Source organism: Nomascus leucogenys, unplaced genomic scaffold (genome assembly GCF_006542625.1).
Source record: "Nomascus leucogenys isolate Asia unplaced genomic scaffold, Asia_NLE_v1 000504F_328716_qpd_obj, whole genome shotgun sequence".
Classification (NCBI taxonomy): domain Eukaryota; kingdom Metazoa; phylum Chordata; class Mammalia; order Primates; family Hylobatidae; genus Nomascus; species Nomascus leucogenys.
In genome coordinates this window covers 92,339-164,427 of record NW_022096285.1, presented here as the reverse complement: position 1 = coordinate 164,427, position 72,089 = coordinate 92,339, and the positions used below count along the sequence as shown (strand labels likewise).

The 72,089-nt window shown below is 39.8% G+C and overlaps 2 long non-coding RNA genes across 2 annotated transcripts; both read left to right on the top strand.

Annotated features, from left to right (window-relative positions):
* Positions 1–38,440: 38,440 nt before the first annotated feature.
* On the top strand, positions 38,441–48,021 carry LOC115833873. Its single transcript, XR_004029105.1, has 3 exons — positions 38,441–38,689; positions 40,843–40,913; positions 47,983–48,021. It is a non-coding gene; the product is annotated as an uncharacterized LOC115833873 (long non-coding RNA).
* A 19-nt stretch (positions 48,022–48,040) lies between these two features.
* On the top strand, positions 48,041–50,855 carry LOC115833872. The gene is made up of 3 exons (XR_004029104.1): positions 48,041–48,074; positions 49,048–49,158; positions 50,734–50,855. It is a non-coding gene; the product is annotated as an uncharacterized LOC115833872 (long non-coding RNA).
* The last annotated feature ends 21,234 nt before the right edge of the window (positions 50,856–72,089 follow it).

The window sequence follows — 72,089 nt, the reverse complement described above, 5'->3', positions numbered from 1 at the left end:
TAGTGGAGTTGCGTGGCAGGGAATGGAATGGAAAGGAATGGCATGGAAAGAAACGGAATGGATTAAATGGAATAAAATGGAATGGAATAGAATGGAAAAAAGTGCAGGGGAGAGCAGAGGAGTGGAATGGAGAAGAAATGAAGGGAGTGGAGTGGAATGGAATGGAATGGAATGGAATGGAATGGAATATAGTAGACTGGAATGGAGGGGAATTAAAGGGAATGGAATGCAGTGGACTGGAGATGAGTGAAGTGGAGAAGAGTAGATTTGAATGGAATGGAATGGAATGGAATGGATTGGATTGGAGTGGATTCTAGTGGAAAAGAGTGGAATGGAATGCAAATCAATGAAATGCAATGGAATGGAATGGAATGGCATGAAATGCAATGGAATGGAATGGAATGGAATGGAATGAAATGGAATGGACTGGAATGGAATGGAATGCAATGTAATGGAGTGGAATGGAATACAATGGAATGGAATGGAATGGAATGGAATGGAATGGAATGGAATGGAATGGAATGGTACGGAATGGAACGGAACGGAACGGAACGGAATGGAATGGAACGGAATGGAATGGAAAAAAGTGCAATTGGGTGGAGTGGAGTGGAATGGAGAAGAAAGGAAGGGAGTGGAGTACAGTGGAATTGAATGGAACAGATCAGAACGGAATGGAATGGAATGGAATGGAATGGAATGGAAAAAAGTGCAGTTTGGTGCAGTGGAGTGGAATGTAGAAGAAAGGAAGGGAGTGGAGTGCAGTGGAATGGAATGGAATGGAGTGGAATGGAATGGAATGGAATGGTAAAAGGGCTGTGACGTGCAGTGGAGTAGAATGGAGAAGAAAGGAAGGGAGTGAAGAGGAGGGGAAAGGAGTGGAATATAATGGTTTGGAATGGAATGGATTGGAATTGAATGGAGTATACTGGAATGGAAGCAAAAGGGAAGGAATGGAATGAAGTGTAGTGCAAAGGAGTGGAGTGGAGGAGAGTGGAATTGTATTGAATGGAATGTAATGGAATGGGGTGGAGTGTAGTGTAGTGGATACTAGTGGAAAAGAGTGGAATGGAATGGAATGGAATGGAATGGAATGGAATGGAATGGAATGGAATGGAATGGATTGGAAAGGAATGGAATGGAATGGAATGGATTTAAATGCAATGGAATTGAATGCAAGGGAATGGAATGGAATGGAATGGAAAAGATTGCAGTGGATTGCAGTGGAGTGGAATAGAGAAGAAAGGAAGCTAGTCGAGTGGAGTGGAATGGGATGGAATGCAATGGAAAATAATGGAATCGAATGGAGTGCACTGGATTGGAGGGGAATGGGAAAAAATGGAATGCAGTGGAGTGGAGAGAATTGAATTGGAGAAGAGTGAATTTGATGGAATGGAATGGAATGAAGTGGAGAGGAGTGCAGTGGATTCCAGTGGAAAAGAATGGAACGGAATGCAATGGAATGGAATGGAATGGAAAAAAGTGCAGTTGGGTGCAGTGGAGTGGAATGGAGAAGAAAGGAAGGGAGTGGAGTGCAGTGGAATTGAATGGAACAGATCAGAACGGAATGGAATGGAATGCAAAGGAATGGAATGGAATGGAATGGAATGGAATGGAATGGAATGGAATGGAATGGAATGGAAAAAAGTGCAGTTTGCTGCAGTGGAGTGGAATGTAGAAGAAAGGAAGGGAGTGGAGTGCAGTGGAATGGAGTGGAGTGGAATGGAATGGAATGGAATGGTAATAGGGCTGTGACGTGCAGTGGGGTAGAATGGAGAAGAAAGGAAGGGAGTGAAGAGGAGGGGAAAGGAGTGTAATGTAATGGTTTGGAATGGAATGGATTGGAATTGAATGGAGTGTACTGGAATGGAGGCAAAAGGGAAGGAATGGAATGAAGTGTAGTGCAGAGGAGTGGAGTGGAGGAGAGTGGAATTGTATTGAATGGAATGTAATGGAATGGAATAAAATGGAATGGAATGGAGTGGATTGGAATGGACGCGAATGGGAAGGAATGGAATGCAGTGGTGTGGAGAGGAGTAGAGTGCAGGAGAGTGGATTTAAAATGAATGGAATGGAAAGGAATGTATTGGACTGGAGTGGAGTGAATTCAAGTGGAAAAGAATGGAATGGGGCCGGGCGCGGTGGCTCACGCTTGCAATCCCAGCACTTTGGGAGGCCAAGGTGGGCGGATAACGAAGTCAGATCAAGACCATGGTGAAACCCCTTCTCTAATAAAAATACAAAATATTAGCCGGGCGTGGTGGTGGGTTAATGTAGTCCCAGCTACTTGGAGAGGCTGAGGCAGGAGAATGGCGTGAACCCGGGAGGTGGAGCTTGCAGTGACCCGAGATTGTGCCACTGCACTCCAGCCTGGGCAGCAGAGCGAGACTCCGTCTCAAAAAAAAAAAAAGAATGGAATGGAATTGAATGGAATGGAAAGGAACGGAATGGAATGAATGGAAAAAAGTGCAGTGGAGTGTAGAGGAGTGGAATGGAGAAGAAAGGAGGGGAGTGGAGTTGGGTGGAATGGAGTGGAATGGAATGGAATGGAGTGGAATGGAATGGAGTGGAATGGAATGGAGTGGAGTGGAATGGAATGGAATGGAATGGAGTGGAATGGAATGGAATGGAATGGAATGGAGTGGAGTGGAGTGGAGTGGAGTGGAATGGAATGGAATGGAATGGAATGGAATGGAATGGAATGGAATGGAATGGACTGGACTGTAATGGAGTTGAATGGGAAGGAATGGATTGCTGTGGACTGGAGAGGAGTTGAGTGAATAAGTGTGGATTTGCATTCAATGGAATGGAATGGATTGAGGTGGAGTGGAGAGGAGTGGAGGGGAGAAGAGTGTTTTCGAATTGAATGTAATGGAAAGGAATGCATTGGAGTGGAGTGGAGAGGATTCTAGTGGAAAAGAATGGAATGGAATGGAATGGATTGGAATGGATTGGAATGGAATGAAACGGAATGAAATGGAATGCAATGGAATGGAAATGAACGGAATGGAATGGAATGGAATGGAATGGAATAGAATGGAATGGAGTGGACTTTAATGGAGGTGAAAGGGTAGGAATGGAATGCAGTGGAGTGGAGTGGAGAGGATTCTAGTGGAAAAGAATGGAATGGAATGGAATGAAATGGAATGCAATGGAATGGAAAGGAAAGGAATGGAATGGAATAGAATGGAATGGAATGGAATAGAAAGGAATGGAGTGGACTTTAATGGAGGTGAAAGGGTAGGAATGGAATTCAGTGGAGTGGAGATGAGTGGAGTGGAGAATAGTGGGTTTCAATTGAATGTAATATAATCGACTGGATTGGAGTGGAGTGGAGCGGAGTGGTTTGGAGAAGATTGGGTATGAATTGAATGCAATGGAATGGAATGGAGTAGAGTGGAGTGGATTCTAGTATCAAAGAATGGAATGGAATTCAATGGAATGGAATGGAAGGAAATGGCATGGAATGGAATTGAATGGAATGCTATGCAATGGAATGGAAAGGAATGAAATGGAATGGAATTCAATGGAATTCAAAGGAATTCAATGGAATGCAATGGATTGGACTTTAATGGAGGCGAATGGGAAGGAATGGAATGCAGTGGATTGGAGTGCAGTGGAGTGGCGAAGGGTGGATTTGAATTGAATGTAATGTAATGTATTGGATTGGAGTGGTGTGGAGAGGAGTGGAGTAGAGAATAGTGGATTTGAATTGAATGTAAAGTAATGGAATCGAATGGAGTGGAGTGGAGAGGATTCTAGTGGAAAAGAATGGAATGGAATGGAATGGAATGGAATGGAATGGAATGGAATGGAACGGAACGCAATGGAATGGAACGGAATGCAATGCAATGGATTGGAATGGAATGGAATGGAATGGAATGGAATGGAATGGAATGGAGTGGAATGCAATGGAAAGCAATGGAATGGAATGGATTGGAATGGAATGGAATGGAATGGAATAGAATGGAATGGAAAAAAGTGCAGTGGAATACAGTGGAGAGGAATGGAGAAGAAAGTTAGGGAGTGGTGTGGTGTGGAATGAAGTTGAATGGAATGGAATGGAATTGAATGGAATGGAATGGAGTGGATTGGAATGGAGGCGAATGGGAATTAATGGAATGCAGTGATGTGGATTGGAGTGGAGTGCAGTGTATTGGAAATGAATGGAATGGAGTGGAGTATGTTGGAATGGAATGGAATGGAATTGAATGGAATGCAATGGAATGGAATGGAATAGAATGGAAAAAGTGCAGTGGAGTGCAGTGGAGTGGAATGGAAAAGAAAGGAAGGAGTGGAGTGGAGTGGAATGAAATGGAATGGAATAAAATGGAATGGAATGGAGTGGATTGGAATGGACTCGAATGATAAGGAATGGAATGCAGTCTTGTGGAGAGGAGAGCAATGCAGAAGAGTGGATTTGAACTTAATGGAATGGAAAGGAATGGATTGGAGTGGAGTGGAGCGGATTCTAGTGGAAAAGAATGGAATGGAAAGGAATGGAATGGAATGGAATGGAATGCAATGGAATGGAATGGAATGGAATGGAATGGAATGGAATGGAATGGAATGGAATGGAACAGAATGGAACGGAATAGAATGAATGTAAAAAAACGCAGTGGAGTGTAGTGGAGTGGAATGGGGAAGAAAGGAAGGGAGTGGGGTTGGGTGGAATGGAGTGGAATGGAATGGAATGGAATGGAGAGGAGTTGAGTGAAGAAGTTTGGGTTTGAATAGAATGGAAAGGAATGGAGTGGATTGGGGTGGAGTGGAGAGGAGTGGAGGGGAGAAGAGTGGATTTGAATTGAATGTAATGGAATGGAATGGATTGGAGTGGAGTGCTGTGGTTCGTAGTGGAAAAGAAGAGAATGCAGTGGAATGGAATGGAATGCAATGGAATGGAGTGGACTTTAATGCAGGCGAAAGGGAAGGAATGGAATGCAGTGGAGTGGAGAGGAGTGGAGTGGAGAAGAACTGATTTGAATTGATTCAAATGTAATGGATTGAATTGGAGTGGAGTGGAGAGGAGTGGAGTGGAGAAGAGTGGATTTGAATTCAACGTAATGGAATGGAATGGAGTGGAGTGGAGTGGATTCTAGTCGAAAAGAAAGGAATGGAATGGAATGGAATGGAATGCGATGTAATGTAATGGAAAGGAATGGAATGGAATGGAATGGGATGGAATGGAATGCAATGCAAAGGAATGGAAAGGAATGGAATGCAATGGAATGGAATGGAATGGAATGGAATGGAATGGAATGGAACGGAAAGGAATGCAATGGAACAGAATGGATTGGAATGGAATTGAATGGAATGGAAAAAAGTGCAGTGGAGTACAGTGGAGAGGAATGGAGAAGAATGGAAGGGAGTGGTGTTGTGTGGAATGGAGTCGAATGGAAAGGAATGAAATTGAATGGAACGGAATGGAGTGGATTGGAATGGAGGCGAAGGGGAATTAATGGATGCAGTGGTGAGGAGAGAAGTGGAGTGCAGAAGAGGGGATTTCAATTGAATGGAATGGAAAGAATCGATTTCACTGGAGTGGAGTGGATTCTATTAGAACAGAATGGAATGGAAAGGAATGGAATGGAATGGAATGCAATGGAAAAAACGTGCAGTTGAGTGCAGTGGAGAGGAATGCAGAATAAAGTTAGGGAGTGGGGTGGAGTGGAATGGAGTTGAATGGAATGGAATGAAATTGAGTGGAATGGAATGGAGTGGATTGGAATGGATGTGGATGGGAATTAATGGAATGCAGTGGTGCGGAGTGGAGTGCAGTGTATTGGAAATGAATGGAATGGAGTGGAGTATGGTGGAGTGGAGTGGAATGTACTGGAATGTAATGGAATGGAATGGATTGGAAAGGAATGGAATGGAATGGAATGGAATAGAATGAAAAAATGCAGTGGGGTGCAGTGGAGTGGAATGGAAAAGAAAGGAAAGAGTGGAGTGGAATGGAATGGAATGGAATGAAATAAAATGGAATGGAATGGAGTGGATTGGAATGGACTCGAATGGTAAGGAATGGAATGCAGTGGTGTGGAGAGGAGAGCAATGCAGAATAGTGGATTTGAAGTGAATGGAATGGAAAGGAATGGATGGAGTGGAATGGAGCAGATTCTAGTGGAAAAGAATGGAATGGAATGGAATGGAATGGAATGGAATGGAATGGAATGAATGGAAAAAAACGCAGTGGAGTGGAGTGGAGTGGAATGGAGAAGAAAGGAAGGGAGTGGAGTTGGGTGGAATGGAGTGGAGTGGAATGGAATGGAATGGACTGGAGAGGAGTTGAGTGAAGAAGTTTGGATTTGAATAGAATGGAATGCAATGGAATGGATTGGAGTGGAGTGGAGAGGAGTGGAGGGGAGAAGAGTGGATTTGAATTGAATGTAAAGGAATGGAATGGATTGGAGTGGAGTGCTGTGGACCGTAGCGGAAAAGAACGGAATGGAACCGAATGGATTGGAATGGAATGAAATGGAGTGCAATGGAATTGAATGCAATGGAATGCAATGGAATGGAATGGAATGGAGTGGACTTTAATGCAGGTGAACGGGAAGGAATGGAATGCAGTGTAGTGGAGAGGAGTGGAGTGGAGAAGACTTGGTTTGAATTGATTGTAAAGTAATGGATTGAATTGGAGTGGAGTGGAGAAGAGTGGATTTGAATTGAACATAATGTAATGCAATGGAGTGGATTCTAGTGGAAAAGAAAGGAATGGAATTGAATGGAATGGAATGGAAGGGAATGTAAGGAATGGAATGGAATGGAAAGGGATGGAATGGAATGCAATGCAATGCAATGGAAAGGAATGGAATGGAATGGAATGCAATGCAATGCAATGGAAAGGAATGGAATGGAATGGAATGGAATGGAATGGAATGGAATGGAATGGAATGGAATGGAATGCAATGGAATGGAATGGAATGGAATGGAATGGAATGGAATGCAATGGAATGGAATGGAATGGAATGGAATGCAATGGAATGGAATGGAATGGAATGGAATGCAATGGAATGGAATGGAATGCAGTGGATTTGAATGGAGTGGTTTCTAGAAGAATGGGAAGGAATCGAATGCAGTGGAGTGGACAGGAGTGGAGTGGAGTACAGTGGATTTGAATTGAATGCAAGGAATGGAATGGATTGGAGTGGAGTGGACTGGAGTGGATTCTAGTGGAAAACATTGTAATGGATTGGAATGGAATGGAAAGGACTGGAATGGAATGGAGACGAATGGTAATGAATGGAATGCAGTTGAGTGCAGAGGAGTGGAGTGGAGAAGTGTGGATTTGAAATAAATGAAATTGAATGGAAAAGATTGGAGTAGAGTGGAGTGGATACTAGTGGAAAAGAATGTAATGGAATGGAATGGACGGGAATGCAATGGAAAGGAATGGAATGGAAGGGAATGGAATGGAATGGAGTGGACTGGTTTGGAGGTGAATGAGAAGAAATAGAATGCGCTGGAGTGGAGAGGAATGGAGCAGAGAATAGTGAATTTGAAATTATTGGAATGCAATGCAATGGATTGGAATAGAATGGAATTGAATGGAATGCAGTGGATTGGAGTGGAGTTTCATGGAGGGGAACGGAATGGAATGGAATGGAATGCAATGGAATGGAATGGAAAAAAGTGCAGTGGCGTGCAGTGGAGTGGAATGGAGAAGAAAAGAACGGAGGGGAGTGGACTGAAATGGAGTGGAAAGGAATGGAGTGGAATGGAGTGGAGTGGACGGGAATGGAGGTGAATGGGAAGGAAAGGAATGCAGTGGAGTGGAGAGGAGTAGACTGGAGAAAAGTGGTTTAGAATGGAATGGAATGGAATATATTGCAGTGGAGTGGAGTGGATTTTGGTGTAAAAGAATGGAATGGAATGGAACAGAATGGATTGGAATGGAATTGAAAGGAATGGAATGGCATGGAATGGAATGTAATGCCATGGAATGGAATGGAATAGAAAGGAATGGAATGGAAAAAGTGCAGTGGAGTGGAATGGAGATGAAAGGAAGGGAATGGAGTGGATTAGAATGGAGTGGAATGAAATGGAATGGAATGAAATAGAATGGGATAGAATGGAGTGTCCTGGAATGGAGGCGAATGGGAAGGAATGGAATGCAATGGAGTGGAGAGGACTGGAGTGGAGAACAGTGGATTTGAATGGAATGGAATGGATTGGAGTGGAGTGGAGGGGATTCTAAAGGAATGGAATGGAATGGAATGGAATGGAACGGAATGGAATGGAATGTAGTGAAGTGGAGTGGAGTGCAATGAAGGGAGGTAGAATGGATTAAGTTGGAATGGAATGGAATGGAATGCAACAGAATGGAATGGAATGGAATGAAACGGAATGGAATGAATGGAATGGAATGGAATGGAATGGAACAGAACGGAATGGAAAAAAGTGCAGTGGTGTGCAGTGGAGTGGAATGGAGAATAAAGGAAGGGAGTGGAGTTGAGTGGAATGGAGTGGAAGGGAATAGAATGGAATTGAATAGAATGGAATGGATTGCAGTGGATTGGAATGAAGGCGAATTGGAAGGAATGGAATGCAGTGGTTTGCAGTGGAGTGGAGTTTAGAAGACTGGATTTGAATTGAATGCGATGGAAAGGAATGAACTGGAGTGCAGTGGATTGGGTTCTTTTAAAATAATAGAATCAAATGGAATGGAATGGAATGGAACTCAATTGAATGGAATGGAATGGAATGGAACTCAATTGAATGGAATGGAATGAATGGAAAAAAGTGCAGTGGAGTTTAGTGGAGTGGAATCAAGAAGAAAGGAAGGGAGTGGAGTGGAATGGAGGGGAATGGAATGGAATGGAATGGAATGGAATGGAATGGTGAAAAAAAATGTGAGCTGACATTGTGGCACTGCAATGCAGCCAGGATGACAGATGCAATACATGTAGAAATAAAGGAATAGAATAGAATGGTGGGGATGGAATGGAATGGCATGGAATGGAGTGGAATGGAAAGGAATGGAGTGCAATGGAATGGAATGGAATGGAAAGGAATGAAACGGAATGGAATGGAATGGAACGGAATGGAATGCAATGGAATGGAATGGAACGGTGAAATAAAATGTGAGCTGATATTGTTCCACTGCAATCCAGCCAGGGTGACAGATTGAGAACTTGTTAAAATAAAGGAATATAACAGAATAGTATGGAATGGAATGGAATGGAATGGAATGGAATGGAATGGAATGGAATGGAATGGAACAGAGTGCAATGGAACAGAATGCAACGGAATGGAATGGAATGGAATGAAATGGAATGGAATGGAAAGGCATGGAATGGAATTGAATGTAAAGGATTGGAATGGAATGGAGCGGTGAAATAAAATGTGAGCTGACATTCTGCCACTGCAATCCAGCCAGGGTGACAGATTGAGAACATTTTGAAAGAAAGGAATAGAATAGAATAGTGTGGAATGGAATGGAATGGAATGCAATGGAATGGAATGCAATGGAATGGAATGCAATGGAATGGAATGGAATGGAATGGAATGCAATGGAATGGAATGCAATGGAAGAGAATGAATCAGAATGGAATAAAATGGAATGGAATGGAATGGAATGGAATGAGATGGAATAGAACGGAATGGAACAGTGAAATAAAATGTGAGCTGACAATGTGACACTGCAATCCAGCCACGTTGACAGATTGAGAACTTGATGAAAGAAAGGAATAGAATAGAATAGTGTGGAATGGAATGGAATGGAATGGAATGGAATGGAATGGAATGGAATGGAATGGAATGGAATGCCGTGGAGGGGATTCTAAAGGAATAGAATGGAATGGAATGGAACGGAATGGAATGGAATGTAGTGAAGTGGAGTGGAGTGCAATGAAGGGAGGTAGAATGGATTAAGTTGGAATGGAATGGAATGGAATGCAATGGAATGGAATGGAATGGAATGGAATGGAATGGAATGAAACGGAATGGAATGAATGGAATGGAATGGAATGGAAAAAAGTGCAGTGGTGTGCAGTGGAGTGGAATGGAGAATAAAGGAAGGGAGTGGAGTTGAGTGGAATGGAGTGGAAGGGAATAGAATGGAATTGAATAGAATGGAATGGATTGGAGTGGATTGGAATGAAGGCGAATTGGAAGGAATGGAACGCAGAAGTATGGATTGGAGTGGAGTTTAGAAGACTGGATTTTAATTGAATGCAATGGAAAGCAATGAATTGGAGTGCAGTGGAGTGCAATTGGGTTCATGTATAAAATAATGGAATGGAATGGAATATAATGGCATGGAATGGAACGCAATGGAATGAAATGGAATGAATGGAAAAAACTACAGTGGAGTTTAGTGGAGTGGAATCGGGAGGAAAGGAAGGGAGTGGAGAGGAATGGAGGGGAATGGAATGGAATGATATGGAATGGGATGCAATAGAATGAAATGCAATGGAAGGGAATGGAACGGAATGGTATGGATTGTACTGGAATGGTGTTGAATCATAAGACAATGTATGCAGTTGAGTGCAGAGGAGTGGAGTGGAGAAGAGTGGACTTGATATGAATGGAACGGAATGCAATGGAATGGAATGAAATGCAATGGAATGGAATGGAATGGAATGCAGTGGATTGGAATGGAGTGGATTGGAGAAGAATGGGAAGCAATCGAATGCAGTGGAGTGGACAGGAGTGGAGTGGAGTACAGTGGATTTGAATTGAATGAAATGAAATGGAATGGATTGGAGTGGAGTGGAGTGGATTCTAGTGGAAAATTTTGTAATGAATGGAATGGAATGGAATGGAATGGAATGGAATGGAATGGAATGGAATGGAGATGAATGGGAATGAATGGAATGCAGTGGAGTGCAGAGGAGTGGAGTGGAGAAGTGTGGATTTGAATAGAATGAAAGTGAATGAAATAGATTGGAGTGCAGTGGAGTGGATTATAGTGGAAAAGAATGGAATGGAATGGAATGGAATGGACGGGAATGCAATGGAAAGGAATAGAATGGAATGGAATGGAATAGAATGGAATGGAATGGAATGGAAAGGAGTGGACTGGTTTGGAGGCGAATGGGAAGAAATGGAATGCAGTGGAGTTCAGAGGAGTGGAGTGGAGAAGTGTGGATTTGAATTGAATGAAATTGAATGGAATAGACTGGAGTGGAGTGGAGTTGATTCTAGTGGAAAAGAATTCAATGTAATGGAATGCAATTGAATGGGATGGAATGGAATGGAATGGAATGGAATGGAATAGACTGGAAGGGAATGGAATAGACTGGAGTGGAGTGGAGTGGATTCTAGTGGAAAATAATCTAATGAAATGGAATGGAACTGAATGGGATGGAATGGAATGGAATGGAATGGAATGGAATGGAATAGACTGGAATGGAATGGAAAAAGTGCAGTGGAGTGCAGTGGAGTGGAATGGGGAAGAAAGGAAGGGAATGGAGTGGATTACAATGGAGTGGAATGAAATGGAATGGAATGAAATAGAATGGAATAGAATGGAGTGTCCTGGAAGGGAGGCGAATGGGAAGGAATGGAATGAGATGGAGTGGAGAGGACTGGAGTGGAGAAGAGTGGATTTGAATTGAATGGAATGGAATGGAATGGATTGGAGTGGAGTGGAGGGGATTCTAATGGAAAAGAAAGGAATGGAATGGAATGGAATGGAATGGAATGGAATGGAATGGAATGGAATGTAGTGAAGTGGAGTGGAGTGCAATGGAGGGGGGTAGAATGGATTAAGCTGAAATGGAATGGAACGGAACAGAATGGAATGGAACGAATGGAATGGAATGGAAAGGAAAAAAGTGCAGTGGAGTGGAATGCAGAATAAAGGAAGGGAGTGGAGTTGAGTGGAATGTAGTGGAATGGAAGAGAATGGAATCGAGTAGAATGGAATGGATTGGAGTGGATTGGAATGAAGGTGAATTGGAAGGAATGGAATGCAGTGTTATGAAGTGGAGTGGAGTTTAGAAGACTGGATTTGAAATGAATGCAATGGAAAGGAATGAATTGGAGTGCAGTGGATTGGGTTCTTTTATAAAATAATGGAATGGAATGGAATATAATGGGATGAAATGGAATGAATGGAAAAAAGTGCAGTGGAGTTTAGTGGAGTGGAATCTGGAAGAAAGGAAGGGAGTGGAGGGGAATGGAATGGAATGCAATGGAATGGGATGGAATAGAATGAATTGCAATGGAATGGAATGGAATGGAATGTTATGGATTGTACTGGAATGGTGTCGAATCATAAGGAAATGTATGCAGTTGAGTGCAGAGGAGTGGAGTGGAGAAGAGTGGATTTGATATGAATGGAACGGAATGCAATGGAATGGAATGGCATGGAACGGAATGGAATGGAATGGAATGGAATGGAATGGAATGGAATGGAATGGAATGCAATGGAATGGAATGGAATGCAGTGGAATGGAATGGAATGGAATGGAATGGAATGGAATGGAATGGAATGGAATGGAATGGAATGCAGTGGATTGGAATGGAGTGGATTGGAGAAGAATGGGAAGGAATCGATTGCAGTGGAGTAGACAGGAGTGCAGTGGAGTACAGTGGATTTGAATTGAATGCAATGAAATGGAATTGATTGGAGTGGAGTGGAGTGGATTCTAGTGGAAAACATTGTAATGGATTGGAATGGAATGGAATGGAATGGAATGGAGATGAATGGGAATGAATGGAATGCAATGGAGTGCAGAGGAGTGGAGTGGAGAAGTGTGGATTTGAATAGAATGAAATTGAATGGAATAGATTGGAGTGGAGTGGAGTGGATTATAGTGGAAAAGAATGTAATAGAATGGAATGGAATGGAATGGAATGGACAGGAACACAATGGAAAGGAATGGAATGGAATGGAACGGAACGGAACAGAATGGAACGGAATGCAACGGAATGGAATGGAATGCAAAGGAGTGGACTGGTTTGGAGGCGAATGGGAAGAAATGGAATGCAGTGGAGTTCAGAGGAGTGGAGTGGAGAAGTGTGGATTTGAATTGAATGAAATTGAATGGAATAGACTGGAGTGGAGTGGAGTGGATTCTAGTGGAAAAGAATGTAAAGTAATGGAATGGAATTGAATGTGATGGAATGGAATGAATGGAATGGAATAGAATGGAATGGAATGGCAAAACGTGAAGTGGAGTGCAGTGGAGTGGAATGGAGAAGAAAGGAAGGGAGTGGATTTGAGTGGAATGGAGTGGAATGGAATTGAATCGAATGGAATGGATTGGAGTGGATTGGAATGAAGGCGAATTGGAAGGAATGGAATGCAGTGGTTTGCAGTGGAGTGGAGTTTAGAAGACCGGATTTGAATTGAATGCGATGGAAAGGAATGAACTGGAGTGCAGTGGATTGGGTTCTTTTAAAATAATAGAATCGAATGGAATGGAATGGAATGGAACTCAATTGAATGGAATGGAATGAATGGAAAAAAGTGCAGTGGAGTTTAGTGGAGTGGAATCAAGAAGAAAGGAAGGGAGTGGAGTGGAATGGAGGGGAATGGAATGGAATGGAATGGAATGGTGAAAAAAAATGTGAGCTGACATTGTGGCACTGCAATGCAGCCAGGATGACAGATTCAATACATGTAGAAATAAAGGAATAGAATAGAATGGTGGGGATGGAATGGAATGGCATGGAATGGAGTGGAATGGAAAGGAATGGAGTGCAACAGAATGGAATGGAATGGAAAGGAATGAAACGGAATGGAATGGAATGGAATGGAATGGAATGCAATGGAATGGAATGGAACGGTGAAATAAAATGCGAGCTGATATTGTTCCACTGCAATCCAGCCAGGGTGACAGATTGAGAACTTGTTAAAATAAAGGAATATAACAGAATAGTATGGAATGGAATGGAATGGAATGGAATGGAATGGAATGGAATGGAATGGAATGGAATGGAATGGAATGGAACAGAGTGCAATGGAACAGAATGCAATGGAACAGAATGGAATGGAATGAAATGGAATGGAATGGAATGGCATGGAATGGAATTGAATGTAATGGATTGGAATGCAATGGAGCGGTGAAATAAAATGTGAGCTGACATTCTGCCACTGCAATCCAGCCAGGGTGACAGATTGAGAACATTTTGAAAGAAAGGAATAGAATAGAATAGTGTGGAATGGAATGGAATGGAATGGAATGGAACAGAATCGAGTGGAATGGAATGCAATGGAATGGAATGGAATGGAGCAGAAGGGAAAAAAAGGGCAGTGCAGCGCAGTGGAGTGGACTGGAAAAGAAAAGAAGGGAGTGGAGTGGAGTGGAATGACATGGAATGGAATGGTATGGAAAGGAATGGAATGGAATACAATGCAGTATTTTGGAGTGGAGTGGAGGGGAGTGAAAGGGAATGGAATGGAAGGGAATGGAATGGAATGGAATTCAATGGAATGGAATTGAACAGAATGGAATGGAGTGGACTGGAAAGGAGGTGAATTGGAAGGAGTGGAATGCAGTGGAGTGGAGAGGACTGGAGTGGAATAGAGTGGATTTGAATGGAATGGAATGGATTGGAGTGGAGTGGAGTGGATTCTAGTACAAAAGAATGGAATGCAATGGAATGCAATGGAATGGAATGGAATGTAACGGAATGGAATGGAATGGAATGGAATTCAATGGAATGGAATGGAATGTAACGGAATGGAATGAATGGAAAAAAGTGCAGTGGAGTGTAGCGGAGTGGAAAGGAGAAGAAAGGAATGGAGTGGAGCTTGCATAGGGAGTGGGAGCAACCAGTGAAGAAATTGAAATGTGTATACAAGATAGGTCAGATTTTAAGAAGTGCTTTAAAGAAGAATAAAGTAAAATTAGAGAATAGAGAGTGAGAAGATGCCATTTTAAGTGAAATGGTCAGAAAAGATTCTTCTTATGACAGAGTAATAATTAATAATTAAGCAAAGGCCTGGAAAAGAGAGGAAGTAAGCCATGCTGATTCCTGATGAGAAAGCATTCCAGGCAAAGGGGACCACACATGCAAAGGCCCTGAGGCAGAAGCACATCTGCCTGGTGTCTTTGAAGATTGCATTAATAGAGGGGAGACTGATTGGACTAGAGACCAGAGAAGTGTCAGAGGACAAGATGGTTTAAGACATTCCTAGCCATGGAAGGTTTTAAGCAGATGAAAACATTATTTGCCTTATGCTTTAAAAAGACTTCCTCTGGGTCACCTGAGGTCAGGAGTTCGAGACCAAACTGGCCAACATCGCAAAACCCCATCTCTATTAAAAACACAAAAATTAGCCAGGCTTGGTGATGCATGCCTGTAGTCCCAGCTACTTGGGAGGCTGAGGCAGGAGAATCACTTGAACCCAGGAGGTAGAAGTTGTAGTGAGCCCAGATTGCACCACTGCACTCCAGCCTGGGTGACAGAGGAGACTCCGTCTCAAAAAAATAAAATAAATAAAGACTTACTCTGGTTGCTCAGTGAAGAACAAAGTGAAGGGAGAAAGAGAAAGGGAGAGGAGTTAGGAGGCTACTTTGATAATCCATGACAGCAATGACGTAAAGTGAAGCAGGGTGTACACAATTGGTGTGGCAAGGGAAGCTCAGATTCTGAATACAGTTCAACGGTGTATGCTGACATGAGGTGTAAGAAACAAAGAGGGGTCAGGGCAAGTTTTCTGGCCTAACGGCTGGTATGCTGGAGATGCTCCTTACTGAGACGGAGAAGACGGAGGAGTGTTGGGCCCAGGGGTTGAAAGTGGAGGATCAAGAATTCCCTTATGGATGTGTGATAGTTGAGTTGTCTATTAGTCTTCTAAGTGGTGATAATTGGTAGATAATTAGATATGAGTCTAAATTTTAGAGGACAGGTAGGAGCTGGAAATATGCATTCATGGACCATGCACACATACATGGAATTTAATGCCATTGGGCTTCATGAAATCACAGAGGCATGAGTGCACCTAGAAAAACGGTTGAGAACTGAGACCCAGGATACTCCCTTGGGAAAAGGTAAATATTCCTTATACATTTTGAAATTATAGAAATAATGACACAGTAGCCAGTTGCTGAAACTCTACTCAGTTCAGAGTAAAACAAAATTCCTATTTTATCAAATCACTGAATGCCATTTAAAATTCAGAATACTTGCAGAGATCCCAAATATCTTAATAAAGATGAATGCCTAAGTTCAGATTCGTGGCCTAGACTCTGCCTTCCCTGATCGTCTATTTAAAAATCACAATAATGATAATAATAAGAAAATATTTATGGATCACTAGATATGTTGAAATACACTCAAAGGTAGATTCATTTCTTTTCTACCATACCCTTGTAACTATCAGTCTATAAAATAGTTTTATTAGAAAGGCACAGTCACCCTCAAGCCAATAGCAGCTTATAAATATGAGGCAAGGAGCCTGGTGTGGGGAGGCTGAGAAAAAATTGAGAGAACCAGTAGATATGAAGCTAACAAATAACACTGTCAACCAGAATTAGGCAGATAAGTCAGAGGAAGCGCAAGTGGCAGGTCAAGACAGGTAGACAGACAGAAGCCAGGAGTGAGAGGCGGGAGGTCCAAAGTGCAAAAAACACTCAAGAACCGGTCAATCCATGGGAGCTTACAGCGGTAGGGGCGGCTGAAGGGAGGAGTATCCAGGTAGAGGGGAAGGAATGGAGGTGTGAACAGGAGGCAGGAGGGCACAAGCTATTTGCTATGTTTGGAGAGTGAGGTGCTTTTTTGAGGCTGAGAAAATAACTGGAAGCCAGAATCTGGAGGGCTGGGCAGATCATGTTAAACAGCAAGCACTTGATTCTGCACGTGTTGGAAGCCAGTGCACGGCTTCTAAGCAAGGCAGTGACATGATCACATCACATTTTAGGAAGCGTATAAATTAGGCATGGCTACAGGCAGGAAGACCTGAGGGATCTCTTATAGTCAGGGATAAGAGTCTAAACAACAAGGTGGCCATGAACATTCAAAGAAAGAATAATAAAGAGACTTTAGAAGGCAGGCTCCATGGGACCCGAGTGAAGGGGTTTGGGAGACTCACAGCTTTCTGCTGTGAAGTCAAGGATATCACAAACTATCAGAATAAAAGAAACAGTCCTAGGGCTGGGGGTTGGTGGATGAATGCAGTTCCATTTTGAACAGGAGGAGAAAATTCAGGAAATTCATTTTGATTGATCAAGCAAAATAATTTGAAGCTGAACATTATAGAAGCAACAACAATTCTTATGATGTTGGAGTACAGGAAACAGGCCCAAGACAGCACAGTATTTCCTGTTTCTCTTCTGATTCAATAAATAATAAGAATATTTTCTGTTAAGGTTTTTGATAACCTGTTACTTTAATTAATCAAAAGGAGACAAGATAAATTTGAACTTAAAAGCATAAGAAAATCAGTTGTCTTTTTAGAAAAGGTGAGTCAGCATGGGTAGGAAGAATCAATATCATGAAAATGGCCATACTGCCCAAGGTAATTTATAGATTCAATGCCATCCCCATCAAGCTACCAATGACTTTCTTCACAGAATTGGAAAAAACTATTTTAAAGTTCATATGGAACCAAAAAAGAGCCCACATTGCCAAGTCAATCCTAAGCCAAAAGAACAAAGCTGGAGGCATCACGCTACCTGACTTCAAACTATACTACAAGTCTACAGTAACCAAAACTGCATGGTACTGGTACCAAAACAGAGATATAGATCAATGTAACAGAACAGAGCCATCAGAAATAATGCCCTACAATCATCTGATGTTTGACAAACCTGACAAAAACAAGAAATGGGGAAAGGATTCCCTATTTAATAAATGGTGCTGGGAAAACTGGCTAGCCATATGTAGAAAGCTGAAACTGGATCCCTTCCTTACACCATACACAAAAATTAATTCAAGATGGATTAAAGACTTACATGTTAGACCTAAAACCATAAAATGCCTAGAAGAAAACCTAGGCAATACCATTCAGGACATAGGCATGGGCAAGTACTTCATGTCTAAAACACCAAAAGCAATGGCAACAAAAGCCAAAATTGACAAATGGGATCTAATTAAACTAAAGAGCTTCTGCACAGCAAAAGAAATGACCATCAGAGTGAAAAGGCAACCTACAGAAGGGGAGAAAATTTTTGCAACCTACTCGTCTGACAAAGGGCTAATATCCAGAATCTACAATGAACTCAAACAAATTTACAAGAAAAAAACAACCCCATCAAAAAGTGGGCAATGGATATGAACAGACACTTCTCAATAGAAGACATTTATGCAGCCAACAGACACATGAAAAAATGCCCATCATAACTGGCCATCAGAGAAATGCAAATCAAAAACACAATGAGATAACATCTCACACCAGTTAGAATGGTGATCATTAAAAAGTCAGGAAACAACAGGTGCTGGAGAGGATGTGGAGAAATAGAAACACTTTTACACTGTTGGTGGGACTGTAAATTAGTTCAACCATTGTGGAAGTCGGTGTGGTGATTCCTCAGGGATCTAGAACTAGAAATACCATTTGACCCAGCCATCCCATTACTGGGTATATACCCAAAGGATTATAAATCATGCTGCTATAAAGACACATGCACACGTATGTTTACTGCGGCACTATTCACAATAGCAAAGACTTGGAACTAAGCCAAATGTCCAACAATGATAGACTGGATTAAGAAAATGTGGCACATGTACACCATGGAATACTATGCAGCCATAAAAAATGATGAGTTGGTGTCCTTTGTAGGGACATGGATGAAGCTGGAAACTATCATTCTCAGGAAACTACCACAAGGACAAAAAACCAAACACCGCATGTTCTCACTCATAGGTGGGAATTGAACAATGAGAACACTTGGACACAGGATGGGGAACATCACACACCAGGGCCTTTCATGGGGTGTGGGGAGTGGGGAGGGATAGCACTAGGAGATATACCTAATGCTAAATGACGAGTTAATGGGTGCAGCACACCAACATGGCACATGGATACATATGTAACAAACCTGCACATTGTGCACATGTATCCTAAAACTTAGAGTATAATAATAATAAAATTTAAAAAGTTAAAGAACAGTCTTCAAATTGAAAGAAAAGGGCACACATCAAAAATGCAAAATGTGGTGGAGTGATTGAGTTAAAGAGCAGAGTGATTGCTTTTCCCCATTTCTTATTATCAAAATTAAGTTGTTATCCATTCAAAATTACCTATTGAAACCATAAAATGTTCTTCGCATGCCTCATAGTAACCAAAAGGCAAACATTTTTAATAGGTTCACCAAAAATAAAAGAACAAGAAACAAAAACACACAGAAAAAAATCACTTAACTGAAAAGGAAGACAATAAAGGAACAGAAAGATACAAAAATTCTAAAAGACAACAAGAAAACCATGTATGGCAGTACAAGTCCTTATCTATCAATAATTACCTTGAATGTAGATAGATTAAATTATCCAGGAAGAAGACAGAGAATGGGTAAATGGATTAAAAACAAGACCTAACTATATTCTTTCTACAAGAGACTCCTGTCACCTGTAAATGCACATAAATTGAAAGTGGTCAGATGGAAAAATATATTTTATGACAATGGAAATCAAAAGAATGCAAGAGTAGGTATATTTATATCAAATAAAATAGACTTCTAGTAAAAAACTATAAACACTGACAAACAAGGCCATTATGTAATAATAAAGGGGTCAGCACAACAAGAGAATACAATAATTGTAAATATACAATGCACTCAACATTGGAGAACCTAAATATATAAAGCAAACATTAATAGATCTAAAAGGAGAGACAAAAACCTGTGCAATAATAGTAAGAAATCTCGACATCCCATTTTCAGTAATGAACAGATCATTGAGAGAAAACATCAACAAGGAAACATTTAAAATGCACTTTACATCAAAAGAATTCCACAGTTATTTACATAACATTTCATCCAACAATTGGATAATTCACCGTCTTTTCCCCTGCACATGGAATATTGTCCATGATAGATATGACAGACCACAAGACAAGTCTTAGCTAATCAAAAAATCAAATCATATCACATGTTTTTTCTGACCATAAGGAATAAAGCTAGAAATAAACAACAAGAGGAACTTCAGAAATTGTGAAAATACATACAAATTAAACAACATATCCCTAAACAACCAATGGGTCAATGAAAAAAAAATTTAATTTCAAAAATGTCTTAAGACAAAAATGAAATCAGAACATATGAAAACTTATTAAATACAGCAAAGCAGTCCTTAGAGGAAAGTTTATAGCAATACATTTCTACATCAATAAAGAAGAAAGATAATGAATAAACCATCTAATGATGTATTTCAAGGAACTATAAAATCAAGAACAAACTAAGACCCAAATTAGCAAAAGAATATAAAGATCAGAGCACAAATATACCTTTTGGAAAAGGTAAAATTGACAAATGTTTTGTCAAACTAAGAAAAAAGAGAAAATTTACATAAAATCAGAAATGAAAAAGGGTATACTATGATGGACACTACAGTAATATAAGGAATCATGAGTAAGTACTACAAACAATTATACATCAATAAATTGAAAAACTTAGAAGAAATATGAAGAAAGAAGAAATAGAAAATGTGAACACACCAATGACAAATAATGAGATGGAAGGAGCGATTTAGTCTGTCAGTCAAGGAAAATCCAAAACTCTTCACACAGTAGCTCACACCTGTAATCTCACATTTTAGGAGCCCAAGGCAGGAGAATCATTAGAGGCCAGGGGTTCAAGATTAGCCTGGGCAACACAACAGACTCCATCTCTAAAAATAAAAATTAAAATTCCCCAGGTATAGTGGTGTGTACTTTTACTCAGGAGGCTGAGGCAGGAAGATCACTTAAGACCAGGAGTTTGAGGCTGCAGTCAGCTATGACTGCACCACTGTATGCCAGCCAGCCTCAGTGATAGAGTGAGACTCTGTCTCTAAAAAAAATAGAAGAAGAAAGAAAATTTCACGACTTGGTGGTTTTCACTGACAAATTCTACAAAACGTTTAAAAAACCTATACAGATTATTTACAAACGATTTCAAAAAAATGAAAAGGAGGGAACTCTTGCGAACTCATTCTATGAAGACAGCATTACCTGATACCCAAATGAGACAAGAACAGCAAATAAAAGAAAACTCCAGGCCAATATCATTGATAAACGTATATGCAAACATTCAAAACCAGTAGTGCTAGCAATGATAATTCAAAAGCACATTAAAAACATTATTCACCATAATCAAGTGGTACTTACCCAGGGAGGTAAGGATGGTCTAACACATGTAAATCAATAAATGTGATACATCACATTAAACAATGAAGGATAAAAAACATATAATCATTTCAATAGATGCAGAAAAAGCATTTGACAAAATTAGACATCCTTTTACGATCAAATCTTAATTAGTTATAAAAGAACATAATAAAATAAAGACTGTATGCGATAACCCACAGGCAACATTATACTGAATGGTGAAAGGTTGAAAGCTTTGCCTCTAGGATCTGGAACAAGACAAGGATGTTCACTTTAATCACTTTTTTCAACATACTACTGAAAATCCTAGTCAGAACAGTTAGGTAAGAGAAAGAAATAAAAGGCATCCAAATTGGAAAAAAAAAAAAAAAAGGCTAATTGTCCCTGTTTGCAGATGACATGATCATATATGTAGAAAACCCTAAATACACCACTGAGAATCAGAAATAGTAAATGAATACAACAAGGTTTCAAGATACAAAAGCAACATAAAAAATCAGTAACATCTCTATACACCAATAGCAGACTATCTGAAAAAGGAATCAAGAAAGTAATCCCATTTAAAATAGCTATTAAAGAAACAAAATACCTACAAGTAAATTAAGCCATGGAAAGATGAAAATTATTAAACATTGATAAAAGCAATTGAAAAAAGTTAAAATAAATAGAAAGATATCCCATATTCACGGACTAGAAGAATTAATATTGTTGAAATGACCATACTACCCAAATCAATCTATAGATCCAATATAATCTCTGTCAAATTTCTAATTTCATTCTTCACAGATATTAAAAAAGATCTTAAAATCCATGTGAAACTACAAAACACCCCAAATAGCCAAATAAATCTTAAGGAAAAAGAGCAATGCTAGAGGTATTACAGTATCTAATTTCAAAATATATTACAAAGCTATCCTAACTAAAACAGCATGGTATTGCCATAAAAACAGGCACATAGACCAGTGGAACAAAAACAGAGAGCCCAGGTATAAATCTACACATTTACCTACAACTTATTTTTGATAAAGATGCAAACATTCAATGGGGAAAAGACAGTCTTTTCAACAAATGGTGCTGGGAAAAGTGGATATCCACATACAAAAGAATGAAAGTAGACCCCTATCTCTCATCATATACAAAAATCAACTCAAAATAAATCAAATATTCAAATGTAAGACCTCAAACTATGAAACTAGTAGAAGAAAACATAGGTGAAATATTATATGTCATTAGTCTGGGCAAGGACTTTTTAGAAAAGACATCGAAAGACATGCACAACAAAAGCAAAAATAAACAAATGGGATTACACCAAATAAAAACTTCTGCACTGCATAGGAAACAATCACTAGAGTGAACAGACAACCTAGAAAATGGGAGGAAATATTTGCAAATTATTCACTTGATAAGGGGTTAATATCCCAAATTTATAGAAAACTCAAGTCAATAGCAAAAAATACAAATAATTGGATTAGAAAATAAGAGAGCTGAATAAACATTTCTCCAAATAAGACATAAAAATCACCAACAGGTATATGAAAAAAATGCTCACCATCACTAATTATCAGAGAAATGCAAGTCAAACCTGTCAGGCCTCTGGGCCCAAGCTAAGCCATCATATCCCCTGTGACCTGCAAGTACACATCCAGATGGCCGGTTCCTGCCTTAACAGATGACATTCCACCACAAAAGAAGTGAAAATGGCCTGTTCCTACCTTAACTGATGACATTATCTTGTGAAATTCCTTCTCCTGGCTCATCCTGGCTCAAAAGCTCCCCTACTGAGCACCTTGTGACCCCCACTCCTGGCCGCCAGAGAACAACTCCCCTTTTTCCTTTACCTACCCAAATCCTATTAAATGGCCCCACCCCTATATTCCTTCACTGACTCTCCTTTCAGATCACCCTACCTGCATCCAGGTGAAATAAACAGCTTTATTGCCCACACAAAGCCTGTTTGGTGGTCTCTTCACACAGATGTGAGTGAAATTTGGTGCCATGACTAGGATTGGGGGACATCCCTTAGGAGATCAATCCCCTGTCCTCCTGCTCTTTGCTCTGTGAGAAAGATCCACCTATAACTTCAGGTCCTCAGACCAAACAGCCCAAGAAACATCTCACCAATTTCAAATCCAGTAACAGTAAGTGGCCTCTTTTTACTCTCTTCTCCAACCTCCCTCACTATCCCTCAATCTCTTTCTCCTTTCAATCTTGGTGCTACACTTCAATCTCTCTCTTCTGTTAATTTCCATTCATTTCATTTTCTGGTAGAGACAAAGGAGACACGTTTTATCCGTGGACCCAAAACTCTGGCGCCGATCACAGACTAGGGAAGGCAGCCTTCCCTTGGTGTTTAATCATTGCAGGGGCACCTCTCTGATTATTCACCCAGGTTTCAGAGGTGTCAGACCACACAGGGATGCCTGCCTTGGTCCTTCACCCTTAGCAGCAAGTCCCGCTTTTCTGGGGGAGGTGCAAGAATCCCAACCCCTTCTCTCCATGTCTTTACCCCTTCTCCACTTTTCCATGGGAGAGGAAAGAACCCCTCAACCCCTTCTCCTTCACCCTTAGTGGCAAGTCCTGCTTTTCTGGAGGAGAGGCAGGAACCCCAACCTCTTATCTCTGTGCCCCGATCCCTTATTTCCACACTCTGACCTCTTATCTCTGTGCCCCAGCCCCTTATTTCCATGCCCCAACCCCTTATCTGCTTTTCTGGAGGGCAAGAACCCCCACCCCTTCACCGTGTTTCTACTCTCTTTTCTCTAGGCTTGCCTCCTTCACTATGGGCAAGCTTCCACCTTCCATTCCTCCTTCTTCTCCCTTAGCCTGTGTTCTTAAGAACTTAAAATTTCTTCAACTCTCACCTGACCTAAAATCTAAGCATCTCACATCTTATTTTCTTCTGCAATGCCGCTTGACCCCAATACAAACTCAACAGTAGTTCCAAATAGCCAGAAAACAGCACTTTCAATTTTTCCATCCTACAAGATCTAAAGAATTCTTGTCATAAAATAGGCAAACGGTCTGTGGTGCCTGATGTCCAGGCATTCTTTTGCACATCAGTCCCTCTCTAGTCTCTGTTCCCAATGCAACTCATCCCAAATCTTCCTTCTTTCCCTCCCACCTGTCCCCTCAGTCCCAACCCTAAGCGTTGCTGAGTCTTTCTAATCTTCCTTTTCTACAGACCCATCTGACCTCTCCCCTCCTCGCCAGGCTGAGCTAGGTCCCAATTCTTCCTCAGCCTCTGCTCCTCCACCCTATAATCCTTTTATCACCTCCCCTCCTCACACCTGGTCTGGCTTTCAGTTTCGTTCTGTGACTAGCCCTCCCCCACCTGCCCAGCAATTTACTCTTAAAAAGGTGGCTGGAGCTAAAGGCATAGTCAAGGTTAATGCACCTTTTTCTTTATCCCAAATCTGATAGTGTTTAGGCTCTTTTTCATCAAATATAAAACTCCAGCCCGGTTCATGGCTCATTTGGCAGCAACCCTGAGATACTTTACAGCCTTAGACCCTAAAAGGTCAAAAGGCCGTCTTATTCTCAATATACATTTTATTACCCAATCTGCTCCCAACATTAAATAAAACTCCTAAAATTAAATTCCGGCCCTGAAACCCCACAACAGGACTTGATTAACCTCCCCTTCAAGGTGTACAATAATAGAGTAGAGGCAGCCAAGTAGAAACATATTTCTGAGTTTCAATTCCTTGCCTCCACTGTGAGAAAAACCCCAGCCACATCTCCAGCACACAAGATCTTCCAAACGCCTAAACTGCAGTGGCCATGCATTCCTCCAGAACCGCCTCCCCTAGGAGCTTGCTACAAGTGCCAGAAATCTGGCCACCAGGCCAAGAAATGCCTGCAGCCCAGGATTCCTCCTAAGCCATGTCCCATCTGTGCAGAACCCCACTGGAAATCTGACTGTCCAACTCACCTGGCAGCCACTCCCAGAGCCCCTGGAACTCTGGCTCAAGACTCTCTGACTCCTTCCCAGATCTTCTCAGCTTAGCGGCTGAAGACACGCTGCCCGATCACCTCGGAAGCCCCGTAGACCATCACAGACGCCGAGCTTTAGGTAACTCCCACAATGGAAGGTAAGTCCCTCCTCTTCTTAATCAATATGGAGGCTACCCACTCCACGTTACCTTCTTTTCAAGGGCCTGTTTCCCTTGCCTCCATAACCGTTGTTAAGTATTGACAGCCAGGCTTCTAAACCTCTTAAAACTCCCCAACTCTGGTGCCAACCTAGACAATAGTCTTTTAAGCACTCCTTTTTAGTTATCCCCACCTGTCCAGTTCCCTTATTAGGCTGAGACACTTTAAATTATCTGCTTCCCTGACTATTCCTGGACTACAGCTACATCTCATTGCCGCCCTTCTTCCCAATCCAAAGCCTCCTTTGCGTCCTCCTCTTGTATCCCCCCACCTTAGCCCACAAGTATAAGATAACTCTACTCCCTCCTTGGCAACCGATCATGCACCCCTTACCATCTCATTAGAACCTAATCACCCTTACCCTGCTCAATGCCAATATCCCATCCCACAGCATGCTTTGAAAGGATTAAAGCCTGTTATCACTCGCCTGCTACAGCATGGCCTTTTAAAGCCTATAAACTCTCCTTACAATTCCCCCATTTCACCTGTCCTAAAACCAGACAAGCCTTACAAGTTAGTTCAGGATCTATGCCTTATCAACCAAATTATTTTGCCTATCCACCCCATGGTGCCAAACCCGTATACTCTCCTATCCTCTATACCTCCCTCCACAATCCATTATTCTGTTCTGGATCTCAAACATGCTTTCTTTACTATTCCTTCTCACTTTTCATCCCAGCCTCTCTTCGCTTTCACTTGGACTGATCCTGACACCCATCAGGCTCAGCAAATTACCTAGGCTGTACTGCCGCAAAGCTTCACAGACAGCCTCCATTACTTCAGTCAAGCCCAAATTTCTTCCTTATCCATTACCCGTCTCAGAATAATTCTCATAAAAACACACGTGCTCTCCCTACCAATCATGTCTGACCAATCTCTCAAACTCCAAACCCTTTTACAAGATAACAACTGCTTTCCTTCCTGGGCATGCTTAGATACTTTTGCCTTTAGATACTTGGTTTTGCCATCCTAACAAAACCATTATATAAACTCACAAAAGGAATCCTAGCTGACCCCATAGATCCTAAATCATTTCCCCACTCCTCTTTCCGTTCCTTGAAGACAGCTTTAGAGACTGCCCCCACCCTAGCTCTCCCTGACTCATCCTAACCCTTTTCATTACACACAGCTGAAGTGCATAGCTGTGCAGTCAGAATTCTTACACAAGGACCGGGATCGCGTCCTGTAGCCTTTTTATCCAAACAACTTGACCTTACTGTTTTAGGCTGGCCATCATGTCTCCATGCAGGGGCTGCTGCCACACTAATACTTTTAGAGGCCCTTAAAATCACAAACTATGCTCAACTCACTCTCTACAGCTCTCATAATTTCCAAAATCTATTTTCTTTCTCACACCTGATGCATATACGTTCTGCTTCCTGACTACTTCAGCTGTACTCACTCTTTGTTGAGTCTCCCACAATTACCATTGTTCCTGGCCCGACTTCAATCCGGCTTCCCACATTACTCCTGATACCACACCTGACCCTCATGACTGCATCTCTCTGATCCACCTGACGTTCATCCCATTTCCCCATTTCCTTCTTCCCTGTTTCTCACCCTGATCACACTTGGTTTATTGATGGCAGTTCCACCAGACCTAATCGCCACACGCCAGCAAAGGCAGGCTATGCTATAGTACAAGCCACTAGCCCACCTCTTAGAACCTCTCATTTCCTTTCCATTGTGGAAATCTATCCTCAAGGAAATAACTTCTCAGTGTTCCATCTGCTATTCTTCTACTCCTCAAGGATTATTCAGGCCCCCTCCCTTCCCTACACATCAAGCTCAAGGATTTGCTCCTGCCCAGGACTGGCAAATTTGCTATTCTACTACTTCTCAGGGATTATTCAGGCCCCCTCCCTTCCCTACACATCAAGTTCAAGGATTTGCTCCCCACCCAGGACTGGCAAATTAGCTTTACTCAACATGCCCCGAGTCAGGAAACTAAAATACCTCTTGGTCTAGGTAGACACTTTCACCAGATAGGTAGAGGCCTTTCCCACAGGGTCTAAGAAGGCCACCACGGTCATTTCTTCCCTTCTGTCAGACATAATTCCTCTGTTTGGCCTTCCCACCTCTATACAGTCTGATGGCAGACTGGCCTTTATTAGTCAAATCAGCCAAGCATTTTTTCAGGCTCTTAGTATTCAGTGAAACTTTTATATCCCTTACAGTCCTCAGTCTTCAGGAAAAGTAGAACAGACTAATAGTCTTTTAAAAACACACCTCACCAAGCTCAGCCACCAACTTAAAAAGGACTGGACAATACTTTTACCACTTCCCCTTCTCAGAATTCAGGCCTGTCCTCAGAATGCTACAAGGTACAGCCCATTTGAGCTCCTGTATAGACGCCCCTTTTTATTAGGCCCCAGTCTCATCCCAGACACCAGACCAACTTGGACTGTGCCCCAAAAAACTTGTCATCCCTACTGTCTTCTGTCTAGTCATACTCCTATTCACCATTCTCAACTACTCATACATGCCCTGCCCTTGTTTACACTGCCAGTTTACACTGTTTCTCCAAGCCATCACAGCTGATATCTCCTGGTGCTATCCTCAAACCGCCACTCTAAACTCTTAAAGTAAATAAATAATCTTTGCTGGAAAAGCTATGCTGAACCTCCTTAGGCACTCTCTAATTACATGTCCTAGGTCCTCCAAATTCTTAGTCCTTTAATACCTGTTTTTCGCCTTGTCTTACTCCATTTAGTTTTTCAATTCATACAAAACTGTACCCAGGCCATCACCAATAATGCTAAATGACAAATGTTTCTTCTAACAACCCCACAATATCACCCCTTACCACAAAATCTTCCTTCAGCTTAATCTCTCCCACTCTAGGTTCCCACATCACCCCTAATCCTGCTCGAAGCAGCCCTGAGAAACATCGCCCATTATCTCTCCATACCACTCCCCCAAAATTTTCACTGTCCCAACACTTTACCACTAATTCGTTTTATTTTTCTTATTAGTATAAGAAGACAGGAATGTCAGGCATCTGAGCCCAAGCTAAGCCATCATATCCCCTGTGACCTGCACGTACACATCCAGATGGCTGGTTTCTGCCTTAACTGATGACATTTCACCATAAAAGAAGTGAAAATGGCCTGTTCCTACCTTAACTGATGACATTATCTTGTGAAATTCCTTCTCCTGGCTCATCCTGGCTCAAAAGCTCCCGTACTGAGCACCTTGTGACCCCCCACTCCTGCCTGCCAGAGAACACCCCCCCTTTTTCCTTTACCTACCCAAACCCTATAAAATGGCCCCACCCCATCTCCCTTCACTGACTCTCTTCTCGGACTCAGCCCGCCTGCACCCAGGTGAAATAAACAGCTTTATTGCTCACACAAAGCCTGTTTGGTGGTCTCTTCACACAGATGCAAGTGAAAAAACCCACAGTGAGATATCATCTCACCCTGCTTAGAATGCCTTTTATGAAAAAGTCAAAAAATAACAAACTCTGGCAAGGATGTGAAGAAAGGGGAATGTTCATACTCTGTTGGTGGAAATGTAAATTAGAGCAATTGTTATGGAAAACAATATAACTTCCAAAACATTCAAAAAAGACTTACCACATAATCCAGCAATCCCACTACTGGGTGTATATTCAAAGAAAATTAAATCAGTATCTCAAAGAGATTTCTGCACTCTCATGTTTATTACAGCACTATTCACAATAGCCTAGAATCAACCTAAGTGTCCATCAATGAATGAATGGATAAAGAAAATGTGGCATATATGCTGTATTTGGCCATTCTTGCATTGCTATAAAGAAATACCTGAGATTGGATAACTTATAAGAAAAGAGACTTAATTGGCTCCTGGTTCTGTGGGCTGTACAGGAAGCATAGTGCCAACATCTGCTTTTGGTGCCTCAGGAAGCTCGAGAACTTGTTCACTATCATGAGGATAGCACCAAGCCATCAGGGATCCACCTCCATGACCCAAACACCTCCTACCAGGCCCCATCTCTAACAGTGGGGATTACAATATAACATGAGATATGGGTCAGGACAAATATCCAAACTATATCATATGCACATTTGGCCATAAAAAAAGGATAAAATCATGTCACTTGTGACAACATGAATGAACATAGAGGACATTGTGGTAAGTGAAATAAGCTAACCACAGAAAGACAAATATCACATGATCTCATTCATATGTGAAATCTAAAAACACTGATCTAATAGACAGTAGAAGAGTGGTTACCAGACTGGGAAAGATAGGGAGGAGAGGTTTTAACAATATGTCATGTATCAAAATACGACATTGTACCCCATCAACATGTGAAATTATCATGTGTCCATTTAATAAAAAAAAAGAAAATGGAAGAGTCAAGGTACTGGGGCACTCAAAGAGACAGAAGAGAAGGTGAATTGGCAGTAAAGAAGAGAGAGTCTGAAAGAGCAGGTCACAGAGTGGAACATTAACGTTTATAACATTAAAAATCAATTTTTAAGTTATTGAAAAGTTAAGTTTATAGCCATGAAAGTGAGTAGCTCAATTGAAGTGAAAGTAAAAGTCAATGAAAGATTAAATTCGAAAATATATTGCTTGGCATTTAGTAGTTACTTCAGAAATATTAATAAATCTTAAGAAAATTAAGAACACCAAAGCATTCATAGTGGGCCATTATCATAATATGAATTTATGTGGTAATCTTTTATTCTTTCTAGTGAAGGGAGTAATTCAACCGTCTTTTTTTTTTTTTTTTTTTTTTTTTTTTTTTTTTTTTTTTTGAGACGGAGTCTCACTCTGTCGCCCAGGCTGGAGTGCAGTGGCGCGATCTCGGCTCACTGCAAGCTCCACCTCCCAGGTTCACGCCATTCTCCTGCCTCAGCCTCTCCGAGTAGCTGGGACTACAGGCGCCCGCCACCACGCCCGGCTAATTTTTTGTATTTTTAGTAGAGACAGGGTTTCACCGTGGTCTCGATCTCCTGACCTCGTGATCCGCCCGCCTCGGCCTCCCAAAGTGCTGGGATTACAAGCGTGAGCCACCACGCCCGGCCTCAACAGTCTTGATTATAGGTTAGAAAATGATTTCTCCAGGTGTGACCCACTGACCACATTCATTGTATTTGAATTGCTTGAGCAACTTGTTTCAGGAGAAAATGGAAAGATTTTAAGATGGACCAACGAAATTACCACTGAGTGTCTTCAAGAAATCTCAGCCTTGTCTAGAATAACCTGGGTTATCTGTTTCCATGGGGTCTCTTTGCCTTTTGTTTTCTTTGTTATTTGCAGTCCTGTTAGTCGTAGATTACTGAGAGTAATGCAAATATTCTTGTCTATAGACATGCAAATGATTGATTTTGGTGGAAGTATAATTAATTTTCCTTTTTCCACCTTCCATCAAGAAGTCAGTTTTGAACCTATCAAGCAAATTTATTTCAGTGTTCCTTAGTGCCTAGATATGTGTGGCTCTTTTAATTTTCCATAAAACTCATTGTACCATCTAACTGACTCCCTCATTAAATAAATGAGTTAAACAAAAATCTTAGGCAAATGTTCATTTTATATTTGTAAGTCATAATTTACCCTACTTGAAGCAATTTTCCTTTAACACTCCTAAAAATACAGATTCCTATGCCCCATGCTAGACCTATTAAATCAAAATCTCAGGCGTAAGGCACAAGAATTTGCATTGTTAGTAAGCTTTTCAAGTGATTTTTAGGCATATTATATTGTATTAACCATTACCATTCTAATTCTTTAAACTTGAATTATTGTGTTTATAATTCCATCTTCATCAAAGTAAACTTTTGGTTAGCACAAACGGTAGAAACCCCCTTATTCAATAAGATTGGGACCAGTAATAAAAAGATGAATAACAAATTTAAGTTAGATGGAGGAATCATAAAAAGTATTAGATGTAAGTCCTTAAAACAACTTTAATTTAAAAGACATGTGTAAATAAATTTGCCAGTATTTCGATGACAAGGTCAAAGCCTTGCACGGATTCACTGAGTGGAGTTTCTTGTGAAACTATGCCAATGATATGTTGTCATTCATTTCTTGTTCACCTTCTGTGAAGACAACTGGGGTAAAGCAATCTGAAATCTTAGATTATACAATTTTTCCCATTTGTTTCTAGTTGTCTTGCCAACAGTTAAGCTGGCAGCAACTGTTTGAGTGTCTCATTTTCCCAACACATTTAGTTTATTTCTCAGAGAAACAGCAACACTACTCTTGTTATACTCATTTTCTCAGTTTACATAATATTTATTTATTTTTTATTTTATTTTATTTTTGAGACGGAGTCTTGCTCTGCCGCCCAGGCTGGAGTGCAGTGGTGTGACCTCTGCTCACTGCAAGCTCCACTTACTGGGTTCACCTCATTCTCCTGCCTCAGCCTCCAAAATAGCTGGGAGTACAGGTGCCCGCCACCACGTCCTGCTAATTTTTTTGTATTTTCAGTAGAGACGGGGTTTCACCATGTTAGCCAGGATGGTCTCGATCTCTTGAACTAGTTATCCGCCCGCCTCGGCCTACCAATATAATATTTAATTAAGTTGCATAACTACAAGAGCAAGAACAAATGGTGTAAACATATTTAGGAATGAACACAGCTTCCTCTTAGAAACTATACAATTTCTGTGATGGAAGGAGAAATGTACAGGCATTAAAAGTAACTCAAAGGCTTTCAGTTTGCAGTGGACATCAGTCAATAAGTTGTACAGGGGTACCAGAAAGTGCTGATTGCAAATCAGTTAAGTGGAGGTCCGTTAAGGCAGCATCCACTGTATCTTAATTTGTAAAGTGAATGTTCTAAAACTGGGTTCACTTTTGCTATAAAGGACCAGATGATAAATATTTTAGGCTTTGCAAACCATACGGTCTCTATAGCAACCATTCAACTCTACCATTGTAGCAGGAAAGCACCACAGATCCATGGATGTGCTCCAATAAAACTTTATTTATTAAAACAGGCAGCTGGTCTGAGGGCCATGTATATATCTTGCTGTTTCCATGCAATTTCCTAACTTAGTAGGTCCCTGCCTTTTTAACCATCAAGGATTACTTTTAATCCTCTCCTCTGATTTTATGTTTCAAAAGCCTTAAGAAAAACCCACAAAATATATTTATTTTGTAATTTTGGGGGGTTCTTATTTTATTAATAATTAATGATATATAAAGGCTACCCATTAGGTCAGTATGAAATAATCAACATTACTAACTCTAATGACTTAGGTCTGTATAGAAATAAAACGTATTCAACTATATATATAACTTAAAACCTGTATAGCTTTTTCTGGTGTAAATGTATAACTTTTCAAGATTCTTCAAGTATTAAATACAACTTTTGGGAATCCCCACACCTGGCTCCCTATGATGACATTCAAGAATTCTTTAGGATTCTGGGAATCTTAGAATGAAAGTCATTGTTCTGTAGGAATGAATGAATGAATGAATGAATGAATGAAAAAGAAAGGGAAGAAAAAAGAGCCTGTCTACTAATTGTAAATTAATCATCAGTGAACGTTTATTTTATTAATAAATTTGTCAACTTTGGGTTGCCAAATCTAACAAGATACCAACATGGCGTTCATGGTGATCACACCTCTAGTCAAATTTTATTTTAGTTTATTGATTATACTATTAATATCACCCTGAGATACTCAAAACTTCTGTCTTAATTCTGTGAATAATTCACTTATTAATCACACTATACACTACTTAATGAATGGAATGGTGCTTGGAATAAAGATAATTACAGGGCTAAAAAGTTTTTCTCTGAAGGCAGGGCAGAGGATTTTGTTGTATGACTGGAATAAAACAATATTAATCAATATTTTCTACAACCAGTGGCTTTTGACTTAGTCGTCTATTAATATCTATCAATCACTAACCTCAGTCCTATTTCCTCCATTCTTCTTTTTCTATCATAAAACTTGTCCATTTTTTTCAATTAGATCTATGTTTCTCTTCTTTTCTTTTCATCCAAAACGGACATCAACTTAGTACAGATAGTGCAATTGATCCGAACCCTACAGAACTCACTGTTTCCATTTACATAACTTACATAACTGTCAAGCTGAAATCACTGTCAAATTTTTTAATTCAAAATTTTAATTTAATTTAATCACATTTATTTATTCATTTATTAATTTATTTTGAAAATGATTTTAACTTGTATTTTATATTCAAGGATACATGTGCCAGTTTGTTACATGGGTATATCTCATAATGCTGAGTTTTGGGGTATGAATGATCCCATCATCCAGATGCTGATTTGATATGGTTTGACTCTGTGTCCCCACCCAAATTGTAATTCCCAATGTAGGGAGAATGACCTGGTGGGAGGTGATTAGCTCATGAGGGCAGATTTCCACCTTGCTGTTCTTAGATGTTGAGTTCTCATGAGATCTGATTGTTTAAACGTATGGCACATCCTCCTTGTCTCACTTGCTCTCCTGCCACCATGGTAGAATGTGCCTTGCTTTCTCCTTCACCTTCTGCCATGATTGTAAGTTTCCTGAAGCCTCCCAGCCATGCTTCCTGTACAGCCTGTGGAGCTGTGAGTCAGTTAAACCTCTTTTCTTTATAAATTACCCAGTCTCAGGTAGTTCTATATAGCAGTGTGAGAACAGATTAATACATGAGCATAGTACCCAATAGTTTGTCAAACCTTGCCTTCCTCCTTCTCCCCTCTAGTAGTCCCAGTGTCTATTCTTTCCATCTTTGTGTCCATGAGTACCCAGTGTTTAGCTCCCACTTATAAGTCAGATCATGTGGTATTTTGTTTTATGTTCTGGCATTAATTCACTTAGGATAATGGCCTCCAGCTGCATCCACGTTGCTTCAAAGGACATGATTTTGTTATGTTTATGGCTGCATAGTATTCCACGGTGTATGAAATGGCTTGGAAGATGGCCCCCATAAATCTCGTGGTGAAATGTAATCCTCAGTGTTGGAGGTGGGGCCTGGTAGGAGGTGTTTGGGTTATGGGGGTGGATCTCTCATGGCCTGATACCACCATTGTGACAGTGAATTCTTTCAAGATCCTGTTGTGTTAAGGGTGTGTGGTACTTACCGCCACTCCCATTTTCTCTTGCTCCTGCTCTGACCATGTGATGTGCCTACTCCCTCTTTGCCTTCCATCATGAGTAAAAATTCCCTGGAGTCTCCACAGGCGCCATGCAGATGCCACCACCATGCTTCCTGTACAGCCTGCAGAGCTGTGAGCCAATTAAATCTCTTTTCCTTATAAATTACCCAGCCTCAGGTATTTCTTCATAGCAATGCAAGAATGGCCTAATAATACAGTGTAAACATACCACATTTTATTTATCCAATCCACTGTTGATGGGCACCTAGGCTGACTCCCTGTCTTTGCTATTGTGAATAGTGCTGTTATGAACATGAAAGTGCATGTGTCTTTTTGATAGAATAACTGATTTTCTTTGGGTTATATACCAGTAATGGAATTGTTGGCTTGAATGGTAATTCTATTTTTCAATTCTTTGAGAAATTTCCAAACTGCTTTCAACAGTGGCTGAACTAATTTACATTTGCACCAATTATGTGTAAATGTTCCTTTTTCTCCACAGCCTCCCAAGATCTGTAGTTTTTTTATTTTTTAATAGTAGCTATTCTGACTGGTGTAAGATGGTATCTCGTTTTGGTTTTGATTTGCATTTCTCTGATGATTACTGATGTTAAGCCTCATCTTTGCCACAATAAAACTGGGAAAATACAGTGTTACTTGTCAAAACAAATTGTTTTACTTTGCTTTAAAAATAATCAAGTAGTACATTTCTCCCAGCACAATTAAGAAGTAAACATTTAGAAATGTACAGTACCTTGCTGTTAAGTCTTTGCACAAATATACCAGTCGAACATAAAGGCCACCTTAAACTTTCATTTGAAATGAAAGAAAATTTTTAAGAGGTTAAGGGCTAGTAAATTGTTAGTCCTGAAGTTAAATTAGCTCAAATAAATGCAAAGACTTTCCTTTAATTAAAGCCTTTTAAATGAACACTTTAAATCATAGTTGGTTTCTCCCTCAAATCTTGTCCAAAGCCACTGTTTACAACTCAGTGTATCAAAGAAGGTTTCAGACATGATTATGAAACCCCCTCAACTTACAATGTGCTATTTGCAACCTTAGATGGCTATCATTCTGGCTTTTCTACCTTTTAGCAACAATAAGCACACCCCTCCCATTTCTCCCCCACCCTGACTTACCCCTCTTTTCATTTAATATATAATTTTTCTCAGAGTGTTCTTACATATCTTTAACTGTAAATATGACAAAAGCACACAGTATAGTACATGTGTCACATGTATAAATGTTGTATCTAGTCATACAATTTTGCTTTTAAAAAAGAAATATTTTATTTTCAAAAAGCAAAGACTCTAGGATCCTTTTCTAGCTGCCAGTCAAAAAAACATAAATTCCTGGTTAGTTTCCCAAATTTGCCTGATCATAAGAACCACTTGTGATATTTGTCAAATACATGTATTCTGAGTCCCATACATGATCTCCTGAATCAGAATCTCCAGGTGAGATGCCCGGGAATACACATTTTAAACAAACATCCACAGTTATTATTATGATTAGTAAAACTTGAAAAAGATTTCACTAGGATGTTTATGACTGAATAACCTCACAAACATAGGAAAGTTACTGGAAAAAAATATGAGCAGAATTTCAGAATTCTGCCTTCGCTGAAAGTGTTTGTTCCCTCCTCTTCTTTTTTTTTTTTTTTTTTTTTTGTTGGGGAGAGCCACAAGTTTATTATTAATGTAAGTTTTGGTTAAGACAAGTCAAAAAGAAAAATCTTGGTCAGAGTTACTCAGGTAAGCTGCTCTCATGGTAAAAAGATGGTGCAAAGGCAATGGGCAACTTGGTAATGGCATCCCTCAATATGCTTAGCGCTTGAGTCTCCTGCTCCAATCTGGACTGGCTGCACATGTCCGGTTCACTGCTGTAATCTCAAGACATCCCTTTACCAGCTACCTGGGAACTCCCTTAATCTGTTTACTACATCGAATCTCCTGTTCCCTGTGTCTTATATCTTCCTATGTCTTGATTTACTCTTCATATTTTGGTGAGCACCTCCTCCAGTAGCTTCTTGGGAACTGTGCTTGGGGATTCATCAAGACCTCACTACTTATGTAACTCCCCAAAACCACAAACACCTGGGAGGGGTTGAAAATGATTTTAGTGAAGAAGAAAAGCTGATGTTTAATTTCAAAACTGACAGTGAGAATAGAAGGGAGAGGCATGAATTTATCTTGATTCTAACACAAAGCATTGTATTTGAGTCCACAAACGAAATTGGTTTCTTTTTTATTTTTTGTAAGTTTTTGCCAAACTCTCTGCATATACAGAGGCTGGGCAAGAAAGAAAGAAATCCAGAAATGTGGCATATGCCATCCCTTATTTATTTCCCCATGTGACTGGCCAACAGCTTCTTCACCTAGTCCCTGCTTCAAGCTGACTTTCTACTTCTCTATCGGAAATGGAGCTTCCCCAAAGACTGCCTCAATGTCAGTTACCACAAGACCTTTTTTCTATCTTATGCTTCTAAACTTCTACAATATTAAATGATATTATCCTTTCTGGAAACTCTCCTTCGCTTTGATTTCTATAACGTCACTCTGTTTCATTTCTTCTTTTATAGACTCTCTTTCTTTTCTCTATCCCTTTACTGTAGACATGTTGTATGGCTTTGTTCTTAACCTTCTGATCTCTCCACATTCATTCCCTCAGAGCATGTATCCATTTTCTTGGTGTCGACCTTCCTATCTGATTATTACCATCAAGTAACGACGTTGGTGATGAGCATAGCTAACATCTCCTAGACATTTTCCGTGTAGCTTATAATAAGCACCCTATATAATTCGTACCATTTAATTCTTCAACCCTAAATGATACTATTACTAACCACGTTGTACGAGATGAGGAAACAGATTTTCATCAAAACCCTGGAAAGCCAACGTGAGAAGCCCCTGTGTGTCTCCTTTGTTAATGACTTCGGGCATCATGGCATGTGGATTGCCATGGAATGGGGATTAGGAAGCGCAGCACTGTGAAAACATCGGAAAATACTTTATGATAGTGGGTAAGGACGCTCATCTCCGCACATTGTGACGGTTTTGTTTCTGAGTCAGGTTTGAGATGGGCCAATCCTAAGTCGATGATGCCACCAGGGATCAGGAATTTAATAAGATCTTCGTGGATGCTTGGAACCCAACTGGTCTCTGTTTTCTACTTTAGGGAAAGAGCCACAGCTTGAGTGTGGTGGTTTTGATGTCACATACGCGATTAATAATACCCACCGCTGCAGAGGAATCGCCATGGACTACTCCTCGTTTCATCCCATGCTCTTGCGATTGATGCCTCTCAACTGTTTACTGATTTCATTCAAATTCCTCAGCGACCACAGGACCCTGACTTGCCATCTCTATCCTGGTTCCCTCACTCTGCTTTACAGGCCTGGCCTGCTCGCTGCTCCTCACACCAGCGCTGCACGGCTCCCTCCATGCCTCTGCCCTGTTTCCTTCATCAGACAGGACTAGCCTCCTCCATCTCTGTCTGGCAAAAGCCTGCCCAGCGTTCAAGACCCTCCTCAGATGCCGCCTCCAGCATTAGGCTTCTCCTGACCCCTGAGCCTGTAACACGCGCCACCATAACTCTCCACCTCAGCCCACATTCCCACAGCACTCGCGATGTCCGCGGCCCTCAACATGGCGCTTCATTCTATTTTAGGGTATTCCCTGCTTGCTTCCTGCACACACAGTCGCACGAGGCACAGCCCCGAGTGACCCGCGCACGAGTGGCCCGCGCTTCCAGCCGCGCCGCCGCAGGCCAGCGAGGGCAGCCGGAGCCGCTTCCCGCCCCCGCGGGGACCGTCGCCACCCCGCAGCCCTAGCGGGAGGCGGTTCCACAGCGCGCCCGGAAGCCACGCCACCGCCAGCACCGGCGCCTCCAGCGGGCTTTCCTCCCCTCGGGGAGGCGCGAATCCTTAGGGGCTCCTCGAGAGGGCGCCAGGGAGCCGCTGCTCGCGGACACCTTTCGGCCCTCTGCTGCCGCCGTACCTCCCCCCCGCCCCCCCGCCCCGGCAGAAACCCGGAAGTGGAACTCTCGGCCATTCAGCCTTTGGGTGAAGACGGAGGCGGGTTCTGGAGAGACGTACACTGTCAGGGAGTGTTTGCTTCGCCTCCACTTCTGTTCCTCCCAGCCCTGATGCTGCTCCGGGTCACATACTCGGCCTAAGCCGGCTTCAGCCTCTCCAGGCAGAAGTCTCCCGGAGCCATGGCCGAGTACTCCTATGTGAAGTCTACCAAGCTCATGCTCAAGGGAACCAAGGCGAAGAGGTGGGTGCTGCAGCTCGGGCGGGAGGCTCCTCCGTTCTTTTCGGACGCACTCCAGCCCCGCGAGTCCGGTGGAAGCTGTGGTACGGAGAGCCGGCTTCGTGGCCTCCCAGGCTTAGCCCTGGCCTCTGTCCGGGCTGGACGGAGGCCGGACCGCGGTTCCCGGCGCCTGTGCAGGGAGGGGCAGCCTCCTGCGCGGACGACCCTGGAAACAGGGTAGACTGGCGGGTGACCGGTGACCCCGTACCCACGAGTTTGGGTCCCCTGAGGCATCTCTCCAGGCCTCTGCCTGGTGGGTCTGCGTTAGTCTGATCTCGTAGTTCATGACAATAACTTCCTTTATTAGGGATTATTCTTTTCTCCATTGTCTCTTCCTAGAAAAATTATTGATTAATTATTTCTAACCTAATATGTAGAGTGAAACCAGGATGAATCACACAGTGGTTGAGGTGTATATGGGCTTTGATAAGGATATGGACTCGAACCTGCACTCTGTCATTTACTGATTTTGTAATTTGTGGCAAGTTGGTTAATATGTCTGAACTTCCATTTACTCATTAACAGATCAAATATCTTTGAATCTCCGTTTACACATTTATACTTTAAGACGATTTTTTATACTTTTAGAATACTGTGAGAATTAAATGAGAGAACATATATGCAGTAAATAAATTGAGCCAAATGTGAGGAGGAGGTCATAGTGGTAATTTATTAGCTCTTTAGGAAAAAAATACCTGTGCACTCATATTCCCGCTTTTTTAACTGGCAGATTTGCCCGAGGTTGACCGTACACACAGATGTTGAGCATTTACTCCTGGTCTCCGTGATAAACAGAGGTTTTGGTATTTTTAGGCGAGATGGAAAGAAAGTATCAAGGAGTGAGCTGAAGCCACTGGCCTTGAGAACCCTGTCTAGGAGTCTGGCCTCATGAAGATGCCAGAATAAATGACAGGTTTATCCTGAATAAATGTGAGATTTTTACTCTGTGAATTTCCTGTGAGGAGAGGAGAGTTATCTTCTGAAAACTTTATGATGAAAATGCAGACAAGAGTGTCTTAAGATTATCGTAATAATCATAATTAATGCTTATATAGCACTTTCAATGTGCCAAGAAATTGTTGTAGGTGCTTCGCACGTTAACTTTTTTCAAATCGCTCTTGGTTTTTTCCTTTTTTTATTGAGCTGTAATTCATAATTATAAAATTCACCCTTTTGTACAGTCAGTGGTTTTTAGTATACGTTCAAGAGATTCACCACTGTCTAGTTGCTCAGCATTTTCATCATCTCAGAAGGAAACGTCCCCCTACCCATTAAGGCAGTCACATCCCATCCTCCCCCTCTGCTAGTCCTTGGCAACCACTAATCCGCTGTCTATGTGAAATCGCCTATTCTGAATATTTCTTAAGAAAGAAATCATGCAACATGTGGCCTTTTGTATCTGGCTTCTTTCTCTTATAACATTCTTGAGGTTCATCATTGTTGTAGCACTTGTTCCTTTTATGGCTGCGTAGTATTCCACTGTATGGATGTAACATTTTTTTCATCCATTCATCAGTTGATGAACATTTGGGTTGTTTCCCCTTTTTGGCTATTGTGACTAATGCTAGTGTGAATATTCTTATGTAAGTATTTTTGTGGGCATATGTTTTCATTTCCCTTGGGTATACATACTTAGGAGTAAAATTGCTGGGTCATGTGGTAACTCTTTAACTTTTTGAGGAACCCCATACTGTTTCCTGTAGATGCTGCACCATTTTACGTTTCCACCAGCAATGTGTGAAGGTACACATTACCTCTTAAACCTCACAATAGCCTTAAGAGTTAGGTTAAGTTATTATCCTAATTTTTTAAGTGGGGAATCTGATTCACAGAGAGATTCAGTACATTTTCCAAAAATCACAGAGCTAAGAAGCGAAAGAATCAGGATTTAAAATCTGGCAGTGTGGCTCTACAATCTGCTTTGAACTCTAACATAATATGTACAAAGCCTGAAGCAACTTCTCAGTACTGTATTTAAGAGGGCATAGCAATGTAAGTCTTCCTAAATCAATAATTTATAAATGAAACAGCTTAAAAGACTTCCAAGTTTCAATCCTACGATATTTATCATACAAATCAATATACCTAAACTCATCTATATAAATTATGTGCTGTAGTAAGAAGAAAAAGAGCAAATATAAGAAGAGAAAAAGAGAAGAAGACGAAGAAACCCAGCTTGATATTGTTGGTGAGTCAGTTTTCAGTGTTCTCTTCTGAAAAAAAGTTAACGTTTCTTGAGATCTCACTGAAAATATTTTCCTAGTTAGAAATTTATGATATATTCATATTCGTCTTAAAGTGCTTAAATATTACCTACAGTTATAAATTCCATTTATTCTTTAGCACAGTAGATGCCACTGATGCCTTTACTTCATTATCAGGAGAGAAAAATTATAACTCTCTGACTTAGTAGGCACCATTATACTGCTTAATAGCAGGAGATTCTGATACATAATTTTAAAGTCCTAATGTAAATGTTATTCAACCAAATATATTTTACAAGTTATTTTCTTTGCACATGTATGCATTTTAATTGTAGAAGTCAGTTGTCTCTTTCTTTTTTTTTTTATTTTTTAATTTTTTGTTAATTTTTTTTGCACACAAAGCAATAAATATTTTCTAAAAATACATACAAACAAAAAGATGCATGTCAAACATATTAGGAAGATTGCACATGGGAAGACGGGGAATAGAAATGGAGGGTGGGAATTAAAGAAAATAAACGAGAGAGGGACTTTGTATGGATCAATGATAATAACTCAATCCTCTATTTGACAAAGAAGAAGGAGAAGGAAGAGGAAGAAAAAGCAAGTGGGATAAAGGATCAGAAAGGGAGGAAAATAGAAAAAATTAGAGTATGACTCCAGGGTAGACCTGTTTTGTTGTCGCTGGGTTGGTCGGTTGGTTTGTCTGTTGTATTTTTCATATGTTTTGCCATGTTGGCCAGGCTGGTCTCGAACTCCTAGCCTCAAGTGATCAACCCGCCTCGGCCTCCCAGAGTGCTGGGACTACAGGCATGAGCCAGTACGTCCAGCCCCCACATTGCGTCTGGCCTCTGTGGTAGACCTCCCAGATGGGGCGGCCGGGCAGAGGTGCTCCCCACATCCCGGACGGGGCGGCTGGGCAGAGGCACCCCTCACTTCCCAGATGGGGTGGCCGGGCAGAGATACTCCTCACTTCCTAGACCCTAGATGGGGTGGCGGCCCTGCAGAGGTGCTCCTCACTTCCCAGACAGGGCAGCTGGGCAGAGGGGCTCCTCACATCCCAGATGATGGGCGGCCAGGCAGAGGTGCTTCTCACTTCCCAGATGGGGCGGCCGGGCAGAGGGGCTCCTCAGTTCCCAGACGGGGCGGCCGGACAGAGGTGCTCCTCACATCCCAGACAGGGCGGCTGGGCAGAGGTGCTCCTCACTTCCCAGATGGGGCGGCCGGGCAGAGATGCTCCTCACTTCTTCCCAGACTGGGTGGCCGGGCAGAGGCGCCCCTCACTTCTAACCAGGTGGGGCGGCCGGGCAGAGGTGCTCCTCACTTCCCAGACGGGGCAGCCGGGCAGTGACACTCCTCACTTCCCAGATGGGGCGGCTGGACAGAGACGCTCCTCACTTCTTCTCAGACTGGGTGGCCGGGCAGAGGCGCCCCTCACTTCTAACCAGGCGGGGCGGCCGGGCAGAGGCGCTTCTCACTCCAGTCTTTCAAAATGTAAGTGCTGTTATTGTTCATAAAAACTTCCTGTCAGTTTAACAGAAAGTCTGTAACAATCATAATATATTTAAAAAGAAAAAGTATGCAATACTATAATACATTAAATTGGAATAAATCAATAAGAACATAGAGCCTTAAAGAGATCTCAAAATAGAGTGCAACAAAAATAGCATTAGTAGTTTTGCCCACAATTATTTCTGTATACCCTTAGTGCCTAGATATGGATCTCATTTCCATTAAAGAACCTGTCAATTTTAGGTCTCAGAGTAGGAAAACAGAATAGTTCCTAAGTATCTTCTTTGTAGCAGAAATCATGGATGCTTTCAGAAACATTCGAGACTGTCAGCGAACAGTGGAGCTTGCTAAGACCAAGTTGTGATAATTTGTGCATAAAATAAATAATAATAGTTCATTGAAGTAAATTATCTCTAAAAGACTTTCAGTTCATAAGCTTAAAATAGTGTACGAAAAGAAAGTTTTAATTTAAGAAGAAAAAAGATACATACTAATTCTTAATTTTAGTAAGTAGACAGTTGTAGTATATGGATGTTTTGTTAAATCTTTGTTGATACAGAATACATAGTTTCCTTTTTCTGTTTGTGTGAGAAGTAAAGATTCAACAAAAATATGTGAGTGCTAAACAGTCTTTAAAAAGTAGATAACTATATCAAAAACAGTAAGGACCAACGGGCAGCTTGCAGAACAAGCAAATAGAAGATAAGCTCAGCCTGAGTAGCAGCTTTGGTAGTGTACACTAATGAATTGAAAATAGGAATTCAGAGTGTTTTCTAAGATGACAGATTAAACAAACATCCCCCCAGAAAGAGGTAATCACTTAGACTGATTTCTTCACCCCCTAGGATAAAATCTTAAGTCAGTGACTTGAAAACTATTTTGACCCAACCCATTGAGAAATGCATTTTTACATTGCAGCCCAGCACACACACATGTATAACTGAAGCAAGAGTTGTGCTTAACAATACTTATCCCTGTGTTATGCATCTTGATATTTCTTATTCTCTTTTACCCCTTCCTCTGTGTGTCTGTGTGTATTCCTTCCCCCACCCCCCATACCGTTCAGGAAACACTACATTGAAACACTACATTGATTTCATGACCCGCTAATGTGTTGCAACCCCTTTGAGATGATCCTACTAGTTATGATGAGATACTTGTAATAAAAGTTACACTAGTAGAAAAGGCCAATATATCCTAAGGCCTTAGATGATGACTTAGGTAGTACTAATAATACAACGCTTTAGGAAAGTTCATTTCATTTTATTTTTAGGAAGGACACTAAGTTTCAAAAATTTAAATTTAAATGAAAGAAGGTCTTAAAACTCTATTGCAAAAAGGACTCAGCTGAATAATCTGTGGCACAGGTTTAAATCGTCTTGGACCACCCTGCCATGTTCCAGGGCTCACCAGGAGCCATCCAGATGAGAGACCACCCAGCCCTCGTGACCTTGACTAAGAAATTAAATCCATGTTATCAGCACTTTTTTAACTGGATGTGATATAAGGTTAACATATTTTGTAATCATTGTATTTATAAATATTTTGTCTAAATATTATGGTATTCCAAGTTTTCCAAAAGAATCAACCAAATACAAGTTATAAACATTATATTTGTTAAGGGAGTTAAGCTAACCAAATTTATAACCCAGATTTAGATACACAAGAAAATCAGTCTTTAAAGTTTTGTTTAATAGAAAGTAGTGTAATATATCAAACATTAAAAAACTAAAAAAGTTTATGAATATTTTTACACACAAAAGTCCCTCAGACATTGATTCTTAAATTCAAAACACCAAAGGCATTGTATATACCTTTTCATGTTTTCTAATTGTGAAGAAAATAAATTTTACTTAAAATGCTAATATTTGAATAAAGTCCTACTAGGAAGATACATTACAAATATTTATTGTGGTAATCATTGAATAGTAAAATGATAGGTGATTTTGGCTTCCTTTTCTATATGTTGTTGTATTATATTTTTCAGGTTTTTCTATAAGTTCTTTCCTTTGATTTTTAAATCAGGGAGGAAAAATTAATCCAGTCTAAACACTTAATATTTCTTCTACAAGAAGTATCCTCATGGCTATTTTGTTATTTTGTTTCACTTAGGGGAAAATGGCTTTACTGGCCTCAAATAGCTGCTTTATTAGATGCAATGAGGCAGGAGACATAGAAGCAAAAAGTAAAACAGCAGGAGAAGAAATGATCAAGGTAATGATATTTTATACAGATAACTCCATTCACACATGCGATGTGACTGTATCTCTTTAAAATGTTAAATGGTCATTTATTGTCACTTTAAAGATTTAGTTAATAGCTTTTTGTAATGTGGTGTTTCAAATAGACTCATTTTTAATTATAAATCCCGTAGTTGATGGCTCGTTTATACAATGTGGCAGAGAAATGAGTGCATCTAGGAGCTACCTTGCCATTATCTCCATGGATTAGTATCTTTTTCTGGTAGTTCCACGTGCTCTCTTTAGGCTTTCATGTTCTTGTTTTCTTGTATTTTAAAATCTAATTTTTAAAATAGATAACATGTACACGTGGTCCAACATTTTCAAATAAAAACATGTGAAGACATAGGCCTGACATGCGTCTTACTCACCTGTGTCCCAGCTCCTGTTCCCCTTTCCCTTTCTTTTTATAGCCTCCTAAAATTTCTTTATAAACATATGAATATATTTATAATTTTCCACTGTTTTACACTAAAGGTAGCCTCCTCTATAGTCTTCTAGACTTTGATTTTTCTTAAAACCATATCTTGGAGAGTTTTCTACTATTAGTTTAAATGTAGAAAGTTTTTTCTTTTTCTTTTCCTCTCTTTCTGTTTTTTAACAGCCACATAATATTCCATTTTAGGGATGTACCTTAATTTATTTAGTCTCTTATATATGGAAATTTAGGCTGTTGCCAGTCTTTTGCTCTTATAAACAGTGCTGCAGTTCATAACATTGAATATGCATCAATTTGTAGATGTGCGGGTGGACCTGAAGATAAATTTCCAGAAGGAGAATTACCATGTCAGGGGTATATGCATTTGTATTTATGTAATGCTTGAGCTTCTGTGATGATAAATCATAGCAGAACTTCTGGGGCCTTAGCCCTCACATTTTAAAAATATTTTTATTAATAGTACCAGTCTTCTTTGCATTAGGAGAAACATTAATCACGTAAAACATGATTTTTATTTTATTTTTAAAATTTGTGTGTTCACTAAGCTGGAAATAAAAGTTCCTTATTCCAGGCTAAATTCCCTCATCTGTAGTCAGATGCGTTATCCATTGCACCACTGGCCTGTGCCCACCCTAATCCTACTCTTTGTTTTACATCATTGTAAAAGTTACACAGACATCTTCATATCAAGGTGAAATTCTAAATAATACTTTAATATAACCTAGATAAATCAAGTAGTTAACTGGAATTTGATGAAAACATGTAAGGCTTTTTTAGACTCACAAAAGCCACTGATCTTTAATTATAAACATATACCAAGATGTGTCTGAAGAATAAATCCCCCCTTATTGACACGTAGTTTTTCTGTTTCTTGGCATTCTGTCCCAGTACTGAGCATCCTGAACCTTGCTTTGTCTGTCTCTGTTGGGAATCACAGGTTGCATCCAGTCTGACCCAGATTTGCTCTGTAAGGCATTGTGGGGGCCGGAGTGGAAGGCTCTAAGAGGGGCAAATGCCTTTTCTAAAATGCCTTTCATTCTTATCAGAGCATGAAAATTTATGTTACATTTTTCTCTACTACCAGTGCAATTTAAAAGCATCTATCAAATCTCTGTACGTGCTTCACTTTAGATTTCCGGTCATATGTTTGATTTTCTTTCTAGAATAGTCTTGATTTCAAATAATTTCAAATCTAAAGCTCAAACAATTTCAATCTAAAATGTAGATATTTTCTTACAGAGAAGGGAAATGTTATATTTTTTCATTGCATGCACCCAGAACATGCGTTGTAGTCTTGAATTCCCATAATACCCCTGTGAGGTGGATGTGAGCTCAGCATTACAGACAAGAAGACAGCCTTTGACCCTCCTTACATCTTCGTGGTTTTTGTCAGTCAGTTCATGGAAATCACAGTGATTTCAAGGTGTGGTAAGACAGGATGTGTACCCAGGCCCAGCTGACTCCAGAGGCCACTCTCAATATTTCATAACACATTGCTTCTCAGGAAACAGGTCATTGGGGAAATGCAGATGGGTTTGTGACTTACATTTAATTTTATTTATATTTTATTGTATCATGTTTAAATTATTTTCCATCTGGATATCACCACAAAAGTGTTATTGAAGGCAACAATTGCAAATATATGTGCAGTGCTTTGCACTTATACAAAGATACAAAGATACTTACACAAAGATTGCGTTTTTCACTATTTAAAGCAATTTTCAGACGAAATACAAAGTTTTCTGGGTCTCTTTGGCTAGTCAAGTACCTGGAAGCTCTGAACAGTGATTATTTAGGACTCTTTTCCTTTACCATTTAATTGCAGGGTCTCCTAATCTCTGTCAGCCCTTCACCTTTATGACCTTGCCTTATCTACCAGAACACAGCTCCCTCATACTAAAGATAGCCTTGTGTTACCTCTGTCAGCCCTTCACCTTTATGACCAGAACACAGATCCCTCTTACTAAAGGTAGCATTGTGTTACCTCTGTCAGCCCCTCACCTTTATGACCAGAACACAGATCCCTCTTACTAAAGGTAGCATTGTATTACCTCTGTCAGCCCTTCACCTTTATGACCAGAACACAGATCCCTCTTACTAAAGGTAGCATTGTGTTACAGGCCCTAGCACGGAATGTTTTCAGGTCTGGGACCCCTTTAATCAAAACTGTCACAAAGATGTCATTGGCACAAACACGTTATTTATCATCACTTTCTAAGCAACCCTGGAACTGGACTCTGGCCACAGAGATCCCTTAGGAGACATGAGTCCTTACCATTGCCAATTGCCTGTTCTGTGGGTGATCCTAATTGTTGAATGCAGATCAATTAACTTATGACATGTGATAATAAACATCTATCCAAACTTAGGAGGATATAAGAAGCTAGTAAAAGAGGTGGGTTCCAATTAATTAAAAACAAGTTGTGTAATGTTAAAAGTTTTAATATTTTGGTAATAGTCTGTGCAACATAAAATAGCTATTAAGCTTTCAGTCTGATCAAATGAACAACTGTCTACTAGGGATAATTTGATCCTAGTGTATTCACTTGGAGGACAAAATTAAATTAGTTAATGATTGCTTTATTGCCTAGCAGGATCTGATGCGTAAAATGTTTCTGAAATAATTTTGTCTGTAGTGTTTCTGACACAAGGGCTTCGGAGGAAGCATGTGATAGCACTTACTCATATAGATTATATGTATGAAGTAAAAGCACATAGCCAGAACCTTTTTCTGAATATAGTTGCTCAGTTAATTTTTTCTTCTGCATAAGAAATCATCTCAAATGTTCTTATGTGATACGTAAAGTGGGGAAGATGGAAGATAAACATATAACCCATTGGATTCTCTTTTCCAATATCTAGATTAGATCTTGTGCTGAAAGAGAAACCAAGAAAAAAGATGACATTCCAGAAGAAGACAAAGGAAGTGTAAAACAATGTGAAATCAATTATGTGTATGTATTCTTTTCCTTTTAGACCTACAGATTTGACAGTGAAGTGCTTCTCAAAGTGCTTTCAAAATAAATTACCTAATTAGCTGGGGATGGTGGTGCATGCCTATCGGCCCAGGTACTCGGGAGGCTGAGACAGGAAGATTGAGCCCAGGAGTTCAAGGCTGCAGTGAGCTCTGATCACCACTGCATTCCAGACTGGGTGGCAGAGCAAGACCCTGTCTGAAAAAATAAAACTGACAAGAAGATACAACACAATGTGTCCTCTAGGACAGAGCACTGAGTTAAATGCTTTTCTTTTCTTGAGGCTTCAGTTTTCCTAATCGTCCTACCAGCTCTCAAAGCTAGTCACTCGGGTTAGTCAATCTCTCTATTGATTCATAGAATGGGTGTGATGCCAGTCAAAGGCTGTGCTATGGCCAAGACACAGGGGACTCCACCCAGTATGCCCTAATAGAAGTGGGGCCTTGTGCTACCCAGCCAATGAGTGGACCTCCTCGTGAGAGGTTACGAAGGTCATCTTTGTTGAAGAGCTCCAGCTTATTTAAAAAAAAATACAATTAGACCTTTTTTTTTCTCCCCCAAGACGGAGTCTTGCTCTGTCCCCCAGACTGGAGTGCAGTGGCGCGATCTTGGCTCATCGCAACCTCTGCCTCCCAGGTTCATGTGATTCTCCTGCCTCAGCCTCCCGAGTAGCTGGGACTACAGGCACGCGCCACTATGCTTGGCTAATTTTTGTATTTTTGGTAGAGAAGGGGTTTCACCATGTTGGCCAGGCTGTTCTCGAACTCCTGACCTCGAGTGATGCGCCTGCCTTGGCCTCCCAAAGTGCTGAGATTGCAGGCATGAGCCACTGTGCCTGGCCTACAATTAGACTTTTTAAATAAGTGAAAAATTAACAGTATTTATAAATTTAATAGTAAATATGTATAATCAGAGTTTGAGGTATTTTTCAATGAAGACATTTTCTTTGCAGAAAGAAATTTCAGAGCTTCCAAGACCACAAACTTAAAATAAGTAAAGAAGACAGTGAAATTCTTAAAAAGGCTCAGAAAGATGGATTTTTGCACGAGATGCTTCTGGATAGGTAGCTATTTATTTACTTATTTCCACTATTTTCAGTAGCCAATAGAAATGGCATGTAGAAAACCTACATTCTCTTAAATTACTGTAGTTTTCACATTTTTGTCTATTTCTAATTTATGAGTGTGGCAATATTACCTAGAGAGGACATCATAACTTTGGGAAAAGACTGTCAAGAAAGAATATCTAAAAATTATAACCGATTCTAAGTATATACTTTAAGAAATTCAGATTTGACAGTATCTACTTCATAAATTTATCATTATCTTTTTATAACTATTAGAACCACAGTTAGAAAGAAGCAGTTTGGCTAATATAAAAATTATGTGGATTCTGTTAGAGTAGTTCAGGTTCCTTAAAATAAAAATAGATCAACTAAAATACTAAGTATAAAAGCTAAACCAGTGAAATTGAAGCAGTTTTATTGTAAGATTTGGAAGAGTGCGGGTGTTTATCATAGCACATTATTAATATTTATTAATATTAATATTTATTAATATTTAAGGTAGTAATTAATAAATATTAATTACTACCTTAATATTAAAATATTAAGGTAGATAAGTAATGTCCTAGATTTAGACATAGAAAAACAGGTGGAGACGTTTAGCTGTGGGTGTACAAGTATAAATCAATTAAGTGCCAGATTTTGATAATCACCAGCCACTCATTCAAATCCTATGTTGCAAAGTTACTCTTTTTTGTTTGTTTGTTTTTTTGTTTTTTGTTTTTTGTTTTTTGTTTTTCGAGACGGAGTCTCGCTCTGTCACCCAGGCTGGAGTGCAGTGGCGCGATCTCTGCTCACTGCAAGCTTCGCCTCCTGGGTTCACGCCATTCTCCTGCCTCAGCCTCTCCCAGTAGCTGGGACTAAAGGCGCCCACCACCACGCCCGGCTAATTTGTGTGTGTGTGTGTGTATTTTTAGTAGAGACGGGGTTTCACCGTGATCTCGATCTCCTGACCTCGTGATCCGCCCACCTCGGCCTCCCAAAGTGCTGGGATTACAAGCGTGAGCCACCGCGCCCTGCCACAAAGTTACTCTTACCCTTTTTTTTTTACATTACTTGATAAAGACAATGTTTAATTTCATATTTCCTGTTAACTAGCTGGTAGAGTTCATACTTAAAGTCAGTAAATAATGTTAAGAATTTTTTCCAGCTGAGCAAATGCATATGTATCTAGTTGTAAGAAATCAAGAAGAGGATATAAAATATAATCAGGATGTGAACTCTAAAACGGAATAAGCTCTATGTCTTCTAACTTTTATCACTTGTAATAATACAGCATTCTCACCCTGTTAAATGGAAATTTAGAGCACCTTTAAATTCTGGAATAATTAAAATTGCTATTTGGATTGAACAAGCCCTTAGGCAACATTTATTGAATATTAGGAAATCACTTTTATAAGATTAGCAACCATTTTTTATAGAAACCAAATTTAAAAGTACACATATTTTAATATAAGCGTTGTGGTAATAACCAAAATTGAACACAGTTTTAAAGCTTTTTATATTTAGTAGCAGTTGAATATATATGGCATGTTTTACATAGATTAATTTTATTATTTTTCTTTGTTTAAACAGGAGAGCCAAATTGAAAGCTGACAGATACTGCAAGTGACTGGGATTTTTGTTTCTGCCTTATCTTTTTGTGTTTTTTTCTGTGTTTGGTTTTTTGTCCTCGCGACAGTTGGCTGAGAATAATGGTTTCCAGCTTCATCCATGTCCCTATAAACGACATGAACTCATCCATTTTTATGGCTACATAGTATTCCATGGTGTATATGTGCCATATTTTCTTAATCCAGTCTATCATTGATGGACACTTGGGTTGGTTCCAAGTCTTTGCTATTGTGACTAGTGCTGCAATAAACATATGTGTGCATGTGTCTTTATAGCTGCATGATTTATAATCCTTAGGGTATATACCCAGTAATGGGATGGCTGGGTCAAATGGTATTTCTAGATCCCTGAGGAATCACACACTGACTTCCACAATTTTTGAACTAGTTTACAGTTCCACTAACAGTGTAAAAGTGTTCCTATTTCTCCACATCCTCTCCAGCACCTCTTGTTTCCTGACTTTTTCAAGATCACCATTCTAACTGGTGTGAGATGGTATCTCACTGTGGTTTTTATTTGCATTTCTCTGATGGCCAGTGATGATGAGCATTTTTTCATGTGTCTGTTGGCTGCATAACTGTCTTCTTTTGAGAAATGTCTGTTCATATCCTTTGCTCACTTTTTGATAGGGACGTTTTTTTTTTTCTTGCAAATTTGTTTTAGTTCATTGTAGATTCTAGATATTAGCCCTTTGTCAGATGAGTAGATTGCAAAAATTTTCTCCCATTCTGTAGGTTGCCTGTTCATTCTGATGGTAGTTTCTTTTGCTGTGCAGATGCTCTTTAGTTTAATTAGATCCCATTTGTCAATTTTGGCTTTTGTTGCCATTGCTTTTGGTGTTTTAGACATGAAGTCCTTGCCCATGCCTATGTCCTGAATGGTATTGCCTAGGTTTTCTTCTAGGGTTTTTATGGTTTTAGGTCTAACATTTAAGTCTTTAATCCATATGGGATTAATTTTTGTTTAAGGTGTAAGGAAGGGATCCAGTTTCAGCTTTCAACATATGGCTAGCCAGTTTTCCGAGCACCATTTATTAAATAGGGAATCCTTTCCCCATTTCTTGTTTTTTGTCAAGTTTGTCAAAGATCATATAGTTGTAGATATGTGGCGTTATTTCTAATGGCTCTGTTCTGTTCCATTGGTCTATATCACTGTTTTGGTACCAGTATCATTCTGTTTTGGTTACTGTAGCCTTGTAGTATAGTTTGAAGTCAGGTAGTGTCATGTCTCCAGCTTTATTCTTTTGACTTAGGATTGACTTGGCAATGTGGCCTCTTTTTTGGTTCCATATGAACTTTAAAGTAGTTTTTTCCAATTCTGTGAAGTCATTGGTAGCTTGATGGAGATGGCATTGAATCTATAAATTACCTTGGGCAGTATGGCCATTTTCACAATATTGATTCTTCCTACCCATGAGCATGGAATGTTCTTCCATTTGTTTGTATCCTCTTTTATTTCATTGAGCAGTGGTTTGTAGTTCTCCTCGAAGAGGTCCTTCACATCCCTTGTAAGTTGGATTCCTAGGTATTTTATCAACCAAAAAAAGTCCAGGACCAGATGGATTCACAGCCGAATTCTACCAGAGGTACAAGGAGGAGCTGGTACCATTCCTTCTGAAACTATTCCAATCAATAGAAAAAGAGGGAACCCTCCCTAACTCATTTTATGAGGCCAGCATTATCCTGATACCAAAGCCTGGCAGAGACACAACAAAAAAAAGAATTTTGGACCAATATCCCTAATGAACATCGTGCAAAAATCCTCAATAAAATACTGGCAAACCGAATCCAACAGCACATCAAAAAGCTTATCCAACATGATCAAGTGGGCTTCATCCCTGGGATGCAAGGCTGGCTCAACATATGCAAATCAATAAACATAATCGAGCATATAAACAGAACCAAAGACAAAAACCACATGATTATATCAATAGATACAGAAAAGGCCTTTGACAAAATTCAACAACCCTTTGTGCTAAAAACTCTCAATAAATTAGGTATTGACGGGATGTATCTCAAAATAATAAGAGCTATCTATGACAAACCCACAGCCAATATCATACTGAATGGGCAAAAACTGGAAGCATTCCTTTTGAAAACTGGCACAAGACAGGGATGCCTTCTCTCACCACTCCTATTCAACATAGTGTTGGAAATTCTGGCCAGGGCAATCAGGCAGGGGAAGGAAATAAAGGGTATTCCGTTAGGAAAAGAGGAAGTCAAATTGTCCCTGTTTGCAGATGACATGATTGTATATCTAGAAAACCCCATTGTCTCAGCCAAAAATCTCCTTAAGCTGCTAAGCAACTTCAGCAAAGTCTCAGGATACAAAATCAATGGGCAAGTATCACAAGCATTCTTATACACCAATAACAGACAGAGAGCCAAATCATGAGTGAACTCCCATTCACAATTGCCTCAAGGAGAATAACACACTGCTTTCCTACCATGCAGCAGGTAAACATAAATATATGCAAGTCTTGCCTGGTCAGATCATACATCAAGGTTAGCCTCTTAAATTTGTCTATGAATTTTCCTGGCATCTCTGAAAACTGTTTTAGTTTTTCCTTGCATATGGCTAATTCAGACATGGAAAAGGGTACATATACCTGTATAGTGTCCCTATTATCATTTGTCACTTCCCAGAGAGGGTAAACATTCAACTTTGCCACATGATAAGAAGCCCCACTGCATGTTGTTCTGGTGAAGCTCGGGTGTTTCAAGAGTGGGGTATGTATGTAAGACAGGACTCGAAGGGCAGGGAGAAGATGATGACCAGACACTAGATAACCCTGGAAAACTAGAAGAAGTTAATAACATGTGGCACACCTCACCAGAACTGGAAGGAGTCTGACTGTGTTCTTATGGGGTGCTCAGACTGGCAGGGGGAGTTCAGCTCCAGCTAAGAAAAGCCTAATATTAAGAGGCACTTGCATTAAAAGGGTAATCAATTATGTGCTGTCCCTATTTTGTCTTTTCCTCCATCAAACATACAGAGGCTCATTTTAATTTTTTATCCTGACCAAGCATCAGAGAAGCCTATATATAAAGTATTTCTTTCCATTTGGTTTCTCTTCTATAAAATTAAGCTGCAAAAAAAGGGGTCAGACTGGACAGCGGAAATGGGAAGGCTGTAACTTGTACATTGTAATGTATTAGTCCATTTTCACACTGCTATGACAAAACTCTTTCAGGAAAAAAGTGACATGCTGGGTTTACAAAGTAGGGTCGAGCTGCCCTGTACCAGTTCATCAAAGATGACCTTATGGTTAAGAAATGAGAGGAAACTGTTAAGAAAAAGTCTCATGTTCTCCATCTTGAGGCTAATTGTTTGCACAGGGTTGTTATAAAAGAGGCTGTCACTAAACAGGCATATCTGATCTTATCATGTAGGACTGTTAAATACCACATTTCAACTTCTAGTCATAATGATGGGGAGGTTATTGCTGATTTTTTTCTGATAATTAAGGTAGAAAAATACTAGGTTCCAAGACATCTCTTTTTTTCAGTGTCTCTTGGACCAGTGGCAAATTAAATAAGAAATCAGCTAAAAGTCAGAGGATCGCTAAGGAAAGTAAAAGCTCAACTGTGTGGGGCCTCTTTCCTGGGGCAGCCTCCAGGCTACTGCAAAACAGAGGTGGTGAGCAGAAAGGTGACAAGATGCAGAGCACTCAGGTGAGGGACAGAGAGCACAAGATGGACAGTCCAAAAAGAGAAAGTGGTAAACATCTTGTTTAGCCAAATCCATTCCCCTCAATATTCCTGAGGGCCCCTAACCCTGTGAGCTTGGCCCCTAATCTGAGTATGATGCCCCTGGGCCTCTAACTTTTGGGGCTGAGTCTCTCACCCTAACATTGTGCCCTAGAACCTCTCACTTAAGTAGTAGTGGATAATCATTCTTGCCCACCAGAATGGCTTCACAACTCTAAAAGACGGCCCACTTGCCAGGTGTCAGCTGATTGATTCTGTGTGGATTGTTTTCCTTGGAGTGGGAGTCTTGTCAGGGTGTACATTCAAGGTGTTGCTAAAAGATGTTGCTGGAAAAGAGGGTCCTGATACAGACCACAAAGTAGGATTCTTAGGTCTTGTGCAGGAAAAAAATGTGAGGTGGTCAGAGAGCACAGTGAGAGAAGCAAGTTGACTAGAAATGACTCCATTAGAGTTGGACATCCTCAGAAAACAAGAGCAGGGATGCATTTTCTTTTGTTAGTGTCTCTGCTTATAACTAACTATAAAGAGAAAGAGTTATAATTAAACTTGGAATGTGCAGATGTACTCACTAAAGTCGGGGCTATTGGTTTTAACAATGACCATTAACCCGTTGACCTAAGCTAGCTCATTAATATTATCCTTACAAAAAAAATGCTGTCCTCCTAAGACATTTATACATTTTTCAGGCTTAGTGGAAAATGTCTTGTATGGCCACAAATATTCTGCAATTGTAATTTGTGGCCAGCTAAAAAATGTGGCTATTTTCAGACCATGAGTATTAATCTTCTAGATGCCTTGTGAGTACCTAGCTGCTCATATTAAGATAGAGTATTCTAGTCATGTTTATTAAACTAGAAGCTTGGTAACCATGAGTTCCTCTAACACAACAAGTCTACTCCTCAAGGAGAAAATTTATTTCTCAGGAATTTTGTGCATTTTGTTTGATGGAATTTGCTATGTTTGCTAAAATGGCAGAAAAGAGTGAAATTAGTCCTCAAAGATTACTCAAGATTGGATATAAAGTAAACAAAATGATTATAGGTACTATGCAAGTTGATACGTTGATATTCAAAAGAAATTTTGTTTGAAACACAATGAGATTTTTATTTTTACTTATTATTATTATTATTTTGAGACAGAGTCTTCTCTGTTGCCCAGGCTGGAGTGTAGTGCACCATCTTGGCTCACTGAAACCTCTGCCTCCCAGGTTCAAGCAATTCTCCTGCCTCAGCTTCCCAAGTAGCTGCGATTACAGGCATGCATCACCACACCCAGCTAATTTTTGTATCTTTAGTAGAGATGGGATTTCACTCTGTTGGCTGGGCTGGTCTCAAACCCCTGACAACAAGCGATCTGCCCACCTTGGCCACCCAAATTGCTGGGATTACAGGCATGAGCCACCGCTCCCAGCCACAATGAGATTTTTAAATAATTCTAACTGATTTCCCGCTGTTGAGCAGGGAGCTGAGCAAATTCAACAGATCATGGGCCTAAAGCAGAAGACTGAGGACAAGCTCTAGAATGCATATGATTAAATTAATTACAATTGAAACCAAATCAAATTTAATAAGGCTGTACCTCTTAGTTTCAAGATGTTTCCCCTCATTTTGAAATGTGGTGTTATTCAGTGGAAAAGAAAACCAGTGTTTATCTCCAGAGTAAAGAACAGGGTTCCCTGCAGGGATTGATTGACTGAGAGCTATGGCTCAGGATTAAAAATGCTTCTTTTTTCCACTTATAAACTAAAAATAAGTTTTGTCACAAAAGAGGCTGTCACTAAACAGGCATAGCTGATCTTCTCATGTGGGGCTGTTAAATACCACATTTCAACTTCTAGTCATAATGATGGAGAGGTTATTGCTATAAACTAAACAAAAAATAAATAAACTATAAATAAATTTCTAAGCCCCTATTGACTAATGGACACCTCTTCTTGGATAAGGACATTCCAGAGTTAACCTGAAAAGCTAGTTCAAGCCATGGGTCACACATGCCTCATTATACTCTCCTCCCTTTGGTTTTAATTTTAATTTCAACTTTTAATTTATTTTTGTGGGTACATATTTGGTGTATATATTTGACATACTTTGATATTGGCATGCAATGAGTAATGCATAATAAAAAATGGGGTATCCATGCCCTCAAGCATTTATAGCTTGTGTTATAAACAATCCAATTATACTCTTTTAGTTTTTAAAAATGTAGAGTTAAATTATTTTTGACTATAATCACCTTGTTGTGCTATCAAATACTGTCTTATTCATTCTTTCTAACAACTTTTTGTACCCATTTAGCATCCCCACTATCCCCCTGTTCCCTCACTGCCCTTCCCATCCTCTGGTAACCATCCTTATACTCTCTATCTCTATGACAACAATTGTTTCAAATTTTAGCACCCACAAATAAGTGAGAACATGCGACATTTGTCTTTCTGTGCCTGACTTATTTCACTTAACATAAAGACTTTCAGTTCCATTTATGTTATTGCAAATGGCAGACTCTCATTCTTTCTTAGAGCTGAATAGTACTCCATTGTGTATATGTACCACATTTTCTCTATCCAGCCGGCTGTTGAGGGACATTTAAGTTCCTTCCAAATCTTGGCTATTGTAAACCCTGCTGTAGCAAATATGAGAGTGCCAATATGTCTTTGATTTACCAATTTTATTTCTTTTAGGCATATACCAAGCAGTGGGATTGCTGGACCATATAGTAGCTCTATTTTTAGTTATATCAGGAACATCCAAACTGTCCTTAATTGTGCTCCCAGCAACAGTGTACAAGGGTTCCCTTCACTCCACATACTCACCAGCATTGGTTTTCGACTAACTTCTGGAAAAAAGCCACCTTAACTGGAGTGAAATGATATCTCATTTTGGGTTTGACTTGCATTTCTATGATAATCAGTAATGTGTAGCACCTTTTCATTTGCCTGCTTTACATTTGTATGTCTTCTTTTCACAAATGTCTATTTAAATTTTTTGTCCACTGTTTAATTGGATTATTATATTTTTATAGAATTTTTTGAACTCAATATATTGTAGTGTATCAGTCTGTTTCAGCTATAAAAAAATACTCAAGACTGGGTTATCTATTTATTTAATGAGATGAAGTCTTGATCTGCTGCCCAGGCTGAAATGCAGTGGTGCAATCTCTGCTCACTGCAACCTCCGCCTCCTGGTTCAAGCAATTCTCTGCCTCAGCCTCCTGAGTAGCTGGGATTATAGGCACCTGCCACCTTGCCTGGCTAATTTTTGTATTTTTAGTAGAGACAGCGTTTCACCATCTTGGCCAGGCTGGTCTTGAACTCCTGACCTCTTGATCCACCTGCCTCGGCCTCCCAAAGTGGTGAGATTACAGGCATGCACCACTGCACCTGGCAAGACTGGGTAATTTATAAAGGAAATGGATTTAATTGACTCACAGTTCCACATGGCTTGGCAAGCCTCACGAAACTTACAATCATGGCAGATGGGGAAGCAGGCACCTCTTACATGACAGCAGGTGAGACAGCATGTATGTGAAGCAAAGGGGGAAGAGTCCCTTATGAAACCATCAGATCTCATGAGAACTCACTCATTATCAGAAGAACAGCCTGGGGGAACAACCCCCATGATCCAATCACCTTCTACCAAGTCTCTCCCTCAAAACCTGGGGATTACAATTCAATATGAGATTTGGCTGGGGACACAAAGCCTAACCATATCATGTAGCTATTCTTTGCTTTTCAGATGGATAATTTACAAATATTTTCTCCCATTCGGTGGATTTTCTCTTCAACTTTGTTTATTGTTTCCTTCACTTTAAAAAGGTTTTCTGACTTGCCGTAATCCCATTTGCCCATGTTTGTTTTGGTTGTCTGTGCTTATGGGGCATTATTTAAGAAATTTTTGCCCAAACCAATGCCCTAAAGAGTTTTCCCAATGTTTTATTGTAAAAGTGTGGTAGTTTGAGATGTTAGGTTTAAGTCTTTAATTCATTTTAATTTGATTTTTTATGTGGCAAGAAATAGGGTTCTAGTTTTATTCTTCTGCCTATGGCTTGCCAGTTTTCCCAGCCCTATTTATTACAAAAACTGTCTTATTTTTTATTGTATGTTCTTGGCAGTTTTGTTGAAAATAAGTTTAGTTTAGCTGTATGAGTTTGTTTCTAAGGTGTCTATTTATTTCCATTTGTTTTTATGTCTGTTTTTATGCTAGTGTCATGCTGTTTTAATTACTATAACTTAGTAGTATAATTTAAAACCAGGTAATGGAATTACTCCAGTTTTGTTTTATATACTCAGCATAGCTTTGACTATTATGGTGTTTTGTGACAGTTCCATATAAATTGCAGAATTTTTTTTCCATTTCTGTGAGGAATGTCCTTTTTTTTGTTTTTTTTTTAGATGGCATCTTGCTCTGTCACCTAGACTAGAGTGCAATGATGCAATCTCGGCTCACTGCAACCTCTGCCTCCTGAGTTCAAGCAATTATCTGCCTCAGCCTCCTGAGTAGCTGGGAAGGCACCCACCACAATGCCTGGCTAATTTTTTTGTATTTTTAGTAGAGATGGGTTTCACCAAGTTGGCCAGGCTTGTCTTGAACACCTGACCTCATGATCCACCCACCTTGGCCTCCCAAAGTGCTGGGATTACAGGCATGAGCCACTGCCCCTGGCCTGTTACTTTGATAGAGATGGCATGAAATGCATAGATTGCTTTGGATTGTATGGACATTTTAAAAAATACTGATTCTTCCAATCTGTGAACATAAAAATATCTTTCCAATTTTGGGGTCCTCTTTTATTTCTTTTATCAGTGTTTTACAGTCTTAATTGTTGAGAACTTTTATTTCTTTGGTAAATTCCCACACATTCTGTTTTGTTTGTGGCTATTGCAAATAGTGTTACATTTTTTAATTCTTTTTCAGTTAGTTGACTGTTGGCACATAGAAATCCTACTGATTTCTATATGTTGATTTTGTATTCTGAAAACTTACTCAAGTTATTACTTCTAATAGTTTTTTGGTGGATGTATTAGGCCATTCTCCCATTGCTATAAAAATAATCAGTGACCGGTTAATTTATAAAGAAAATAGATTTAATTAGTTCATGGTTCTACAGGCTGTACAGAAAGCATAGCACCGGCTTCTGCTTCTGGGGAAGCCTCTGACAACTGACAAGGTGAAAAATAAATCCGTTGCTTGCACATCACATGGTAAGTGCGAGGGCAGGGGGGAAGTGCTACACACTTGTAGATAACCAGCTCTCATGAAAACTTACTATTGTGGGAATGGCACCAAAGGAGATGATGCCAAACTGTTCATGGAAATCCTGCCCTCATGATTCAATCACCTCCCCACTAGGCCCACTTCCAACATTGAGGATTACATTTCAATATAAGATTTTGGTGGGAACACACACCCAAACTATATCATTTTGCCCCTGGCCATTCCAAATCTCATATCCTTCTCATATTTCAAAATACAATCATGACTTCCCAATAATTCCCAAAGTCTTGACTCATTTCAGCCTTAACTCAAAAGTCAAAAGTCTCATCTAAGACAAAGCTAGTTTATTCCTCCTATAAGCCTGTAAAATAAAAAAAACAAGTACTTCCAAGATACAAATGGGGCAGAGGCATTGGGTAAATACTCTATTCTAAAAGGAAGAAATCAGCCAAAAGAAAGGGGCCACAGGACCCACGAAAGTCTGAAGCCCAGAAGGGCAGTTATTGAATTGTAAGGCTCCAAAATAATTATTTTTGACTTTGTGTCCCATTTCCAGGGCACACTAATGCCTTGGGAAGGTTCAACCTTGTGACTTTGCATGGTTCAGCCCCCATAGCTGCTCTCATGGGCTGGCATTGTGTGCCTCTGGCTGGTATTGTGTGTCTCTGGCTTTTCCAGGTGAAAGGTGCAAGCTGTAGCTAGATCTACCATTCTGGGGTCTGTAGGACAGTGATCCTCTCCTCACAGATCTACTAGGCCATGCCCCAGTGGGGAGCCTGCCTGGGGACTGTCACCCCACATTTCTTTCTCCATTGTTTTAGTAGAGGTTCTCCATGAGGGCTCCACCTCTGCAGCATGCTTCTGCCTTCACACCCTGGCTTGTTCACACATCCTTTGAAACAAAGGTGGAGGCTCCCAAGTCTCAGCTCTTGCATTTTGTACACCCACGGGCCTAACACCACATGGAAGCTACCAAGGCTTATGGCTTGCACCCTCTGAAGCAGTGACTGGAGTTGTAACTGGGTCAATTTGACCTACACCTGGAGCTGAAGCAATGGTCAGGATGCAGGGAGCCATGTTCCAAAGCTACCCGAGGCAGCAGGTCCTGGGCCTGATCCCAGAAACTATTCTCTTCTTTTAGGCCTCAGGGCCTGTGATGGGGGCTGCCTTTTAGATTTCTAAAATGCCTTCAATTCCTCTTTCCCATTGTCTTGGCTATCAACACTTGCTTTTTTTTTAGGTTATACAAATATCTCTAACAAGTGGTTGCTCCATAGCCTGCTTGAGTTCCTCTCTTATGAAATCTTTATTTTTTAGCCACATGACTAGGCTGCAAAGTTTTCAAGCTTTTACACTATGCTTCCCTTGTAAGTATAAGTTACAACTTATTTTTTTTTTTGCTAGATCACGTGAGCATAGGTTGTTAGACGCAGCCAGGCAACATCTCAAATGCTTTGCTGCTTAGACATTTTTCCAACAGAAACCCTAAATCATCAATTTCAAAATCAAAGTTTTATATATCCCTAGGGCATACAGAAATTCAGCCAACCACTTTGCTAAGACAACACGCATGACCTTTGTTTCGGTCCTAATAAGTTTCTAATTTTATCTGAGACATCCTCAGCCTGGCCTTCACTGTCAAGATCACTATCAGCATTTTGGTCACAGCCATTCAATCAGTCTCTAAGAAAATCTCAACTTTCCCTCATTTTTCTGTCTTCCTCTGTATCCTACAAACTCTTACAACCTCTGCCTGTTTACCCAATTACAAAGCTGACTTCACATTTTCAGGTATTCTTATAACAATTTTTCACTCCTTGGTGCCAATTTTCTGTATTAAGCTATTTTTGCATCACTATAAGAGTGGCACTGGATAATTTATTTTTTAAAAAAGGACATGCTGCTATAAAGACACATGCACACGTATGTTTATTGCGGCACTATTCACAATAGCAAAGAGTTGGAACCAACCCAAATGTCCAACAACGATAGACTGGATTAAGAAAATGTGGCACGTATACACCATGGAATACTATGCAGCCATAAAAAATGATGAGTTCGTGTCCTTTGTAGGGACATGGATGAAACTGGAAAACATCATTCTCAGTAAACTATCGCAAGGACAAAAAACCAAACACCGCATGTTCTCACTCATAGGTGGGAATTGAACAATGAGAACTCATGGACACAGGAAGGGGAACATCACACTCCGGGGACTGTTGTGGGGTGGGGGGAGGGGGGAGGGACAGCATTAGGAGATACACCTAATGCTAAATGACGAGTTAATGGGTGCAGGAAATCAACATGGCACATGGATACATATGTAACAAACCTGCACATTGTGCACATGTACCCTAAAACCCTAAAGTATAATAAAAAAAAAAAAAAAAAAAAAAAAAAAAAAGGAGGTTTAAGTGGCTTATGGTTCTACAGGCTGTAGAGAAGACACAGCACTGGCATATGCTTCTGGGGAGACCTCTGGAAGTTTACATCATGGCAGAAGTTGAAGCAGAATCTTGCACATCATAGGGCAAAAAGCAGGAGCAAAAAACAGAGGGGCGAGTTGTTACACACTTTTAAATAACCAGATGTTATAGGAACTCACTCACTATTATGAGGATAGTACCAAATGGGATGGTCCTAAGCCATTTCTGAGTAATCCACCCCGATGGTTAAATCACCTTTCACCAGGCCCACCTCCAACATTGAGAATTACATTTAAATATGAGATTTGGGAGGGGACACACATTCAAACCCTATCAGAAGAGTCTTTATGTTTTTTCAAATATAAGATTATATCATTGGCAAAAAAAAAGATAATTTGACTTCTTTTCCAATGGGGATGTTTTTATTGCTTTCTCTTGTCTGATTGTTCCAGACAGGACTTTCAGAATTATGTTGAATAACAGTGGTAAAAGTGGACATTCTTGTCATCTTCCAGATTTTAGAGGAAAGGCTTTTAGTTTTTCCCCACTTAGTATGATACTAGCTGTGGGTCTGTCATATATGACTTTTATTATGTTGAGATATGTTCATTCCATACCCAGTTTTCAAAGAGTTTTTTATAATTAAAGAATATTAAATTTTATCAAATAATTTTTTAGCATAATTGAAATGATTATATGGACTTTGTCCTTTTTTTTTTTTTTTTGAGATGAAGTCTCCCTCTGTCACCCAGGCTGGAGTGCAATGGCGTGATCTCAGCTCACTGCAACCTCTGCCTTCTGGGTTCAAGTGATTCTCCTGCTTCAGCCTCCCAAGTAGGGATTACAGATGCCTACCACAGTGCCTGGTTAATTTTTGTATTTTTAGTAGAGATGGGGTTTTGCCATGTTGGCCAGACTGGTTTCAAACTCCTGAACTCAGGTGATCTGCCCACCTCGGCTTCCCAAAGTGCTGGGATTACAGGCCTGAGCCACTGTGCCCCACCCCTTCATTCTGTTTATCTGATGTATCACATTGATTGATTTGAATGTTGAACCATCCTTGCATCCCTGGGATAAATCCCACTTGGTCATTATGAATTACCTATTTATGTATTGTTTAATAGAGTTTGCTAGGTGTTTTGCAAATTTTTGCACCAATATTCTCAGATATGGGACTGTAGTTTGCTTTTTTAATGTGTCTTTGTCTGGTTTTGATATCAGGGTAATACTAGCCTCAAAGAATGAGTTTGGAAATTTTCTTTCCTTCTCTATTTTTCAGTCTGTTCCTACTGACTTTTTTATTAAGGCTTTAATTTTGTTAATTATTATTGGTCTTTTCAGGTTTTAGATTTTTTCCTAGTTCAATCTTGGTAAGCTGTGTGTGTCTAAGAATTAATTTCCTCTAGGTTTTCTAATTTGTTGGCATACAATTGCTGATAGTAGCCACTAATGATCTTTTGATTTTCTGAAGTGTTACTTGTAATGTCTCCTTTTTCACCTCTGATTTTACTAATTTGTATCTTCTCTGTTTTTTAGTTAGCCTGTCTAAATATTTGTCAATTGTTTTTTTTTTCAAAAAATCAACTTTTTGTTTCATTAATCTTTTGCATTGTTTTCTTCATTTTAACTTTATTTACTTCCACTGTAATCTTTATTATTTCTTTTCTTCTAATTTTGGGTTTGGTTTGGCCTTTTAATTCTAGTTAATTAAGACGTATGGTTATTTATTTGAAGCTTTTCTGTTTTTTATGTAGGCACTTACAGTTATAAATTTTCCTTTTATAATAGTACATCTTTTACTATATTCCATAGGTTTTGCTATGCTATGTTTCCATTATCATTTGTTTCAAGAAATTTTTCTGTTTTATCCTTAACTTTTTTATCGGCATACTAATCATTCAGGAGCATATTGTTTAATGTCCATGTGTGTGTATAGTTTCTGAAATTCCTTTTCTAATTGATTTCTAGTTTTTTCCCTGTAGTCAGAGAAAATGCTTGATATTATTTCAATTTTTTGGAATGTTTTTAGACTTGTTACTTAACATATGGTCTATCCTTGAGAATAACCCATGTGCTGAGGAGAAGAATGTTTATTCTGCAGCTGTTGCATGAAATTTTCTGTAAATATCTACTAGGTTCATTTGTTCTATAGTGCAGATTGTCTGATGTTTCTTTGTTGATTTTCTGTCTGGAAGGCCTATCCAATGATTAAAGTGGGGTGCTGAAGTGTCCAGCCATTATTTCACTGAGGTCTCTTTCTTTAGCCTTATAATATTTGCTTTATTTATCTTGGTGCTTTAGTGTTGGGTACATATATTTTTTCAATTATTATATCCTCTTGAATTGATCTCTTTATTATTATATAATGACCTTTTTAATCTCTTTCTACAGTCTTTTGTTGAAATCTATTTTTGTCTGGTATAAGTATAGCTATTTCTGCAAAGAACTCAAACAAATTTACAAGAAAAAAACAAACAACCCCAGTGGGTGAAGGATATGAACAGACACTTCTCAAAAGAAGACATTTATGCAGCCAACAGACACATGAAAAAATGCTCATCATCACTGGCCATCAGAGAAATGCAAATCAAAACCACAATGAGATACCATCTCACACCAGTTAGAATGGTGATCATTAAAAAGTCAGGAAACAACAGGTGCTGGAGAGGATGTGGAGAAATAGGAACACTTTTACATTGTTGGTGGGACTGTAAACTAGTTCAACCATTGTGGAAGACAGTGCAGGATTCCTCAGGATCTAGAACTAGAAATACCATTTGACCCAGCCATCCCATTACTGGGTATATACCCAAAGGATTATAAATCATGCTGCTATAAAAAAAAATGGAGGCTTTCTAAATAGATCTTCATTAATGTTGAAAGAACGAGGTTTTAAGTCTTGGTCTCAGCCAAAAGGAATTCCTCGCATACCCAGGAGGGATGAAACACTTGCATTGTTACGTTAGATATTCTTAGAGAGAAAGAGGACCATGTGTAATGGAAAATTGCTAACTTTGCCTCAGGGAGACCAGGTTGATTCACTGAGAAAGTTTGAATTGGTTTAGAAAGCATAGTTCTGAGTTTTCTAGGAGAAGGAGAAAAGTCAGGGTAGGGCGTAAGAAATAATGCCCACATCAAAAAGTTAGAAAGATCTCAAATTAACAATCTAACATCACAACTGAAAGAATTAGAGAAGCAAGAAGAATTCAACCACAAAGTTTATAGAAGACAAGAAATAACTAAAATCAGCAGAATTGAAAGAAATAGAGACATGAAAAACTGTTCAAAAATCACTTAAAGTTTTTTGAAAAAATTAATAAGATAGATAGGGTACTAGCTAGATGAATAAAGAAGAAAAGAGAGAAGATTCAAATAAACAAAATTAGAAATGATGAAGGGAATGTTACCACTGACCCCAGAGAAATAAAAATAACAACCAGCAACTACTATGAACACATCTACACACACAAACTAGAAACCCTAGAAGAGATGGATAAATTCCTGGCCACATACACCATCTCAAGACTGAACCAGGAAGAAACTGAGTCCCTAAACAGACCAATAATGAGCTCCAAAAAATTGAATCAGTAGTAAATAGCCTACCAACCAAAAAAAAAAAAGCCCAGAACCTGATAGGTTAATAGTCAAATTTTAACAGATATAAGAAGAAGAGCCAGTACCCTTCCTACTAAAACTATTTCAAGAAATAGAGGAGGAGGGACTCCTCCCCAACTTGTTCTACGAGGCCAGCATCACCTGATACCAAAGCCTGGCAGTGACACAACAAAAAAAGAAAGCTTCAGGCCAGTATCCTTGATGAACATCCATTCAATAATCCACAACAAAATCCTTGCAAACCGAATCCAGCAACACATCAAAAGGCTAATTCACCACAGTGAAGTAGGCTTCTTCCCTGGAATGGAAGGTTGGTCCATCATGGGCAAATCAATAAAATGTGATTCATAACATAGATAAAACTAAAGACAGCCACGTGATTGTCTCAATAGATGCAGAAAAGCTTCAGTAAAATTCAGCAATGCTTCCTGTTAAAAAGTCTCAATAAATGAGGTATTGAAGGAACATACCTCAAAATAATAAAGGCCACCTATGACAAACTCACAGCCAACACTATACTAAATGGGCAAAATCTGGAAGCATTCTCCTTGAAAATCAGCAAAGACAGGGATGCCCTCTCTCACCACTCCTATTCAACACAGTATTAGAAGTCCTTGCTAGAGCAATCAGACAAGAGAGAGAAATAAAATGTGTTTAAATAGAAAGAGAAGTCCAACTACCTCTGTTTGCAGACAACATAATTCTCTATCTAAACCCTATAGTTGTGACCCAAAAGCTCCGTAAGCTGATAAACAACTTCCACACAGTTTCAGGATACAAAATCAATGTACAAAATTTGCTAGCATTCCTATACACCAAGAAGAGCCAAACTAAGAGCCAAATCAGAGAGGCAATTTTATTCACAATTTCCACAAAAAGAATAAAATAAATAGGAATACAGCTAACCAGGGTGGTGAAAAATCTCTATAATGAAAATTACAAAACACTGCTCAAAGAAGTCAGAAAAAACACAAACAAATGAAAAATCATTCCATGTTAATGGAGAGAAAGAAGTAATATCATTTAAATGGTTGTACTGCCCAAAGCTATATTGAACTACCAATGACATGCTTCACAGAAGTAGAAAAAGCTATTTAAAAATTCGTATAGAACCAAGAAAGAAACTAAGTAGCCAAGGCAATCCACAAAGCTTGAGGCATCACATTACTTTACTTCAAACTATACTACAGCACTACAGTAACCAAAACAGCATGGTACTGGTATAAAAACAGACACATACACCAATGGAACAGAATAGAGATCCCAGAAATAAGACCACATACCTACAACTATCTAACCTTTGACAAAGCTGGCAAAAACAAGCAATGGGGAAAAGATTCCCTATTCAATAAATGGTGCTGGAATAACTGGCTAGCCATATGCAGAAGATTGAAGTTGGACTTCTTCCTTATACCACACAAAAAAATCAACCCAAGATGGATTAAATACTGAAATATAAAACCCAAAACTATAAAAGCCCTGGAAGACAACCTAGGCAATACCGTCCTGGACATAGAAACAGGCAAAGATTTCATGATAAAGACACCAAAAACAATTACAACAAATGCAACTATTGACAAGTGGGATCTAATTAAACTTAAAAGCTTCTGCTCAGCAAAAGAAATTATCAATAGAGTGAACACACAACCTATAGAATGAGAAAAAGTATTTACAAACTATGTCTCTGACAAAGATCTAATATTCAATATAAGGAACTTAAATTTACAAGAGAAAAACAAACAACCCTATTAAAAAGTGGCCAAAGAATTGTCTATTCATGTCCTTAGCCTACTTTTTGATGGGATTGTTTGTTTTTTTCTTGCTAATTTGTTTGAGCTCATTGTATATTCTGGATATTAGTTCTTTGTCAGATATACAGATTGTGAAGATTTTCTCCCATTCTGTGGATTGTCTGTTTACTCTGCTGACTGTTCCTTTTGCCGTGAAAAAGCTCTTCAGTTTAAATCCCACCTGTTTATCTTTGTTTTTCTTGCATTTGCTGTTGGGATCTTGGTCATGAAATCTTTGCCTAAGCCAATGTCCAGAAGGGTTTTTTTGATGTCGTCATCTAGAATTTTTATACTTTCAGGTCCTAGATTTAAGTTCTTGATCCATCTTGAGTTGATTTTTGTATAAGGTGAGAGATAAAGATCCAATTTCATTCTCCTACTTGTGGCTTACCAATATCCCAGTACCATTTGTTGGGTAGGGTGTTCTTTCCCCACTTTGTTTTTGTTTGCTTTGTCAAAGATCAGTTGGCTGTAAATATTTGGGTTAATTTCTGGGTTCTCCATTATGTTCCATTTGTCTATGTGCCTGTTTTTATACCAGAACCATGCTGTTTTGTGACTATGGTCTTATGATATAGTTTGAAATCAGGTAATATGATGCCTTCTGATTTGTTCTTTTTGTTTAATATTGCTTTGGCTATGCGGGCTCCTTTTTGGTTCCATATGAATTTTAGGATTGTTTTTTCTAGTTCTGTGAAGAATGATGATGGTATTCTGATGGCAATTGCATTGAATTTGTAGATTGCTTTTGGCGGTATGGTCATAGACAATTCTCAGAAGATATACAAATGGCCAACAAACTATGAAAAAATGCTCAACATCACTAATGATCAGGGAAATGCAAATTACAACCACAATGCAATGCCACCCTACTCCCACAAGAATGGTCATAATAAAAAAATCATAGATGTTGGTGTGAATGTGGTGAAAAGGGAACACTTCTACACTGCTGGTGGGAATGTAAGCTAGTACAATCACTATGGACAATAGTGTGGAGATTCCTTAAAGATCTAAAAGTAGAAGTACCATTTGATCCACCAATCCCACTACTGGCTATGTACCCAGAGGAAAAAAAGTCATTATACAAAAAAGATACTTGCACACACATATTTATAGCAGCACAATTTGCAATTGCAAAAATGTAGAACCAATCCAAGTGCCCATCAATCAACTGGTGGATGAAGAAACTGTGGTACATATGTACGATGGAATACCACTCAGACATAAAAAGGAATGAATTAATGGCAGTTGCAGCAACCTGGATGGGATTGAAGACTATTATTCTAAGTGAAGTAACTCAGGAATGGAAAACCAAACATCATATATTTTCACTTATAATTGGGAGCTAAGCTATAAGGATGCAAAAGCATAAGAATGACACAATGGACTTTGGGGACTTAGGGAGAAAGAGGAGAAGGTGGTGAGGCATAAAAGACTACAAATTGGGTTCAGTGTACACAGATGAGGTGACTGATGCACCAAAATCTTACAAATCAATAAATAACTTACTAATGTAACCAGATGCCCCCTGTTGTCCTAAAACCTATGGAAATAAAAAAATGTTTAAAAAGTGGGCAAAGGACATGAATGCTTTTCAAAAGAATACATACATGTGACCAACGACCATAGAATACAAAGCTCAATATCACTGATCATTAGAGAAATGCAAATCAAAGGCACAGTGAGACACCATCTCACACCAGTCAGAATGGCTATTATAAAAAAGTCATAAAATAACAGATGCTGGCAAGGTTGTGGAGAAAGAGAACACATACACGGTTGGTGGGAGTGTGCATTGGTCACACCGTTGTGGAAAGCACAACAGTGCTTTCCTCGAAAGGGATAAAAGCAGAATTATCAGTTGACCCAGCAGTCTCACTACTGGGTGTATACCCAGAGGTATATAAATTGTTCTGTCATGAGGACACAAGCACGTAAATGTTATTGCAGCACTATTCACAATAGTAAAGACATGGAATCAACCTAAATGCCCAAAGATGACAGACTGGATGCAGATAATATGGCACATTGTGGAGGAAAAAATATTAAATTTGAACTCAATTGAACAGGGACACAAACAATGGTCACTAAGTCCTGGAACGAGTTGTGTGAGCCGCTTGAGACATTCATCCAGTGCTGCTTCGGAGAAACAGTTATTGAAAAACAGTGATTGAGAAACAACAGGCAATTGCAAAAAGAAGTTGACCTTTTAGTGTTCCTTGAGCTCAGTTGCGAAGGGCCCTCATGACTGGTCCTCATGACAAACAACTGGTTACAAAAAGAGCTTGGTTCCCAGACCGTGCCGAAGCTTCATGGGACCTCTCCTCATCTGTGCACGGACTAGTGGCCAATTCTGAATCCCAGGCTGTTGCTTCCCTGTCTGGTGATGAATCCCCCATAATCTGGTGAGTGTAAATATATATATATATATACATTTTCACTTCTCCCCTTCCCATTAAAATTTGTTTATTGTATCACACGCTTATTATATCTATATTGCCATATACTCGGGATAAAGTAGGTTTACATTTAAAAGTATTGTGTGTTTCTTTTCTTTCCTCACACGTTTCCCACACAGAACACATATATGCACCATGGAATACTATGCAGCTACGTGTTCTCACTTGTAAGTGGGAGCTAAATAATGAGAACTTATGAACACAAAGAAGGAAACAACAGACAACAGACACTGGGGTCTATCTGAGTGGGGAAGGTGGGAAAAGGGAGAGGAACAGAAAAGATAACAATGGGGTACTGGGCTTAATACTTGTGTTATGAAATAATCTGTATAACAAGCCCCTGTGGTATGAGTTTATCTATGTAACAAACCTTCCCATGTACCCCAGAACCTAAAATAAAAATTGTTTTAAATCCTTTTTTTCTTTTTTTTATTATTATAATTTAGGTTTTAGGGTACATGTGCACAATGTGCAGGTTTGTTACATATGAATCCTTGTGCCATGTTGGTTTGCTGCACCCATTAACTCGTCATTTAGCATTAGGTATATCTCCTAATGCTGTCCCTCCCTCCTCCCCCCACCCCACAACAGTCCCTGGAGTGTGATGTTCCCCTTCCTGTGTCCATGAGATCTCATTGTTCAATTCCTACATATGAGTGAGAACATGGGGTGTTTGGTTTCTTGTCCTTGCAATAGTTTACTGAGAATGATGATTTCCAGTTTCATCCATGTCCCTACAAAGGACATGAACTCATCATTTTTTATGGCTGCATAGTATTCCATGGGGTATATGTGCCACATTTTCTTAATCCATTCTATCGTTGTTGGACATTTGGGTCAGTTCCAAGTCTTTGCTATTGTGAATAGTGCCACAATAAACATACGTGTGCATGTGTCTTTATAGCAGCATGATTTATAGTCCTTTGGGTATATACCCAGTAATGGGATGGCTGGGTCAAATGGTATTTCTAGTTCTAAGTCCCTGAGGAATCACCACACTGGTTTCCACAATGGTTGAACTGGTTTACAGTCCCACCAACAGTGTAAAAGTGTTCCTATTTCTCCACATCCTCTCCAGCACCTGTTGTTTCCTGACTTTTTAATGATGGCCATCCTAACTGTTGTGAGATGGTATCTCATTGTGGTTTGATTTGCATTTCTCTGATGGCCAGTGATGATGAGCATCTTTTCTTGTGTTCTTTGGCTGCATAAATGTCTTCTTTTGAGAAGTGTCTGCTCATGTCCTTCACCCACTTTTTGATGGGGTTGTTTTTTTCTTGTAAATTTGTTTGAGTTCATTGTAGATTCTGGATATTAGCCCTTTGTCAGATGAGTAGGTTGTGAAAATTTTCTCCAATTTTATAGGTTGCCTGTTCACTCTGATGGTAGTTTCTTTTGCTGTGCAGAAGCTCTTTAGTTTAATTAGATCCCATTTGTCAATTTTGGCTTTTGTTGCCATTGCTTTTAGTGTTTTAGACGTGAAGTCCTTGCCCATGCCTATGTCCTGAATGGTATTGCCTAGGTTTTCTTCTAGGGTTTTTATGATTTTAAGTCTAACATGTAAGTCTTTAATCCATCTTGAATTAATTTTTGTATAAGGTGTAAGGAAGGGATCCAGTTGCAGCTTTCTACATATGGCTAGCCAGTTTTCTGAGCACCCTTTATTAAATAGGGAATCCTTTCCCCATTGCTTGTTTTTGTCAGGTTTGTCAAAGATCAGATAGTTGTAGATATGCAGCATTATTTCTGAGGGCCCTATTCTGTTCCATTGATCTATGTCTCTGTTGTGGTACCAGTACCATGCTGTTTTGGTTACTGTAGCCTTGTAGTATAGTTTGAAGTCAGGTAGCGTGATGCCTCCAGCTTTGTTCTTTCGGCTTAGGATTGACTTGACGATGCGAGCTCTTTTTTGGTTCCATATGAACTTTAAAGTAGTTTTTTCCAATTCTGTGAAGAAAGTCATTGGTAGCTTGATGGGGATGGCATTGAATCTATAAATTATCTTGGGCAGTATGGCCATTTTCATGATATTGATTCTTCCAACCCATGAGCATGGAATGTTCTTCCATTTGTTTGTATCCTCTTTTATTTCATTAAGCAGTGGTTT